Source organism: Apium graveolens, chromosome 8, assembly GCF_009905375.1.
Source record: "Apium graveolens cultivar Ventura chromosome 8, ASM990537v1, whole genome shotgun sequence".
NCBI classification, from domain to species: Eukaryota; Viridiplantae; Streptophyta; class Magnoliopsida; order Apiales; family Apiaceae; genus Apium; species Apium graveolens.
The window spans coordinates 75385307-75457395 of NC_133654.1; positions in this window are offsets into that span (position 1 = coordinate 75385307).

A 72089-nucleotide genomic window follows, 5' to 3' on the forward strand; every position below is an offset into this window, starting at 1 on the left:
ATGTAAACTAAATGATCCTACAGATATGGCCGCAACCCTTGCTCCATTGCCCATACGTAGAATCACCTCATCTTTTTCAAGAGTCCTACTTCCCTTTAGTCCTTGCAATGAATTGCAAATATGAGAACCACAGGCGGTATCTAATACCCAAGTAGAAATTTGACCTAGTGACATATTAACTTCGATCATGAACATGCCTGAATCAGAAGTGGTAGTCTTACTACCCTTCTTCTTCTTCAATTCTGCAAGGTAAACCTTGCAGTTCCTCTTCCAGTGCCCCAACTTGTTACAGTGAAAACAAACAGCTAAATTAGGACCAGTCAACTTGTGAGCATCTAGTATGCTCCGGAGTGATAGTGCAGAAGACATGACGAATATAGTAAATCTGTAAATGATAAACACATAACAACACTTAACAAATATTCAATTTCATTTCAAAATACTATATGAATCGGGTCTTTATTCATAAGTGTCTCTCATTAGATTATCTAATTTTTTTCAACCCTCTAAGTGAAAATTAAGCATTCATAATGCTAGTGGGAATAGGGATCCTACATTCCATCACACAACCTCGGCTGTGGCACGAAACGTCATGTGATGTTTAATAGGCAGACAACTCTTGTCAATTACATCTTATGTTATTCCCTAATATAAGTTTAGCCTCTTGAATAATTGAGTCACGGTTGTGGCACGACAAACTCAATATTCTAATAAGTCAAGTCTAACCCAACATTTCGTATAATTGAATCAGTCTCCAACGGCCCACGGCTGTAGCACGTACCGACCTTTAGATTCTAATTCAATGTACACATCTCTATGTAATAGACAAGTATTTCTTATTTCGAAATCAAATCCCTCGGCTGTAGCACGAAACGACAATGATTTAAAAATAAGAACCACTTTCTACCATGTTGGAAGGCTATGACCGACACAAGCCCGTTGTCTCATTGGCCAATTACTACTTGATATTATTTAATTTTAGAGGGATTATATTACGTGACAATCATAATCATATTATAAAGAGATTCTTCCTTTTAAATTAAATATTTCAAATCAATAATCGATAATCAGATGATTCCCAGATCGGGTGGAGCATTGTCAAGAGGCGTCACTTAATAACCCTTTCTTACAGATAGAAATCTGTTGTTGACAGAATCATCCTTTCTCTCAATATTGAAAATTCATATTCAATTACGTGTTTCATAAACACAAGAATCTCATGATCGTATTCATAATATTTATTGTTAAGGCAAGAAACGATTCCTATTCTAGATTTTCTAGAGCGCGCCTTATATTGATTTAAGTTCACCTAAATCTATCATCTCATGGTAAACATAGGCATATATCTCATATATAAAATTAAATAAACAAGTAAATGTAAAGTGCAATAAAGTAAATGTGTTTGGTTATGGCCTCATCCTATGTGATCTTTAACAAGCTCATGATAAAGATCAAGGTCAATCTAATATGGTGATGGAAATAAATACAACTACTTATTACATAAGTCTTCTTCTTTGTTTAGACTTCTTGTATGCCTCGTCTTCTTCTTTGTATCACCTCCATTGGATAGCCTTCTTGAGTCTTCAATTACATTACATGATTGAAAATAAAACTAATCTAATGAACTTACAAGAATAACTCGAGTTACATTCGAGATTTATGATTACAAAGATTGACTGTAACACCCCCAAATCCGGGGTCGGGGATCCGGGTTGTCACGAGTTCCATTCCCTTAATAACACCCAATCTTAATAAATAATCAACTACTCTGTACTGTGACCCCACAATAAACACACACACCACAAGTTATAGTCTCAGAGATGAATATCCAAAAATAATCACAAGTCATTTTATTCCACAATTATATGCCAATACACCTTAAACGGGTTTCTGAATAAATTTACATTTTCTTTGCCATTATTACAATTCATAAATATACATAAATCTGGTACATTGAAAGTTGAAAGCCTAGCCTATTGGTAGTTCCTACCTCAGCTACAGCGACATCAACGCCTATAGGAAACTGCGGAACGTTTCCTATCCGCTCGCGAATCGGGAGCTTGGTCATGTTCATCTTTTCTATCTGTTGTTCTGTGATGAAAGAAGAAAGCAAGGGTGAGCAGCAAGCCCACCAAAATAATATGTATAATGATTAACAATATATGAGCCTTCTCATAGTACTCATGAAAGTCTTGGTCAAAAGAAATGAACCAAGTTGATATCTTAATGCGATGAAGTCGCAAAATATTCAGTATATATATATATATACTTTTCAAAATATTGGAAGTCCTCTTCCATGCATAATACACACAGAATTCCGGTGTATAACTGTATAAAAATATCATTGCAAGGTGATCTCATATATCTAACCTTGTCTCAACGTTTTTCTGAAAATCTTTGTCATGCATAAGATAATCATTTACTAGATATAAGTTTAAAAGATGAAGTTACAAGATACTCCAATATACTTATATCTTTTCCGAATACTACTTAAACTACCACCGTTCAATGTATAAATAGTTCATCCCATAGATTAAGCTATAAGACAAAACTTGTATAGAATCAATCTTTAAAATATCATCAAATAAAATAAAGTTATGAGATACTTCATTTGATGCACACATCATTTTGAAAACTTGACCCTGCCAACACTCAACAATCGCCCAACCGTAGCCTTTCTATCGAAGTGCTCTGGGTAGTGTTACAGAAATATCCAATTGGAAGATGAACTCATTATGGGAGTTTGCCGTGCCAGGAAGACCACTTACGATGATCAGTCGTAGTAGTACAACCCCACCATTTTCTACATGTAGAGGAGAACCTGTCGGATTTACTTGTCAACCGAACACTGAACTCCTAAGGAATGGACCGCCTTAGCGGAACTTCCAGGCCATTTGGGCCAATATAATAAGGCTGGGCCGGCGCTACTCGACCACTTACGCCACTCCTAGTTCAGATGAAATCCATGACTCTGAAACGTAAAGCTCGTCCCCCCTTTCCCCAAGTAGAAACTTGTTGGTACGGCTCCACCAAGAAGTCGTATCTAGTTGGAAAGGAAAACTCACCAATATTTCCCCAGGCGATGCCTATTAATGGATTAACTTGTTCCAAGAATTTTACTTCCCGAGTATTGGGTAAGTAATCAAAAACTCTTTTATCAAGACAGCAACCTTGTTGCGAATATAAAACACACCACAGAGCCGGATCCCTCAGGTTTTGAGCGAGTATTTAAATCCCCTTCGAAAGGAGGATCTTAAATATAAAAAATCAGTTTTGGGATCCGCTCTAACTTTTAAAAAAATCATTTTGAAGGCTCGCGAAACATTTTTAAGAATGTTCTGAGTGATGCTGATTTAGTAAAATAAATCAGTCCCAATATATTAGAAAATATCTGAATATTATTATTTAAATAATATTCCCATAAAGAATAATCTTTATAAAAATAATTGAAGTAGAAGTTGTAAAACTTATACTTGAAATGAATATTAAATAACCAAAGATATACTTATACGAAGGTACTATCTTTATTTGAATAATCAAAAGTGAGTTTGATTATCGACACCTTATTTTTTAATAAAATAAAGAATATATCTCAGCAAATAATCGGAGTCATAGATCCTCAAATGAATATTCAAAATAATATTCAATAAATAAATAAGCTGAGTCATAAGCCCTCGAATGAATATTCGAAATAATATTCAATAAATAAATAAGCTGAGTCATAAGCCCTCGAATGAATATTCGAAATAATATTCATTAAATAAATAAGCTGAGTCATAAGCCCTCGAATGAATATTCGAAATAATATTCAATAAATAATATAAAGTTATCGAATAAACCTTATTCGATTAATAGTTTTGAAAACTATAACCATATATATATAAATATATATATATATATATATATAATCTACTCAGGATCCTCGACTCCCGGTTTTAGAAAATGTTTTCACCTTTGGGTCCCTATACTAAGGGTATATGCAAATTACCACTATTCTCTAGCATAGGTATTATCAACTGAACCAACAAATATATATATATTTCAAGAATATGAAACAGGCATGCATATATACCATATCACATGCTACAATATATCTCAAGAATTTGCTAAATAACCATTATGCATCTATCACAAGATAATGCATGTACAAATGTATACATCACAACAACAGTATAACGGATAGAAAACTTGCCTGAGCGACTGGGGGTTACGAATGGCTCGGGACGAGTCTGGTAACCTATAAACAACAAGTAAGTTGGAATTAAACCAAAGGCACTTGTAAATCTATACTCTAACCAACTCAGACTCTAACGCTCGTTTTGCGCTTACTGATTCTCTTAAGTCACTCGAGTACCCTCGGCTCCACCATTTTTAATAATTTAACCATTACGAGTTTTAAGGCGATTCCTTTGCGAGTGTCTTACCAACTTCCTAACACACTTAACATAATTGTTTCATACATTAATTAACCCTTTAAGGTCTTTAACCTATGTTTCAAAGTAAGGCGAGGGGTAATGGTTCGTTCGCGAAACGTCGTTACTTAAAACGGCCGTTTCTCCTAAACCGTACATCGGAATCAAACGAACCACATATCAAAACGAAGCTCGTAACATGAACTATCTAAACATGGCAATGGTCAAAACTTAGAAGGGAGTTCTCGGGTCCTAATATTATGTACAAAAGTAGTCTAAAGTAAATCGGACATTACGACGGCTATGTTTACGCGATTTCCCAAATTTAAACCAATCCAAATCAATCACCAAACAACCCCAATCCATTCTTACAACCAAAGCCCATCCATAACACATTACAACAGCCCCAACCAACTCATTATTAACAATTATACTTATTCCTAAAACTTGAATTTAAACTATACTAAATTCTTTAACCAAACCATAAGATTTCAACATCTCATTCAACACCATTCCAACCCAAACTCTAAACAAACAAGCTTCAAGCTATTCTTTACCATAACTATCAAAATCATCCTAATATACAAAGTAAAGATAGGGTTTGGAGATGATATACCTTCCCTGAAGTGGTGTGAGTAGCTAGGAAGCCTTAGGAAGCCTTGAGGAGTCTTAGGGATGTTTGGATCTTAAAGGAAAAACAAGAAAATTCAAGTTAAAAACCTTGAAATCACTATTCATTGTCTTCTTCATTGATTTCTTGGAGAAGATTGAGAATGAATTAGAGGCTTAAACTCATAAGATAGCCATAACTATGCATAAGGAATACTAGAGAATTATCTTACCAATTTAGGAAGCTTGGATCTTGGATTTTGAAATTCTTCTCTTTGAAAAATAGGAAAAGCCGAGAGCAAGGTGGGAGAGATGAATGATTTTTGTGTTTGCTTTGTTTTTGTTTTGGTTGGTTGATTTTCTTTTGATTTGTTTTGGTTAATTACCTTAGTAACCTTGTCTTTGTGTGGTTATAAACTAACCACATCTCCTTCCCCTTATGTCATGCTTATGTCATGCTCATAATGTCATCCTCCCCTCTTTGTCCTCTTCTCATTGGTTGGGTGACATCATCCCCTCTAATCTCTTTGATTAACTTCCTAATTGTTTGCCTAATGACCGCTGATCTGTTATACGGTTCGCTTAACTTTCGCTTTCGTTTATCGTTTGAGGGATCATACCCGGGATCTTATTACTTAGGTTCCCTTAACCTTTCTTAATACATTATATTCCTTTTTATGATCCTCTAATAAAATCCTTGAATTTAAATCCTTTTTATCATGTTACCTTATACTCAATTCTTTCCGTATCTAGTGGATTTCTGGGAAAAATCAAAGTATTCGGAATTGGATTCTGACGATCTTTACTTACACTTATATACCATATAGAGTACTAATAAAATCACAGAATATCCATAACAGAATCCCTACATAGCGGGGCATGAAATGTTTTCTCATTCAGCTAAAACACTATTCATAAGGGTTACAAAAAGTTGAAAATTTTGGGGGTTATTACATTGACGACATGCAAGTCGTATTTAAAACCAAAACCAAAACCATTACACTAAGGTCAAAAGGCCATAACCATCCACCATGAACATACAACACATAAAAGCATGTTAACACACATAATCTGATCTTAACATATCATATTATCCATGATCTAATCATAAAAAAATATGACAAAAATTAGAAAAATCAGAATCAAATTATAAAAACAAGAATCACTGTTTACGGGCAGTAAACGACGTCAAACGCCTTACAGACGAGTCGTAGATAACTTTAGCTATCAGTTTTGTTCAGACGCTCGTTTACCTATGGAATAGGGTATTCGTTTGCGTAAATCGGACACCAGACCCAGATTTCAGCAAATCTGCAGCAGCTAATTCAGAATCCGTATCTAATATGATTCTCATAATTATAACAAACATAAATCATGTATATATCAGTATATATACAGATTACATAATCATATTAAGATTATACAACTCACATGAATATCATATATTCAAAACCATACATCTATAAGCATATTATATCAACATCAAATCATGGCGAATCACGTACATGCTCATATATCGCAAACAGTTAAACACATAAACAAATTAAAAACTTTTCGCAAGTAGCTCTGATGCCATTGAAGGGTTTTTAGCACATAAACGCAGCGAAAACGTAAATTTAATCTTAAAAAAAAACGAAACCCTCCGCAGGATCCATGTGAAAAATAATATTTAATTTGTAGTTCAGTATGTTTACCTTAAGAAGCTTTACGTTAATGGAAAGATGGAGGTCTTTAATAGCGATCCAAGAACGATGAACGGAGATCCTTAGCAGCTGCTCCTCAAGTGTGAAGCACTCCACCGGTATCCACCAAGAAAATGATGTAATGAAGGAGGAGGAGATGGAGAGAATAAGGGTTTTGTAAATCTTTTGGTTGAGGCAAAAATAGGGTCTATAATAGTATATTTATAGGCAAAATTTTCAGCTGAAAATTTTCCCATAAAATATTATTATTATTAACCCTCTATTATTCTCACTAATAATTAAAACACCTTTTAATTATTAATCCTTTTTCTAAACACTTTAGAAATAATTCTCTCACTTGATTTAATTTCCAAAAACTAAATTCTTAATTAATAATATTAAGAACTTTTTCTTAATTAATTTATAATCAATTAAATCTCATTTAATCAATTATTAAAATTTTCAATTAATTATTTATTTCATAAATAAATAATTATCAGCCATTATTAATTAATTCCTCCACCATTAAATCATTCTCTTTTATGGTGTGACCCTGTAGGTTCAATATTAAGCCGGTAGTAGAAATAAATAATAATAAAACTATTTTATCATTATTTATATAAATTCTCTAATTCATTAAATATGATTAATTAATTAATCATATTTATTCTACATCGAGAGGGATACTTCTCAGCATATCGCGACTATCCGGATAATACGAATTCACTGCTTAGAATACCAAGAACCTATTCAGTGAGTAGTTACGATACAATTAATTCCTTCTACCCTGCAATGTCACGATCAAATACAAGGCATGGAACTTGTGTCAAGCCTGTCTTATTTAATCATTTGCTTTCCCATTCACTATGCTTAGTTCTATTTAATGTAAATTAGAAACTCCTTTCTAATTTCATTCACTCTGGCCAGAGATTCCTGAACTAACATAAGTGGATCAGCATTGAACATTCTCTTCCTACACTGGAAGGGGTAGATCCTTTATTAATCATACACTATCTTCGTGTACAAATTCCTATACCCAGTAGAGCCCTTATAATTGTCCCTTGAGACTAAGAACTAAACCAAAGCATAGTTCAGTGTACACAAGATGACTATGATGACCTCAAGTCTAAGGATACTTGTACAACTATCACTATGTGAACAACTGCTGACACTTGAGTGAACTCAATCAGTTGTTCAGCTGTGTGAGTCATGTTCAGTGAACTTATTCTATAATAAGCACCTACATACTAGCTATAGTGTCACCACACAAATGTCTATGAGAACAGACATCCTTCATAATGAAGCAAGCATAGTATGTACCGATCTTTACGGATTATTAATTACCAGTTAGTAATCCTACGACCAGGAACTATTTAAGTTTAGAGTTATCATCGTTTAGGTCTCATTATTATGATCTCATCACAATCCATAAAAAGCTTTACTCTAAAATGTGGAATATCTTATTTAAATATTTAAATAGATACAGCCCGCAATAAAAACAAAACAAGTCTTTTATTAATATCAATGAAATCAAAACAGATTATATAAAAGTTATTCCTAAATCCTCATACATGATTGGACTTAGGACATATCTCTTTTAGGAACCACTTCCACTCCTTTATTACTAATCACGTGCCCAAGAAATTGTACTTCTTTTAACCAAATTTCACACTTGGAAAACTTTGCGTACAATTTCTCCTGTCGCAGTGTCTCCAGAAGTATTCTCAAATTCTCTGCATGTTCTTCTTCTGTCTTGGAATAGGTTAAGATGCCGTATATGAACATAATCATAAATTTATCCAAATACTTCTTGAATACTCAATTCATTAGATCCATGGAAACTGTTGGTGCGTTGGTTAATCCAAATGCCATCAACAAGAACTCATAATGTCCATATCTAGCTCTGAATTCTATCTTCATAATGTCTTCTGGCTTAATCTTCAGTTGATGATATCCAGATCTAAAATCAATCTTAGAAAATCATACAGCACCTTTTAGTTGATCAAACAAATCATTAATCTTTGGTAACGGATATTTGGCCTTAATGGTCAGCTTATTCAATTCTCAATAATCAATACACAACCGCATACTTCCATCTTTCTTTTTGACGAACAACACTGGTGCGCCCCACGGGGTACACTTGGTCTTATAACTCCTTTCTCCAAAAGATCTTGCAACTGAGTTGCTAATTCTTTCATTTCCACTGGTGTCATCCGATATGGAGCTTTAGATACTGGTTCCATTCCGGGTGTGTTAGATATATTTGTGATGTCATGTCTAATCTGATTTGTTTAGTTTCAGAACTTACTATCAGAACTTAACTGGAAATCAGAACTTACTGAAGACAGGAAGTTATCAGAACTTAAGCCATCAGGACTTACATCATAACTTAAGTGCGGATACACTTCAGGGATGAAAAGCGGTTGATTTACAGGTGAGGATCTGGATTAAACTAAAGAAGATATGCTTGGAGAGTTGGACAGCTAAAGGACTACAGTAGATAATCTCTGATTGATGTATTTTAGGAAACAGAACATATCATATCAATTAGGAGATATCTTATAACTATGTAGTATACAAAACATAAATTAGGGTTTACACTATAAGTGTTATCATTCACGAGAGTATTATTCATTATAACCCTAGCAGCTCTTAGTGATATCATACATCACTGAGAGAGTAGATTAAATCTACTGTAACAGAGTTTGATATATTTAATAAACTTGTTTTCTGTTACATACTTGTGTTTATAATCGAATTGATTGTAGATACTATATTCAACCCCCTTCTATAGTATCATTGAGGCCTAACAAGTGGTATCAGATCCAATCTGTTAAGCTTACAAACAGTTTAGATCCAAACAAACAATCAATCATGTCTGATCAATCAAAAACACAAGACCCTAAAGAACCTGCAAATGTTCAACCCATTCAAAACACCAGTAGATATGAAACTATCAGGGTTCCTATGCTCAGGGTGTCTGAGTATCCATAATATTTAGACAGAATTTATGATGGTCGACACAAGCCCACAAAGCTTTCTGTTGCAATTGGGAATGAGCCACATAAGATGATTCCTAAAGGAAAGATATATCTCACCGCTGAAGACATCTCTTCACTAGGCAAGGATGCAAAAGTAAGACACTTGCTTCATAGTGCACTTGACAATGTCATGTCAAACAGGGTGATTGGATGCAAGACTGCAAAAGAAATCTGGGATGCATTGGAAGTGAGATGTCAAGGAACCAATGTCATCAAAAAGAACAGGAAGACAATACTCACACAGGAGTATGAGCACTTTGACTCAAAATCTGATGAGTCACTAACTGATACATATGACAGATTCACAAAGCTGTTGAATGATCTGTCACTAGTGGATAAGGTATATGATCCAGAAGATTCAAATTTGAAATTCCTACTAGCTCTTTTTTGAAAAGTGGGATTTGAAAGCAACTACAATAAGAGACAACTATGAACTTGCTGATATGTCTCTTGATGAAATCTATGGGATGCTCAAGACTCATGAACTTGAGATAGAGCAAAGAAAGAAGAGGCATGGAGGGAAGTCTAAGACAGTTTCTTTAAAGACTGAAGAAAAGCCAATTGTCTCTAGGAAGGCAAAAGGAAAGGCTTTCATCATACAGTCTGATTCAGAGTCATCAGATTCTGATGATGATGATTCAGAACCTGAAAATTTATCTGAAGTGGATGTTGATGCAGAGATGATGCAACTGTGTGCTCTTATGGTGAAGGGTATCACAAAGATAGCCTACAAGAAATTCAGAAAGGGTAAGAAGTTCTCCAGGAAAGGTGGAAGTTCTGACAATAAAGGGTTCAGAAAGACTGAAGGAAAAGGAGGAAAGTCTGACAAAGGAGACAACTCAAATGTCAAATGCTAAAATTGTGGTGAAAAAGGCCACATCTCTCCTGATTGCAAGAAAGGAAAAGGTGATAAAATCCAGACACTTATCACAAAGAAGAAAAATTGGGAAGACACTTTAGAATCTGAAGAAGAGGTGAACTATGCCTTAATGGCAAATGCTGATAGCAGTTCTGATACTGCTGAACTAAAGGTGCCTTTATCAACTCTTGCTTTTGATACAGAAGATATTACTGAGTTGAGATTATTTTTGAAAAACATTTATATTAGCTATAGAGATCAGACTTTAGAGAATGAAAGATTAAAATCTAAAAATCTAAAGTACAAAAACAAAAATAGCTATCTTGAAGAAGAGTTAGTCAAGATGAACACTATTCAGACAGAGAGAGATAATGCTGTATATGTTAAGAATGAAGTGCTTAAACAAAATATTTATCTAAAAACTGAATTAGAAAAAGAAAGAGAAATCATCAGGACTTGGACTAACTCAGGAAGAACAACTCAGAATATTCTAAGTAGTGGAAACTGAAAAGAGGGGTTAGGTTATAAAGATGGTAAAAGTGAGAAAGGGAATTTGCCAATTAAGCCAATTGCTATAAAACAGACTGAAATGCCAAAGGTAAATCCTGTTAAATTTGTTGCAAAAATTATTGTGTCTGATTCTGAAGAGATGAAAGACTCTAAAACAGAAGTCAAAGAAAAGTCAACTTCTGAAAAATTAAAACAGGATAAACCAGCTTTGGTAAATATTGGCTTAATGACAAAGAAGCAGCTTAAGTATTAGCTAAAAGAGATTAAAAATATGAACAAGGTAAAGGAAGCTAGGAAAAATAGGAATGGAAAGGAAGGTGTGAATAAAAGTAATAATTATATGTCTGTTCCTAATGCTCCTAGAAAGAAATGCTATAATTGTGGAAACTCTAACCATCTTACTTCTTTTTGCAGGAAAAATAAAGATATAAACTCTTTACCTCCTATATCAGGAGTTAAGAGTCAGCCTGTTAGGTTTAAACCACAAAATCCTTGTTTTCATTGTGGTAGTTTATGGCATTCTATTTATACTTGTAAGGAATATCATAGTTTGTACTATGATTATTATGAAATAAAACCTTCTTTAAAGAAAGTTAGTGTAATTTCTTCTAGTGTAAATTATGATGCAAAGTTTGATATAAAGTCTGATAAAAAGCATGTTAGCATAAACTCTGAAACTAAATCCGCTGCAAATGCTAACAAACTTAACAAGGCTAAAGGATACAAGCAAGTATGGGTCGTTAAAACTAATCAATAGTGGTCTTTGTGATTGCAGGGCAACAGGAAAAACATCCTGGTTTAGGACAGTGGATGTTCAGGACATATGATTGGAAATAAAGCCCTGCTATCAGACTTTATGGAAAAAGCTGGCCCAGGAGTTTCATATGGAGATGGCAACATGGGAAAGACTCTGGGATATGGCAATATCAATCTTGGGAATGTCATAATTGAAATAGTAGCTCTTGTCTCAGGACTTAAACACAATATGCTAAGTGTGAGTCAAATTTGTGACAGAGGTTATCATGTGGATTTCTTTGAAGAACACTGTGAAGTTGTAAGTAATTCTAAAGGCAAAGTGGTTCTGAAAGGTTATAGACATGGTAACATATATGAAGCCAGACTTTTAACAAATTCTGATGGTTCTGCAATCTGTCTGTTAAGAAGAGCATCAATTGAAGAAAGCTGGAATTGGCACAAGAAACTCTCTCATTTAAATTTCAACAACATAAATGAGCTAGTAAAGAAAGATCTTGTGAGAGGACTGCCAAAATCAATATTTGCTCCAGATAGTCTTTGTGACTCATGTCAAAAGGCAAAACAAAGAAAATCTTCATTCAAGAGCAAAACTGAACCCTCAATTCTTGAGCCTTATCACTTACTGCATGTTGATCTATTTGGTCCAGTCAATGTCATGTCTATTGCAAAGAAAAAATATGTTATGTTTATAGTGGATGAGTTCACAAGATGCATTTGGGTGTATTTCTTGCACAAGAAGAATGAAACTGCATCTACTCTAACTGATCATGTCAGACAGCTGGATAAGTTAGTCAAAGATTTTTTTAAAATAATAAGAAGTGATAATGGCACTGAGTTCAAGAATTCAATCATGGAAGAGTTCTGCAAAGAGCAAGGAATAAACTTGAATTTTCTACACCTGGAACTCCAAAGAAGAATGAAGTTGTAAAAAAAAGAACAGGACTCTTATTAAAGCTGCACGAACTATGCTTGATGAAGCAAAGCTACCAACCTATTTTTGGGCTTAAGCTGTGCAGACTGCTTTTTTTACACAGAATGCTACACTCATAAACAAGCATGGAAAAACACCATATGAGATGGTGAAGAAAAAAAGCCAAATCTGAAATACTTTCATGTATTTGGATGCAAGTGTTTTGTTCTTAAGACTCATCCTGAACAACTGTCAAAATTTGATATAAAAGCTGATGAAGGAATTTTTGTTGGATATCCGCTTTCCACAAAAGCCTTCAGAGTCTATAATTTAAGAACAAGGGTTGTCATGGAATCTATCAATGTATCTTTTGATAATAAAAAGATTACCTGACTTGAAGATTTCAATGATCATGATCAGCTGAGATTTGAAAATGAAGATGTAAATTCTGATTCTATAAATTCTGATGACCTAAATCCTGATTCTGTAAGTTCTGATGGGTTAAATTATAATGTCATTGAAACTGTGAAAACTGCTCCAAAGGAAAATGCACCTGTTCAGGGGGAGCAAGCTGATGATCATACCACATCTCAAGACTCTCAAGAAGCATTAGAACCAGTCACTGGCTCTTCAAGTTCTGATTCATCAAGTTCTGATGAGCCAAATTCTGAAAATTCTGGAAACTCTAATTCTTCAATTCTTGAAGGATCCAACTCAAATTCTGGAATCTCAAAGAGCATAACTTCAGGGGGAGCATCAAAAAATGTTGATGGAGACAGCATGGATCATGGGGAGGATCCAGTTCTAGAGATCAACTTCCATCTGGAAGAAAGTGGACTAAATCACACACACCTAACTTAATAATTGGAGATCATGAAGCAAGTGTCAGAACTAGAACAACAACAACAAATGACTGTCTCTATCATTCCTTTCTATCTCAGACTGAACCAAAGAAAGTGGAAGAAGCTCTTCAAGATGCTGATTGGGTGAAAGCAATGCAGAAAGAGTTAAATCAATTTGAAAGAAATAAATTCTGGAACCTAGTACCAAGACCAAAGGACAGATCAATTGTTGGTACAAAATGGGTGTTCAGAAATAAAACTGACAGTGATGGTATAATTATAAGAAACAAAGCAAGGCTAGTTTCTAAAGGTTACTCTCAACAGGAGGGTATTGACTATGATGAAACATTTTCTCCAGTTGCTAGATTGGAAGCCATAAGAATCTTTTTGTCTTATGCTGCTCACAAGAAGTTTAAAGTCTTTCAACTGGATGTGAAAAGTGCTTTTCTCAATGGAAAATTTGAAGAAAAGGTATATGTTGAACAACCTCCGGGCTTTGTAGATCCAAAATTTCCAAATCATGTCTACAGGCTTTACAAAGCACTTTATGGCCTTAAGCAAGCTCCTAGAGCATGGTATGAGACTTTAGCTCAATTTCTTCTGGAAAGTGGATTTCATAGAGGCACAATTGACAAGACTTTATTCTACCTTAACCATGGAAAGGACTTACTTTTGGTACAGATATAGGTTGATGATATCATTTTTGGCTCTACAAATACAAAACCTTGTGAAAGATTTTCCAAGTTAATGCAGTCAAGATATCAAATAAGTATGATGGGAGAATTGAGTTATTTTCTGGGACTTCAAGTCATACAAACTGAAGAAGGTACTTTTATCAGTCAATCCAAGTACACCAGAAATCTACTCAACAAATTTGGAATGCAAGACAGTTCTACTGCATCAACTCCTATGGCCACTACCACCAAGTTAGATAAATATACTGGAGCATCAGTAGATATTACTAACTACAGAGGTATGATTGTCTCTTTACTCTATTTAACTGCAAGTAGACCAGATATCATGTATGCTACATGTCTTTGTGCAATATTTCAGGCTGATCCAAGAGAACCTCATCTAATAGCTGTGAAAAGAATTTTTAAGTACCTTAAGGGTACAGCTGATCTAGTATTGTGGTATCCTAGAGAATCAGATTTTAAGCTAATAGGTTACTCATATGCAGATTTTGCAGGATGCAAAATAGACAGGAAAAGCACTAGTGGAAGCTGCCAATTTCTTGGAGGCAGATTGGTTTCTTGGTTTAGCAAAAAATAGAAATCAATTTCCACATCAACTGCAGAAGCAGAATATATTGTTGCAGGAAGCTGCTGTGCATAGATTCTTTGGATAAAGAATCAGTTATTGGACTATGGGTGTGAATTTTCTAAAATACCTATTTATTGTGATAATCAAAGTGCTATTTCTATGACAGGAAATCCAGTTCAACACTCAATGATAAAGCACATCAGCATTAGGTACCATTTTATAAGGGAACATATTGTAATATCCGGGATATATCGTGTAATTATTTTGCTATTAAATAATTATTATATGTGTTCAGTATCTATTCTTTAAATTAATTGTTAAGTGTTATCTGTGTTTGGATATTCAAAAATAATATTAATTGAGTATTTTAATTTTTATATGCCTAAAATAAAATATAGACAATTGTCATATCTTCCTAATTATTTTTATGTTAATTTATGAATTTATAAGAATCATATGAAAGTTATAAAATCTTTTTTCGGGTATTTAAACTCTATTTTATAAAAACGGGAACCAACCGACGTCATCTGTTGTTACGTTTTTGGAACCCGAAACTCTTCCGAGAACTCCTTCCTAACCTAATTGTAATATTCCGAGCATTTTCCATGTTTTGACTTTTTCGATCCGGCGTACGGTTTGTCCTGCGCGGGTCCCGACGCAACATTTTCGATACAATATTCGTTTCGGTAAATCAATAAAACTCGTATTTTCGATAAACGAGAGCTTTTTATTAAACTATCACAATTATCACCTCGTAGTACGTATAACCAGGCGCTGAGACCAAGACCGCAGTACAAATTGTACTGATTTAAATAATTATCCCGAAAACCGATACCGTTTGGATCAGTTTTTATAAATAAACGTACCGTTTTATATACGGAATGATCCAACGGGATACTAATTTTCCGTAATTATAAATAGCCTTTTACCGTATTTTATTTCGTATCAAAATCATTTGCAGACAGATAATTATATAATTTTCAGAGAAAAACCCTAAATTCATAAACTGTTCTAAGAATCAAACAAGCTTTTGGAGGTGTTATTGAATTCAGTTTGGAAAGCTCGAGTAACCAATCTGAAGGTCTTGAAGAGCTCTACCAGATTCTGTAATCCATACACCTGCAGAAATCAAGGTTATTTTTCTATAATTTTATTTATTTTTAAATTAATTTTAGTAAAAATATGAATTTTTGTTCGGATGATTGTTTGTATGATTTGATGATTGCATGTTGTAGAGCTTGTTTTCCTGATGATTTTGATATATTATACGTCTGATTTGGAGTTCAATAACATGTTCAAATTTGAGTTTGATTTTCGAATTTTAAAATTAGGGTTTATAACCCGTATGAATGTTCTTAATTGAAATTTGGGGGTTTCTTATTTTGGAATAGATAGACGTTGTGGTATAGTGGGTTGTGTTCTCTGTGAAATTTGCAATCCAGTCGTATAAGTTTCATGAATCAACGAGGTCTGTAGAGAAGGGAGTTGTGTTTTGAAGTTTACGTCGAGCTCGCCGGAAACCGACGAACTTTTCGGCCAAATTCCGGCCAACTCAGGGATTGTTAGGTTGATTTGATGGTATGGTTAGATTCCTGGTGAATTGTAGATTAAATCTGGAGTTTGTGGTGGTGGAAGGATGCCGGAGTTGAGTTCTCCGGCGAACCCGACTGTTTTCCGGCGAAGGGCTGGAAAATTGCAGTTCAGTACCCCAACTTTTGAAAACGATGAAGTTCAGTCCCTGAACTTTCCAGAGTTTGCAAAAGTTGGATTCCTGTTTTAAAAATATTTAAAAATCATATTTCCTATTTATTTTTATTATAAAAATTCGTTTTAATTTCTGAAAATTCTAAAAATTATTATTTTAATTCTGAAAATTATTTGTAATTCAAAAATAAATCTGAATTAATTAGTTAATTAATTTCAGTTAATTTTTAATTGATTAATTGGTCAATTAATTCGAAAATTAATTGATTAATTGATTTAATTAATTATTAATTGATTTTAATCAATTATTTAATTAGATTTAATTATTTAAAAGTGATTTAAAAATTCCGAAAAATAGTTTCGAGCTTTAAAATATTATTCTAAATTATTTCCAAGGCTTGATAATTATTATAAAACTATTTTGAAGCCAGAATTGGCCAACCGAACCCTGTTTGTTACTTCAAAATTGATCCAACGACCCGTTTTAATTCCGAAAAATGTTTTAAAAATCATTTTAAATACCAGAAAGCCTATTTATGACCCGAAATTTCTTTATAAATGATATATCATTGATTATGTGATGTATTATGTGTTATACGTGACTTGTTGGCTGACTGTCGGTCTGTATATTCGATATTTACTTGTTCATTACGTAACTTTCAATCCGTTAATCGGATTTGGGTGAAACGAAGGGTAGATAGAAGTATGTGTTGAATAGAATCATATGAGTTGAATATTGATAGATGCTTATGATATGTGAGCAGAAGAGGCAAGACGTAGGAAAGGGAAATAGGTAGTTGAGGAGTAAGATGATTGTGATTGGAAGCGAGTGCAGTGTAGTAAGCTAATACCAGGCAAGTGCTATGAACTTTCTTGAGATATTATAGTACTTGGTAGTCTTGTTGATATTGCAAGTGCTTTGAAACACTAACCATGATTCCAGTTTTGATCTTGAGCCGGAAACCTGATTCTTTCCAGACATTGATTGTCATATACCCAAATATGAACCACAAATATACGATACTACTCCACAAATACATACAAACTAAATACCAAACACTGAATCGAATTACTCACATACTCAAACCATTTTATCTTATGCTTTGAAAAACTAAATCCTTGAAACCTTGAAACGTTGATTCCTTTGTTATCCAATTCTTTCATTACCTAACAGCTAAGCTTTAGAAATGCCCTATTGATCCTCATGAAGATTAAAACCATTTCATTATTGAACATCCAGTGTTATTATTGGTTCTGTTTATGGTTTAATATTGCTTATTCTGTTATTATGCTAGAATTGGATTGTTTTTATAAAATTATGGACCAGATTCATGGTCAGACCATATAATGGTCAAGTTAGGCCAATGTGTGCCTTGGATCCAGTAGTTAGAGCAATGCTGTGTACTTTGCTCGGGGTTAGTGCGTGACTGATCAGCAGCCTAACCTTGGTTTTTAAAATGAAAATATAATATCCAATTCTAAATCATAATCTATTGTTCACTTGATATCATAACTATATTTACCTGATGATCATTATTCTCAGTTTTGTCATTGTGACTTGCTGAGCTAGTTAGCTCATTTATGCGATGTTGTTTATATTCTTTCCGGTTAAAAAGGAACCAGTTGGTAACGAGGATCCCCAGTCCAGCGCGAGAGCTAGGGGTTCAGGTTGAGGAAGCTGAGCTAGTAGGCTTCTTTTGGGATAATTTAAGTTTGTAAAAGTTTGTAATAATGTTTAATACTAAGTTTCGAGTTTGAATAGATGGGATTTGATCGGTATGTAATATATTAGTGTGTTTGGCTTGTGTGCATACTTTAACCTATTGCGGTCCGTGGTAGTTGGTAAGTACGGTCACTGCATATTATTATTATCTTTATTATTGTTATAAGCAGGTTATAAATATGGTGTGTGCGTGGACCCCAAACTTCTAACCCGGGTTTGGAGGGTGCCACACATGTGATGGAAGGTACAGTGAAATTGCATTTTGTTCCAACAGATCAACAACTAGCATATATCTTCACAAAACCACTATATGAAGCTACTTTTACAAGACTGGTAAATGAACTTGGAATGGTTTCAGGTTCTTTCTCAAAATCTGTTTAGTTTTTGTTCTCATACAACAGACTTTATGATCAGTGTTTACAGATTTTCTTATCTCAATGTAATATGTGCTTAAATTATAATATATTAAACACTGCTTATTATCTGATGTGATTCTATAAACTCTAAAAGTGTTTTGAATGTTCTATGACTATTCAATCCAATGAGGATTATCTTGTTAGATGCTGACTTAGTAGTCTTTAACAAACTATGTATCCCATGTTTGAATTAGTTATTTATGTGGAAATCAATAACACAAGAAAATTCTGATTTTGATCTTAGTCAAATTTACTTCCTGTATCTCATTACTAAGTCACAAACTAGATTATTGCTTCTTTTCTATCAAATTCTGATGTCAGTAAATCTTAAGGATGAACTACATGCTTGATAAGCCTCACTTATCTGGAAAAAAAAAATTAAAATCGGGTATTCCTTTGAGATCTAGAGTAAATATGTGAAAGGGAAGATCCAAGTGCATTGTTGGTATTAAGTAATATGCATTAGAAAAGCAAATTATTTTTTCTTGGTGACTTTCACATTTTCTGATTACTGGAGAAATATTCTGATAACAACATTAATTTTGATGGCAGTTGTAACTCATTTACACTGAGAAGCCCTTTTCAAAAGAATTTCAAAAGATGCATAAAATAAGCACAAACAGTTGAGGTGGATTCTTGCATAACTTTATTCTACAGTAGACTTCACAATTCAAGATAGATTTTAAGCATTTTTCTTAGTTATGCCTTATTTTTAAGATATACTGAAGTTTATCAGACTTTAATCTTTATCTGATCATTTGCACATACACACATTATCACTCTATATGAATGATGAAAATTACTGTGGTGATTAAGTTATTCCTTATAAGTATTATTTACAAAAATTCTGAGGACAAGTTCTGATTATGTTCTGATGATTAAACTCTGAAGAAACCAGTCAATATTTGTGTGAAGAAAGACATAAACAGTCATTCATTTTTTGAGTACAGAAGCCATGTTCTGATGACCGTTAAATTCTGATAATAGTGAAGTTCTGATGCAAATCCTGATGCTTGTGTGGCATTATTTATTTACTTGACTTATTTTTGGTATTTACTGTAACGGTTATATTTCTAAGAAAAATAATTAGGTGAGATAAAAACAGTTATAATCATTTGTTAGTGGGTTGCGTGTTGGTTTTGGTATGTGCAGGTGTGCAATAATTACTGCATGTTTACCGTGCCCACTATTTATGTTTTAAGTGATTACACACTGCCAATTGTAAAAACTGTCGGTTCTAATTCAAAAGAGACGTTACCATGTGCAGAGTATGAATATCAGAGATAAAAGATTATACAATCTTTTACCTACTCTTTTACTCTATTCTCTCTCTCTCTCTCTCTCTCTCTCTCTCTTATTTTCTTACTCTCTTATTTTCTGACATTCTCTTACAGGCATTTTATCAAACACTTTGCAAACACAAAATTTTCAATTGATTTTTCAAAAGAAATGGCACCAAAGGATGTTATTTTTAATGGATCTAAGTTTGTCCCAAATAACTACTCTGCTATCTTGAACAAGGATGAAGCTCCTTCAGAACTTCACTTTGTTCAGGATTTCTTGGCTCACAGTGAGATTGGGTATGCTCTGACCCAACCTCAGGCAATCTCTGGTACACAAGTTCTGGAGTTCTGGAAGACTGGAATCTATGATAATGGAGGTGAAACTGGATCTCCAAGCATCATCTTCTCATCAGGAGAAGATGATATATGGTAACTGTTACTATAGTGAGGCAGGCTCTTCATCTGCCTGAAAATTGCACTTATAACTCAGCACTTGGAGAATCTGTTTTTCAGAACATGATGGCAAGCTTGGGATATGAGAAAAGCTTGTCCAAGCTAGGACAGTTGAAGAGGCCTTACATCAGGAGGGAATGGAGCTTCTTCTTTGATTGCATCATAAAGACTTTTGCTAACAAATGCTCCAATTTCGATGCCATTCCAATCATGAGTCAACAAATAGGGTATGCACTTCTTAATCAGACTCATTTTGATTATGCATCTGCTGTGTTAGGGTATATTGGTGACAGAATGAAGGAAGATGCAAATATAGTATATTTTGCTAGGTTCTGTCAATTAATTTATAATTATTGTTGTTCTGATAAGCCACAAGTGTTCAGTGACCTAATGGAACCTTTTAAGTTACATAAAAGGGTATTTACTGACTTGTTATCTGTTAATAATAAGAAGGAAGTACTAAGACCTCTCCAAATACCCTAATTTGTCAAACCGTTCTTAGGCAACGCTATCTCGGACACTTACACAGCCATATTCCCTAATGTAGCACCATCACAATCATCCACTACTCAACAACCATAGTCTACCTCACAACCACCAACATCAGCACCTATTGTCAGCACTTCACAGTCCAGACCCAAATCCAAAACCAAACCAACCTCTGGTACTTCTCAAAAGGTGTCAGTTGTAAAATTTGACACATCCTCCAGACCCAAAACCTCAAGAGCTAAATCTGTTCCTCAATCTCAACTAAGGAGAAAGAGAAGGATGATTCTGAGAGATGAATCAGATGAGGAAGAACAGGTCCAAGTTCCTGCATCAGAACCTGTGACAGAAGAAGCTGAAGAGTCAACTCTTCAGAAGGAGAAAGCAGTTGAAGCTTCTGGCATTCAGAAAAGAAAGAGGTCTTCATATTCTGATACAAATCATGTCACCCCTCCATCTAGAAAATCAAAATTCAGGAAGAAAAGAGCAGGTGTGCATATTGCACAAACTCAATCTGAGAATACTGAAGATGCTGAGGAAGGGAATCAGGAATCTCTTATCTCATCAGAAGTTATTATGATTGAAGCCCTGCCAGCAGCTGAAGAAGTTCTGATTCAGGAATCTGAAATTCCTGAAGTCCACTGATCAGAACCTGTACAAGAATATGTGATTTCTCCACCTTAGTCTCCAATCAAAGCTACAAATGATGTTGATAAACAAGAGACAAGTCCTGAAATAGATATTCATAATTTGAATATACCTACTGTTCTATATCTGGAAGCTCCAACTACAAAACAACCGACTCCTGTTACTTCTCAAATTTTACAGGCTGAGATACCAACAACACCAATTCTTGATCTTGGAACTGAAGATCAGAATTTAGAAAAAGCTGATTCAGAGTCTCCTACAGCCACACACACCTGGTGTTATCTGAAGATGAGGAGATTCTAGCAAGTTCTGGAGAGTCAGCTCTGGAAAACACTACAATGCCTACAGGAAAAGAGGCATTATTTCAGTTTGAGGAAGAGGCTGCTCCAGTTCCATGGGAAGAAACCTTTAGAGGGGCTGAGTGGATACATAAATGGAATGATACTGATTTTATTCCCAGCCCACATGTTCTGACAAAACATGTCTCAAAAGCTGATGAGTTGCTGACAAGTTCTGACTTCAAGCATCAACTAAAGGTCACTGCTCTCAGTACAAGAACTCTAAAAGGTCAACACTTCAAGACCCATGCAAAGGTTGATAAACTTCAGGAAACAACTGATAAGCTAGAAATGATGCGTAAACTAGACAAGAAGAGGTTTATCAGACCAATTCAAGAAAAAGTGGATGTTATTGAGCTTGTTCAAATCAAGCAGCAGGCCCAACTGAATAGGGATTACAAAATCAAGCTGCTTAACAAACTCAGTTAAATGAGATCCAATCTTCAGTGGAACTCCTTCTTTCTCTACTCCTGACAGATGATGCCAAAAAGGGGGAGAAGGTAGTTAAGTCCAAATGCTCACCAAGCCATACACTGAAGAAAAAGGACGATCATGGAGATGACCAGGGAAACTCTGAAAAGAGTAGAGGTCAAAGTCAAGGGAAGCAGCTGAGCAGAATTCCCACTCAACAGACAAGTTCTCATCAGAGAATGTCTGGTAGCAAGAACTCTGATAGATCTTCTATGCAAGGGAGGAATAAGGAAGGAAAGAAGCCAACAGATCGGGATGTTCCTTTGTTGATCACAAATGCTGATACTTCAAATACTGATGATTAAGTTCTGACAACTACTTCTAATATGATAGTCCAAGCTGGAAGCCAAGAGTCACAGAAGTTTTTGTAGACTTTGAAATTCAAAGGAAAGAAAGCAACATTCTTCTACAAAGATCCCTAAATTCAATCTGTTGATGAAGAATTGGCTAAGAGATTATTCCTTAAGGATAATCCAGGAGTGGATTTAGAGGAATTAAGAGAAGAAGAAGCTAAATTTGTTGCTGAGAAGAGCAAACCCAAGTCAAGCTTCTGATACTAAAAAGCCATCAAGGCCAAAAGAAAAGGGGATTGTGATAAGTGAAAGATCTGCCACAAAGATTCCTAGATCAAGGACTAGATCTCAAACTACTACTGATCCCAAAGACAAGGGAAAAGGAAAAGTTGGGGAGATAGTCAAGAAACAGAAGATGAAGATTCCTCAAATTCTGATGGATCCTGTGTGCAAGATGGTTCATGTAACGCCCTCCAGACCCGGGGTATAAGTCTGGGGTTACGAGCTAATCTTCAAACCTGTACAAGTTTATTAATAAATAATAAAGAAATGAAACTAAACCCCTTAACAACTACCAGGACCTTTTTAGGTTGAAGTATAAAAACAAGGACCACTAACTACTTTTATTACAACCAACATTTAGAATCTCACAAACTTTCTTTATTACAAACCATTGTCTAATTCATTTTAAACTAAGTTCAACTTTTATTCAAACACACATACTATCTGTCAACACTTCACCTGCTCGGGCAACTCAAAGCTTTCTTCCTGAATTGGGATCAACACCTTGGGTATAAGAGGATCCCGAGGCTTGACCCGCTTCTTTACCACTCGTGTCCTGACGGGTTTCATATTCCTTCTTAAATGAAAACAATAAGGTGAATAACAACAAAAAAGGGTGAGCCAAAATTGCTCAACAAGTCTACAAAATATACACAATGTTAAAGCAATATACCTGAATCCGTATCCCAGGTATATCTGCAAAGATATAACCTCATAAGAATCAAAAGAAGGCCATTGCTGATGAATACAAATGAACTACATTGGACTCAAGTTCGCAGCTATACCCTGCTGATCAGCCAGGATACAGTGCAGATCTATATCTCACTATATAGATCCCGTCGGGCACCCAGGCACTACGGCCCATCTCAAGGATCCGGTTATATCCCGGTCCTTAGGATTAAGTAAACTTAATCCCCAAAAGTAATGTTATCCAGTCCCTGGAATAGCAACCGGAACAATCGGTATACTTTGATATATTCTAATCACCAGAATATATCAATAATTGTGAGTAATAATTGGAATATGAATAATAAATTCGAATGAAAAGAATAATTCAAGAATTGAACTGAGATATGAATAAAGGAATTAAAGTAATGCAAATATAATAAGAATCTGAAGAGAATATCACTATTCTGGAAAATAGAATAGGGGAGAAACTTGCCTTCTGTGCGACTTACTGCAATTAAATCACTTCCGTCTATCCCCTACTTGACCTGCCTTGCTGGCTTAGTTTCTGTTTGCAAAATAGATTGGTTAAGTCATTTTGTACTTCGGTTGCACCTTAAATCGACTTCATTTTGTTCCTACTATTTACCCATACGTTTATAACCAACTCGAATATTATATATAAGCAAGTAAGACTCGATTAACCACATAATACACATAAGCACATAAGCGCATAATCGTTTTTATAGTTAAAATAATTTTTAGAATCGAAATCGATTCGCTGATTGCTCCGTTGATCACCTTCTTCTTCATTTCTCATTTTTCCGGAATTTTTCGAACTCGTCTCGGCACGCATTTCGACTGGTAATCAAGCGATCAATAAAGTCAACTAATTTCGAGAAGAAATTAGGTCTTCATATTATTTTTAGTGAAAAGAATTCATTTTTCTGAGTCAACAGGTTTTCGTTTCGCTCAATTCGGACTAACGATTGAATTATTATCAATTAAACACTGATAATTCAATTTATTATTCAATATAAATAATTATTGCTAATTTTTAAATCCCAAAATAATTTTTAAATAATTATTTAAGAAAAATCAAAGTCAAAAATAATTTCTCTATAATTTTTGGAGTTAAAATGAAGAAGTTATGATTTATCAAAAATTATGTGATTAATTATCGAAATAATTAATCACTTTTTAAATATTTAATAATTAAATAACTAATAAATAATTAATAGATAATTATTTACTAATTTAAAATAATTAATCCCTAATTATTAGGATTAATCACAATTTATTACAAATATTTACAACTCATCATTATTTATTTGATTAGATCGATTATTTACAAATAATCAATCGATTTAATTAACTGATACGCTATTTATCGAATAACTACGAATTACTCGAATTATAAACCAACTCAACGATTAATCACTCGTATAAATACGAGCTACGCACTATTCTCGAATACTACCGAACTAATATATTATTATTGGAATTTAAACGATTCGCTAATCAATTAATTATCGGTATTTAATTATACGATACGAACAATTACTGCAATATTATTCGAATAACTAACGCTCGAATAATAATTCTCATTATCGAATCACTATTCGTAATATTAACTGATTATCGAATTATTAATCATATTATTTAATCCTTATCTATTAATGAATTACCTAATTATTAATTAATTACCTAATTATTAATTAATTAGATAACTAATAAATAATTAGATAAATAATTAAATACTTAATTAAATAATTAAATTCGAATTTATAAACTAATAAAATAATTCAGAAATTAATAATATTATTTTTCAGAATTTAAATCTAATATTTATTGGATTTTTAGAATTATTAAAACTGATTTTTAATATACTAAAAATATAAATAAATAATTAATTAATCAGAAACACAAAAACAAAATTAGGGTTTGGGTTTTTAGGATCGAACCCGGGTCGAAACCGGGTTAGAAACCGGGTCGTCCCCAACCCAATCGGGTCGGGAAGAACAGCCGACCGTTGCCCAGATTCCGGCCCGGCGGAAACTTCCGTCGAATCCAACGGTCGATCAAAATGTGTGATTTAACTCTTGTTTGTTCCATGCTTTTGTTCAACAGCAACACAACGACGCTCCTCTGGATTCCTTCTTCGTTTTCGTCAAACACGACGCCGGAACCGCGAAGAACAGCGGCGGCGTCGTCGTTTTTCCGGCGATGCTAAAACCAACACCAAACTCAGCAAACCCGGTACCAATCGACTCGCAAAACGACGATCTAAACACTCATAAACATCAAAACATCTAACAATCAACGATGTATAAAACCCGAATTCAAGAAATTAAACCCGAAAAACGAAATTAAAATCCAGAAATCAAACACTAAAATTAATTGCATAATCAGAAACTACGATTCTTGGGCTTCAAAACGAATACTTACATGAACGATTTGGGTTCCGGAATCACCTTCAAATTCGACTTTGATTCTCTACCTGTTCTTCACCCAAACAAACCCTAATTCCTCTTTCTTTTTATTTTCTGTTTATTTTATGATTTTTTTATAATTAATTAATAGTTAATTACTGAAAAATCAGCTATTTATACTATGTAAAATAATACCCCTAACTAAAATTAAGGGTATAATTACACTCCTATTAAAAATATTTGGCCCCAATTTTTATAATTTTTGGGTATTAATATTGAATTTTTAAATATCCAATAAATACAAAATTAATGTCAAAAATTCCCAAAAATTATGAATATTACAAAAATACAAAGAAAAATGATATATGATAATTTCATGATCATATAAAAATAAAAATGTGATTTTTGTGGGGGTTTTGGTACCCGAAGGGGCCTGGAAAAGTCGTTTTTCGCGAAAAAGGTCAATTTGTAAAATGTCTAGGGGTTCAGAATAGCGATATGGTATAGGGCATTTTTGACAAAATAGGGCCAATGATTTTGTTTGAAATACGGGCTTTTAAAACATGGTTTTGAGTTGTACGGGTTCTGATATAAGATATCTAACTTACAATAAAACACTCAATAAATATCCAAAATACGTTTGGATCAAAACAGATAACACGTAACACATAGCAGTTAAGGTTTAATGACTCAACACATTTAATCAAATATAAATGACATATTAATACACATATTTTATTATAAATATGATATAATACAACGTAAATTTCCCGGTCGTTACAGTTCAAGTCTTTGATGATGCTGCTGCTGAAGATGAAATAGTTAAAACTCTGAAGAGAAAGAGGATGATAGAAGAATCTAAGACAACCTCTGTCATAGCTTAAGTTGTTCAGAGTGAAGAAGTTCAGAACTTAATAAATCCTAAAGATATTTCAGAACAGCAAGCTACGGATGAAACTACAAATCCTGATCAATTCATCAAGACATCAACCTCTGACATTGCTCAAGTTGACATAGACAGCTTAACATTAGAAGACAAGAAGAAGATACTATGGAACAAGTCTATTCCAGTTCAGCCTAAGACAAATCAGATGTTGAATCAACCTGCAGCATTTGGGGTAAAAGCCAAGCAAGCTAGAGACACTTCTGGATTAGGTGACAGAGAAAAATTCCAGACTGGGATAGAAGTTGATATTAGAGATCCATTCACATTGAATGACAAGCCATTTGAAGAGATCACACAGAAGCACCTTGACAAAGTGTTTTCTGCTCAAGTAGTGATGGATACTCATAATGATTATAGAGTAAAAGAGAAAATGATCTTATTCCTGATTGATGGCAGAACTTATAGATTATCTGAATCTGATGTGCTAAAGAAATCTGTCAAAGAGCTCCAATATATTCATTATCTACTGGAGGTAAATTCTGATGTTACCAGGAAATGGTCAGAATATATTCTGAAGACAATAAGAGATTTACTCAGAATTTCTGGTGCAAGAATGACAGAGTATACTACAATGATGACTGGGGATGATGGAAGAGAAATTCCTATGAGGAATAATTCTGCTAAGGTAGAAGTAATTATGAAAGGAAGATGCTTATGCCATAATGAAGATTCTACACATCTAAGGGTAATTAGACTGAGAGATGGACTTGAAAGAACTCCAATTTCTACACTCAGAGCTGCCATATATCAGATTGGTGATACTGAAGATGAAGAACTGCAGCAAGTCAAAGCTCAGTTACTTGAAGTTAAAAGAAATGCAGAGACCAAGCTGGTATCAGAATTTGTAAGGAATCATTATGGATTCAGGCCGATTCAGTGAATTTGGTAAAAGCTGCATGGACTGTAAGTTGTATTTAGTTGTGCATATAAACTCTCATTGCATTTTTACTTAAATGTTTTTAACATTATCAAATCTATAAACTTGTATAGTTTTTTTAATTTACAAGTTGGGGGAGATTGTTAGATATATTTGTGATGTCATGTCTAATCTGATTTGTTTAGTTTCAGAACTTACTATCAGAATTTAACTGGAAATCAGAACTTACTGAAGACAGAAGGTTATCAGAACTTAAGCCATCAGGACTTACATCAGAACTTAAGTGCGGATACACTTCAGGGATGAAAAGCGGCTGATTTACAGGAGATGATCTGGATTAAACAAAAGAAGACATGCTTGGAGAGTTGGACAGTTAAAGGACTACAGTAGATAATCTCTGATTGATGTATTTTAGGAAACATAACATATCATATCAATTAGGAGATATCTTGTAACTGTGTAGTATATAAACACGGATTAGGGTTTACACTATAAGTGTTATCATTCACGAGAGTATTATTCATTGTAACCCTAGCAGCTCTTAGTGATATCATACATCACTGAGATAGTAGATTAAACCTACTGTAACAGAGTTTGATATATTGAATAAACTTGTTTTCTGTTACATACTTGTGTTTATAATTGAATTGATTGTAGATACTATATTCAACCCCCTTCTATAGTATCATTGAGGCCTAATAGGGTGCTAAATCAATTGCAAACTTAATCTCTCTATCAGGAGGTAACCCCGAAAGATCTTCTGGAAAGACATCTGGAAACTCATTGACAGCTGGAATTGCTTTTTGTGCTGGAACTTCTTTGCTGGTGTCTATCACATGGGCCAAATACTCCTTACAATTCCGACGCAATAACTTCTTCGCTTGAGCTATCGTTAAGAACTTCTTTTCTTGCTTACTCCCTCGAAGCATGATGTCCTTTCATGTTACACCGGCAACAAATAGCGTTAGCCTTGCAAGGTCTGTAATGCTTTTTACCACACGTTCTACAATATGGAACTGATGGATAACTAGTCTTTTGTTGATTTGGGTTCTGAGACTGATTACCTTGACTTCTATTTTCAGCTGCTAGTCCTTTAATTCTTGGCACCTTTACAATTGGACCTGATACACGGTAGTTCCTGTAGATGTGTCCAACCTTCCCACACTTGAAACATATAATCCTCAACTTTTGAGCAGACATTTGATTTTTACACCTATTCGCGTAGTGTCCTTTTTGATTGCACTTAAAACATGATACATTAGCCTTACAAACCCCAAAGTGCCTTTTTCTACAAGTTCTGTAATATGGCAGCGGTGGACAGTTAATTTTTTTTATTTGGATTCTGAGTATGATCCTCTATTAGCTTACTCTTCTTCTTTGAACCCATTATTCTGGTAAGAAAACAAGCAACTTATATAATAACCTGTCAAGCATAGTGTCAAATATGTAGCAACCTTTTAGGAAATCAAAATTCTCACACATTATCACTTGTCTAAAATATCATAACTTGCTAGCATATTAACACATGCGACATGATTATCACATAATCCTGCTTAATATCTCAAAGGATAATAACACAAGGTAAATTTACAAAGAGTTATCAAAACCTTCCAACCTCTTTCATCACTTCTCAATATCCTCGGAAACCAACAAAATAGCAAAGCAATGGCACAAAACCCTAAAGCTAAGCGCAAAACAGGAAACTTGAACAACTTAGCTATAAAACCAGCCCAATAACCTAACTCTACAAGAGTTAAACTACACACGCTTATCTTATATGATCTTCCTATGACTCACTTAAGACAATCCTAAGCCTGTTTTAGTGACCATAAACCTGTAGCTCTGATACCAACCTGTGACGCCCTTTAAATCCGGGGTCTAGATTTGGGAGTCACTGACCGATAAACCATAACATAATAGACACATCAAAATAAAATGATAATTAAGTCCCCTTACATGCAACTGATCGCTCACATGTTATAGTATGAAACAGACACTAATACAAACCAACTCTTATTACAGTCCATAAGTCTAGTTAGTTTTACAAACTATTCAAATTTTATTACAAACCACTATACTAACTATTTATCTCAAGACAATCTACCTGGAAAGCACACCAAACTATTTACAAGAACACAATTCCTGATAAAACCTGGAACTAAGACTCGCTCTGGCCTAGCTGAAGGATCAAAATGATAAACAAGTATGAGCGAAAGAATTGCTCAGCAAACAGTATGTAATTTATACTTAAGACAACAACCTCAATATATCTGAAGAATTAAACTGAACAACAATATCAGAGTAAACCAAAAACTATTATATACTTGAATTATAAACCATACTTTTTTATCTTTTAAATTGGAATCCTCGAACGACGGTGTGTTGCCGCCGGTGATCAGCCGTGGAGCAACACCGGTATGCCGAAGCATATCCAACTAAACAAAAGGGGCACTCAAGGCACACATTAGCCTAGCGAGGTATTATAATCAAGTATAATACATGGCTCACACTGGACCGCCGCCGCGGCCTCTTACGCTACCATCCAATCCATAAAATATTTTTAATCAAAGGAGTCGGATCAAGCAACATCCTTAACAACATAACTCCCCATTTCACATGGTCCAGAGTTATCTCAACAACTGATGGTGAAATAACTAGAACAATTAGTTATTCGCTAATCTCAACTCAATGTTCCACTGTATAGAGTAATTTGTAGTAAAATATAAAAATATTTAACTATTCTGAACTTAGAATAGGGAAGAAATACTTGCATAATCGAGTTCAAAATGAATATCACTTGAATGTTAAATGAAGGTAAGGATACTAGCAATTATAATACAAGAAAGTTCAGGAATACTTGCGTAATAGGATTCATAATAAATATCATTTGAACGATAAGTGAAGGTAAGGATACTTTCCTGGTATGCTCGATATCTTCTCACTATAACTTTGGCTTATAACTGTTGGCTACTGACTCCGTCTAACACTTGACTGCACTCCTTGCTAATGGATTCTATAAACAAAAGGACTATCTTAATTGACAGAACCAAACTCAATCGACTTAACTATACGTCTTGACGTCTACCCGATCATTTATAACTAATCATGGCATTTTAAAATTGTAAACAGATAGCATGCATATCACTTAACACATAATCATGTTATTCATAGTCACATATTTCATGTAACACATAGGTCAGGTCATCAAAAGATAGGACTCGGTGCTTTTAGAATTGAAATTGGGTCAATAACAGTATTTATCGATCAAATACCGACTCACAATGACTGCCAAATCAAATGATCTTGCAATAAAAAAGAAACTAGGTTTGAAAAGTATTTTTATTGGAAGCAGAATGTTTTTCTGAGTCTATACGCGTTCGTTTCGTATTAAATGGACGAACGGTTTATTTATTACGAATAAAATAAGAATAAAATAGGAATAAATCAATTAATAATAATATTAATTGATTTTTAAATACCAAAATATAATTTTTTAAATACTTAAAAGTAATTTTTAGGAATTATTTGAATTAATTATAAATAAATATACTTTATTTAAATATTTATAAATAAAAATAATTGATTAATTGAATTTACCAATTAATTAAATCTATAAATAATTACTTAAAATAAATTATAAATAATTAAATCAAATTTTGTTTTTTAAAATAATAAAAGAAAATAATTTTTGAAATTTAAAATAATTAAGTAAATAATTTTTAGTTTAAAATAATGATTAAATGATTTTTGAAAATAAAGGAAATGATTTTTTAGAAATATAAATGAATTTTGATTTAAAATTAAAATAGAAAATACAGAAACATGAAATTAGAACAGACATAACCAGAATTCAGATCAAACGGGGGAAATAGGGGATAGGGGTGACCGGAGTTCTTATGAACTCGTTTGGAAAGTGGAGATGGAATCCAGAAACCGGCGAGTTCATCTTGATTCCGGCGACCCTTTTTAACTGCCAAAACACGCCGTTTGTCCTCGTTTTCGATCCCGAAATGTTCCAAAACAACTCTACAGTCCATATATACTCTTAGTTCAATCATATCATCCATGTGGATCAAAATTCGATCAAAATCGGACATTTTTCCGGTGACTTAATCGGAAACTTCGATTTCATTGATTCTTCAACCAAATTCAACGAGTAATATCTCGAATTAAATCTCTATATATTTACAATCATATCCCATAATCAAAATTAACCAAAAACATCTGTATAATCTAGAAAATCAAATCAGAAATCGAAAAAAGTTCAAGAACTTAGTAATTATCATTTCGAATTAAAACTTCACATATTTATACATGAATCAACTCACTGAATCAATCTAAAGCTATTTATAACATCAAACACAATCAACAATCATCCTAAATCAAAAACAATTTAAAGATAAAGAACACTAAAAATCAATTTTGTAAAGTACTTAACTCGATTTATGATTTTGGTATGAACAGAACGGGCATGAAACAAGTTTCGATTTGGTATGTAGAGCTTCAAAAACGGTTTGGTAAATCTCTGGAAATCATGAATCAAAGATTGATGAATGGATTTCACTCCCAAAGTTGTGTTCTTGAATTTTCTTATTTTTCTTAAATTTTTTGTAAAAATAATTAATAAAAAAAGAAATTTCAGCTATTTATATTATCTGCAAAATTAATACTCTAAAATCATTTGAGGGTGTTTTTATCCCCTAATTAAAATAATTAGGCCCAAAAATAATAATTATGGGGAATAATTTTGAAAGCAATTAAATATAAAATTTATGTCAAAATTTCCCAAAAATTATGAATAATTTAAAAATACAAAAATAAGGGGTAATTGAAATACGTATAATTCTATAAAAATAAAAACATGAATTTTATGGGCTTTGACTTCTCGGTGGGGTCCCGGTCCGTTTATTTTTGAGAAACCGAAATGCTTCCTAAATTAACAGAAAAGCCCGAAAACACATAAAATTCATTCAAATGCACATAAAACGAGATAAAACAAGTACCTCAATAAAAACTCAAGTAAACACGCGTCCAAATTGCAGATGGATTCATAAAATTGCATTTTAAACACATATTAACTAATCAAAAAAATTTCTGGTCCTTACGGGCCCACTGATAACAATTATAACACGTAATATTATGGAAATAATCATTTTAAACTCATATAAATACATTATATTTATTTATTTAACACAAAATATTCACATAATTTTCCCGGATATTACACCGATCGCTGGCCTGACAATGCTATATTGAATGTCGTTGACCATGGGTTGAGAAAAATCCATCAACACTTTCGTTGGTGCTTCTGGATCTCCCATTGTAATGAGTACCTGAAACACAAACAAGTAAACCTTGAAAGTAAAAGAATCCGAGTCAATGAACTTTAACGACCACCTATGTCAAGCACATAAACTAAAATTAACACCGAGTCCCCGGCAACAGCGCCAAAAACTTGTTAGGAAGAAAACACGCGCTAAATTTACACGCAAGTATATGCATTCGCAAGTAATATAGAAATCTTTTTAGTTCGCTCCCGCAGAGACTGGTTTAGGTTAAATTAAATTTATGCACTTATGCAACAATGATATGGCTATCGTTCAATGCTAACACAAATAACAATTTGGGTTCTTGATTAAACTAAGAGATTATACTAACTAACATTAACTAAGAGAATTGAGGTTGAATTACTTATATGAGACAAACATGGGATTCCAACTTCATTACTACTTCATTCAAAGTCATTGTTCTTAACCTTAGCATGCAATGGTGATGACAACTAATCAGATAACACGAAACTAGTAAATGCCAACTTTCATTATACGAATACCCTACTACCAAACATCCACAAAAAAGATAGAAGCTGAATAGATACCAATTATGTTGAGACCCTATATGTCTATAGAATTTGAAAAAATAAAGGTTTAATGCGAAAGTTATCTATCGTGATTATATAGGGAACGTAAGATGGTTAAAATTACCAATGAATAATGCATAATAAATACATGAACCTATGCTAGCATGACAAGTTCTAAATCTCTATATTCATTGTCACTTCAATAGAGATTAACACGCTATCTTATATGTTAGCTACGCACATAAGACGAATAAGCACAACCAATACTAGGATATCAATCAATCACCATACACTTAGGTATCGAAATAATTAACTATAGAAATCCATAAGTAAATCCGTTAGAACCCCACGACAACGATTAGTTCATAATCGAGCTCATCGTCACCATGGGTTCCAATGAAAATATGATAATAAACAATATAAGACTACTAGGGTTTAAAGAAAAATCGGAAACAAGAATCCAAGTATCAACTATATTAAAGAAAACAAAAGTCTTTTTCTCCGTAGCCGTCTCGTGCTCTCTAGGTCTTCGTATGGCTCTCCCTGGCCTCCTTGTTGTTGAAAACGTCTTTTTATTGATATATATAGGCTCCAGGATGACTAGGACTCTCAAAATCTTTAATTTCGACTAAAATCAGGATTCTGGTACAGAAACAGGGCGTGGGCGTGCTACTTTCGGCCGCGGCTGCGCTTGAATAGTGATTTCTGGAGCGCGGGCGCGCTGGTTCTGGCGCAGCCGTGCTTGCCTTTTGGAAATTTTATGACAATTCTTCTTTTGGCCGTATCTTGAGTTCTACTCATCAGAATTAGGCGATTGAACTGCCCACGCGAACCTAACGAGATTCTATACTACTTAAGAATGGACTAGGCTTCCAATTCTGTTCTCTTTTTAGCATATTTCCTTGAAAAGATCCTTTCTTCATTTAACTGCTGCCTGAAATGCAATAACACAAAAACATATCAAAAATACCAACAACTTGAGTCCAAAACACCAACTTAAGCTTGTTATGAAGCGTTCCAAGTAGGTATAAAATCTACTTATCAATAACCCACAAAAATTCCTTCATCAGCTTTCAGATCAAACTTGGTCAGCTGCTCCGGATGAGTTTTGAGAACAAAACACTTATAACCAAAAATATGAAAGAACTTCAAATTTGAATTCTTTCCCTTCACTATCTCAAATGGTGTTTATCCATACTTGTTGATCAATGTTGCATTTTGTGTAAAGCAAGCAGTTTGCACAGCCTCAGCCCAGAAGTAGGTAGGCAATCTTGCTTCCTCTAACATGGTTCTTGCAGCTTCTTTTAGAGTTCTATTCTTTATTTCAACAACTTCATTTTTTTGTGGAGTTCCAGGAGCAGAAAACTCTTGTTTTATCCCCTTGAATTTGCAGGACTCTTCCATAGAGTTATTCTTGAATTCAGTTCTGTTATTCCCTAACAATATAACAAGAATTACAGAAGGGGGGGTTGAATACAATTTTGGCTTCTTTTTGGGATTTATGAAAAATGGTTCTAATTCAATTTATATCTAACTTTTTGATTTGCAAAGTGCGGAATACAGAGTTAAGTAATTCAAACATAAAGTAATAAAAACTCAGGTCTTTAAAACTTTCTGGTGGATTTGAATGTATCCACCAGATATATATATATATATATATATATATATATATCAAGAGAACCCTATGAAGCTTGAATAGCTCACAGCTGCTTTACAAGTGAACAAACAAACTACAAAGAAATTCTACATAATACAGCTTACAAATGTTTATCTGCTAAAAATGTGTTTGCTTAGTTAGTTTGTTCTACTAGCTACACTTGGTTTATATATGACCAAGTTTACATGGTAATAAGACAAGATAATAAAACAAAACCTATCAAGTATAATTCCATGCTGCTTCACTACTCTATTCCAGCATCTTTGAATATCTTCATAATAGCATGGAAATGGTAATGCTTCTTTGTTCTCATTTTCCTGCTAAACAGGCTGCAAGATTCCTTTTACAAACATTCGACGCATGTGACTGTGTTGTCACTGTCAACATATATTTGAATTGATTATCCGTCGGGTACATGCTTGTTATCCGTCGGGTAGCCTTGTTGATCATCCGTCGGGTAGCTTTATTGATCATCTGTCGGGTAACCATTTATCACTTGACTCCATTTCATTTGTGCAGAATTACAAGACATCTTATATTAACATTTAATCAACCTATTCTGCATATCTACTAGCAGTCTACATGATTCATAAGCTACTATAGAATCTATACAAAGTTTTTTACAGAAATGTGCTACAGTACTTATTGTTACATAAGATACTCACCCGGTGGATATCAATTAGTCATCCGTCGGGACTATATTGAATCATCCGTCGGGACTATAATTGATCATCTGTCGGGTGCTACATAATTCACTAAGTTAAATCTACTAAGGTATTTTGTTTAGCTTATCATCAAATACACAACATAATTCTAACAATCTCCCCCAGTTTATGTCTACTGGAATTGTAGCCATAATTTAAGAGAAACTTGATGATAACAAAACATCCTATAATTACAGATTGAAAAATAGTAGATAAAAATGATAAGTGCTACAAATTGATGAAAGTTAAACAATGCAAAGTACACAAAGAAATTGCTCACAATTGTTATCAAGATGCTCCTCTAGTCTAAGCAGATAGATCTATTTCCTGGATTGTCTGGATTTTTTCTCATTTTCTCTCTCTTTTTGCATCAAGGGCTCCCCTTGGCTCCCCACCCTCACACCCTCACCTTCATCATCTAAGGCGGGGCTCCTCTCACTCACTTTTTCCAGTCCTGAAGAAATGGACTGCATTGGTTCACTCTTTTGCTCTCTTTTTTCCTGGGAGCAACCCAGACTCTCACTCAGTTCACTCCCTTCCCTCAGTCCTAGGAGTGATTGCACTACTACTAAGTCTTCTGCACTTGTAAGAATTGAATAAATTTGAGGTTGTGCAGAGACACCCGACGGATGAGGAATATCCATCGGGTTAGCAGTTTGACTATCCGACGGATGACTGCTGTTAAGCTTATCCGTCGGGATACAATCACTACTCGACGGATGATGAATATCCATCGGGATAGAAGAAATAATTGAGTTTGGAGTGGACTCTATTGTAGACTCTGTGTAGATTGATGAAAATTTTAGCACAGATGTCTAAACAGTCTCAGAAAGAAAAGGCAAGTGAGCCAACAAATCATCTAAAAGATGATGCTCACTTGTTTGGATTTGTGTGTGGCGCCCTCCAAACCCGGGTCAGAAGTTTGGGATCCACACACACCTTATCTATAACCTGTTTATAACAATAATAAGGATAATAATAATATGCAATGACCCTACTTACCAACTACCACGGACCGCAATAGGTTAAAGTATGCACACAAGCCAAACACACTATTATATTATAAACCGTTCAAATCCCATCTATTCAAACTCAAAACTGAGTATTAAACATTATTACAAACTTTTACAACTTAAATTATCCAAAAGAAGCCTACTAGCTCAGCTTCCTCAACCTGAACCCCTAGCTCTCGCGCTGGACTAGGGATCCTCGTTGGTTTGTGAAACTTATACGACTGGATTGCAAATTTCATAGAGAACACAACCCACTATACCACAACATCTATCTATCCCGAAATAAGAAACCCCCAAATTTCAATTAAGAACATTCATACAGGTTATAAACCCTAATTTCACAATTTAAAAATTATACCCACTTTTGAGCATGTTATTGAACTCCAAATCAGACGTATAATATATCAAAATCATCAGGAAAACAAGCTCTACAATATGCAATCATCAAATCATACAAACAATCATCCGAAAAAAAATTCATATTTTTAATAAAATTAATTCGAAAATAAATAAAAATATAGAAAATAAACCTTGATTTCTGCAGTAAAACGAAGCTCAGAATCTGGTAGAACACTTCAAGACCTTTGGATTGAGTACTCGGGCTTTGAAAACAGAGATCAATAACACCTTCGTTTTGCTGTTTGATTCTCGGAAGTTTATATGAATATAAGATTTTTCTCTGGAAATTTATATAATTATCTGTCTGCAAATGATTTTGATATGAAATAAAATACGGTAAAAGGCTATTTATATTTACGGAAAATTAGTATCCCGTTGGATCATTCCGGATATAAAACGGTACGTTTATCTATAAAAACTGATCCAAACGGTATCAGTTTTCGGGATAATTATTCAAATCAGTACAATTTGTACTACGGTCTTGGTCTCAGCGCCTGGTTACACGTATTACGAGGTGATAATTATGATAGTTTACTAAAAAGCTCCCGTTTATCGAAAATACGAGTTTTATTGATTTACTGAAATGAATATTGTATCGAAAATATTACGCCGGGACCCGCACAGGACAAACCGTACGCCGGATCGAAAAAGTCGAAACATGGAATATGCTTGGAATATTACAATTAGGTTAGGAAGGAGTTCTCGGAAGAGTTTCGGGTTCCAAAAACGTAACAACAAATGACGTCGGTCGGTTCCCGTTTTTTATAAAATAGATTTTAAATACCCGGAATTTTTTTTTATAAAATTCATATGATTCCTATATATTCATAAATCAACATAAAAATAATTAGGAAGATATCACAATTATCTATATTTTATTTTGGACATATAAAAATTAAAATACTCAATTAATAATATTTTTAAACATCCAAACACATTTATCACTTAACAATTAATTCACGGAATAAACACTGAACACAGATAATAATTATTTATTAGCAAAAATAATTACACGATATATCCCGGATATTACATCCTCCCCCCCTTAAAAGGATTCTGTCCTCAGAATCTCCTAAGAAAACAAATGAGGGTATTTGTTTCTCATATCACTTTCTAACTCCCAGGTTGACTCTTCAACCTTTGGGTTTCTCCATAACACTCTTACTAGTTTTACCACTTTATTCCTCAATACTTTCTCTCTTTCCTCTAGAATCTCTATTGGACTCTCTACATATGACAAATCTGCCTGAAGCTCTATTGGCTCATATTCTATTACATGCCTGGAGTCTGGATTATATTTCTTAAGCATAGATACGTGAAAAACATTGTGAATGTGCTCCATGTGCGGAGGTAACGCCAACTCGTAAGCTAGTTTGCCAACGCGCTTTAGAATCTCAAAAGGTCTGACATATCTTGGGCTCAGCTTTCCTTTCTTTCCAAACCTCGTTAGTCCTTTCCACGGTGATACTTTCAGTAATACCAAGCTTCCTTCTTCGAATTCCATGTCTTTCCTTGACTGGTCTGCATATTTCCTTTGATGGTCTTGTGTTGCTATCAATCTTTTCTGGATTACTTCAACAACTTCCTTTATCTGCTGCACCAATTCAGGTCCAAGTATTTTACGTTCTCCTACTTCGTCCCAATATAATGGAGATCTTCATTTGCGTCCATAAAGGGCTTCATAGGGTGGCATCCCAATGCTGGCGTAGTAACTGTTGTTATTTGCAAACTCTACCAGGGGTAAATGCTCATCCCAACTTCCTTTGAAATCAATAGCACAAACACGTAACATGTCCTCGATTGTCTGGATCGTTCTTTCACTTTGGCCGTCCGTCTGGGGGTGATAGGCCGTACTCATATTCAGTCTCGTTCCCAAACATTCTTGAAAACTCTTCCAAAATCTCGAATTAAATCTTGGATCTTGAATCGATACAGGGACTCCATGACGAACTACAATTTCCTTCAGGTACATATGGACCAACTTATCGAGCAAAAATCTTTCATTTATAAGCAGAAAATGAGCTGACTTGGTAAGTCTGTCCACTATAGTCCAAATGGCATCATGATTAGCTCTTGTTCTTGGTAATCCAACTATGAAATCCATGGCAATATGTTCCCACTTCCATTCTGGAATTTCCAATGGCTGTAGCAATCCACTTGGTCTCTGATGCTCGGTTTTAACTCTCTGACATGTATAACATCTGCTAACCCATTCCGCAATTTCCCTCTTCATATCTGGCCACCAATAATTCTCCTTTAAATCTCTGTACATTTTGGTACTCCCTGGATGGATTGAATATCTTGAACTATGTGCTTCCTGTAAAATTTCATTCTTCAGCTCTGTTACTGGTGGAATCCAAATTCTAGAAGAAAACATCAAAATACCTTGCTCATCCTTTTGCGTGCATAATTCTTCACCTACCAAATGATTTATATCTTGATCCATTACATCTTTATGATATTTCTTTATTTTCTCCAATAATTCCGGCTGGAAAGTCTTACTATACACTTTTGCTTCATCAGGCTTGTGAACTCTAATCTCCAATTCCAATTTCTGAAATTCCTTATATACCTCTTCAGGTTCTGATAACACATTTAACCTTTCCTTCCGACTTAATGCGTCTGCTACAACATTCGCTTTACCGGGATGATAATTAATCGAACAATCATAATCCTTGATTAATTCTAACCATCTCCTTTGCCTCATATTAATTTCCTTCTTGGTGAATATGTACTTTAAACTTTTGTGATCCGTATAAATCTCACACTTCTCTCCACACAGGTAATGTCTCCAAATCTTCAAAGCGAAAACTATGGCTGCTAGTTCCAAATCATGAGTAGGATACTTCTGTTCGTGTGGTTTCAATTACCTTGACGCATACGCAATCACCTTATCGTGCTGCATTAGAACACAACATAATCCCTTGTGAGAAGCATCGCTATAAATTACAAAATTCCCTTGATCGTCTGGAAGTGACAAAACAGGTGTCGTGATTAATCGTTGCTTCAATTTCTGAAAACTTTCTTCGCACTTGTCGTTCCATGTAAACTTTTAATTCTTTCGTGTAAGCTTTGTCAATGATGTTGCAATCCTTGAGAAATTTTGAACGAATCGATGATAATATCCCGCCAATCCCAAGAAACTCCTTACTTCGGTGGGTGTTCTCGGTCTTTCCCAATTTGTAATTGCCTCGATCTTTGCTGGGTCCACTTTGATCCCTTCGTTACTGACTATGTGCCCTAAGAACTGAACCTCCTGTAACCAAAACTCACACTTCGAGAATTTAGCATATAACTTCTTTTTCCTTAAAATCTCCAAAGTTGTTCTCAAATGTTCCGCATGATCCTCTTCCGTTTTTGAATAAATTAAAAAATCGTCTATAAACACAATAACGAACTTGTCCAAATACTCCTTGAAAATTCTATTCATCAGGTCCATAAATGCTGCCGGGGCATTGGTAAATTCAAAAGACATCACTAAAAACTCGTAATGTACATACCTTGTTCTGAAAGCTGTCTTTGGTATATCTTCTGGATTAATCTTCAGTTGATGATATCTTGATCTTAAATCAATCTTGGGGAAGTGCTTGGCTCCCTTCAATTGGTCAAACAAATCGTTAATTCTAGGTAACGGATACTTGTTTTTGATTGTAAGCTTATTGAGCTCCCTATAGTCGATGCATAGTCTCATGCTTCCATCTTTCTTCTTGACAAATAATACCGGGGCTCCCCACGGGGATACACTGGGTCTGATTACTCCTTTCTCTAACAGCTCTTGCAATTGCTTCGCTAGCTCTTTCATCTCAACGGGTGCCATTCTGTACGGGGCCTTGGATACTGGTTCTACTCCAGGTGCTAAGTCGATCGCAAATTCAATTTCTCTATCTGGAGGAAGTCCTGGTAACTCATCGGGAAACACATCTGGAAATTCATTCACTACTGGAATATCTTCAAGTTTTTATGGCTCCTGACTTCTGTCGATCACATATGCTATGAAATGCTCGCATTCTTGCCGTAATAACTTCTTGGCTTGAATCATTGTTAAGAACTTCTTTACTTGCTTCTAGCCCTTGAACGTTACTATTCTTTCATCTGGCGTCTTCACCATTACCTTCTTATTTCGACAATCTATCTGGGCATCGTTCTTAGATAACCAATCCATTCCTAATATAACGTCAAATTCTCCTAACTTAAATGGTATCAAATCTACACAAAACTTACTACCAGAAATCTCAATCTCGCAATTCCCGTAAACTTGGTTAACAGATACACGTTCTTGATTTGCTAATTCCATAGTCATTATTTCATTTAAATACTCAACTGGACAATTTAACTTGCTAACAAAATCTTGTAAAACAAACGATCGAGTTGCTCCCGAATTTATTAACACTTTGGCACATAAAGAATTCACATTAAGCGTACCTGCCACGACATCTGTATCCTGGATAGCATCCTTCACAGACATGTCAAAAAATCTAGCCCTTGGAGTCTCATTCACTGTTGGGGTAGATCCCATAATCCTCAATGCATTACTGACTGGGGCTGGTGTCTTGCAATCCCTGTCCATATGTCCTGGCTTTCCACATTTGAAGCACGTAAATCCAATGGCTGGAACCTTCATTGCTGGATTCCGGATAGGCTGATCCTTATTTACTGGCTCTCTTGTTGGCTGATTTCGGCACTCCCTCGAATAGTGCCCTTTCTGGTTGTATTTGAAACATACCACATTTAACTTATTATAAACTCCTCCATGCTTCTTTCCACATACTTGACAATCTGGAAAAGTTAGTCTCAACTGATTCGGCTGATTCGAATTAACTGGACGGTTGCCCTGGCCTCCGTCGCCTGCATTCTGTCTCTTGAAATTAAAATTTCTTCCTGGCTGAAATTTGCCCTTCTTAAAATTTGGAAACTTCCCTGATTGTGACTGACTCTCATTCCCTTCCAATCTCCTTTTCTTGCTTTCCTTCTCCTTCTGTGACATCTCACTCTCTGTCTCCGCGATAATAGCCTTTTGTACCACTCCTGCATAGGTATCCAATTCAAAAATGGCTACCTTCCCTCTGATCCATGGTTTTAAACCTTTCTAGAATCTCTTAGCCTTCTTCCTGTCAGTAACTTGTAACTCAAGCTTCTACTCCTCTTTTACTTTTACTAAGGCAAATGCCTTCTCTATTTCCTTTAACCAAACATTTACTTCAATCGGCTCTAAGGAACCCTTGAATTCTGGTGGGTTTACTGTCTGAAAAGTTTTGAAAGTTACCTGGGGATTGGTCTGCATTTGTTGTTGTTGTGCCAGGTGAACTATTTGTTGGGCCAAGATTTGAAGAATCTGGGCTATTGCTGGGTCTATGGGTCCTGGGTTTGCATTCTGGTTTGTATCATCTTTGTTGTTATTGTTGTTGTTGTTGTTGGTTTCTTCATTCTGGGTGTTGGTGCGGGTATTTCTTCTGCGAGGCATTTTTCTGTAAAGAATCAAACAACTTATTTAGCTTTTAAACCAAATTCTTTATAGAAAAGAAAAGTTTTGTAAAACAGAAATATCTCCTTTTTGAAAACAGTTATAACTAAGTAAATTGCATTCTTCTTTACTGAATATAAACAGTTATGAAAAACAGGGTACATGGTATCACAGGGGTATAACTGGTGCAATAAATAAGTTAAAGTAAAACAGGTGCAATAAAATAAATGACAGTGCTGAAAAGGAAAAGGTACTGATATATATAGATCAAAAGTTTTGGGTAATACAAGCGTAAAGACGCTTCGGAAGTAAAAGCAAAAGGGTACAACAACCTACTCACTAGTCAGCATAGCTAGTCTATAAATACAACTCAAAAGTCTACTGATACACACTACACACTATTGTACATACTACTCAGTTATAATAACACTGCTCAGTATCTCCATCTCTGGATCTCTGACTCAACTCCAAGGAAATCCTGGTCCTGCCAGCCTCTTAAAGTCCTCCATCACCTCAGTAGCCCAGCCCATCAGTGCATCAGGGCCTCTGCCGGGTAATGTAGCTCCATGTAGCCTAGCCTCAAGAACCCTCCGTGTCACATGAATCTCCTCTCGAAGCTCCCTCACACCACGATCAACATCAGTAGTCCTAATGATATGCTATAGTTCTCTGATCTGGGCCAACAAGGAATCACGTTCCAATAGAAGAGCCTCATACCGGTAGTAAGGAACTGGGGGCAATGTAGACTGGAATGGGGCACTCGCAACTGAATGCCCAGTGGAATCGGAATCAGCTGGTAGAGGTCCTCTGACAGGTGGCCTCATGCCTGGGGGTGGAATAGCCTGCAGTGGTACGGGCTGCAACACAGGTGGAGGTAGAATAGCCAATGCTGGTGGAATAACAGGACGTGGATCTGATGATGGTGCTCTAACTGAAGGCTCTGAGTGATCAGCTGATACGAGGATAAAAGAGTCGGCCATCGCTGCTATCTGAAATCATATCGCAATATAAGAATCTCGAACCATGACGCGAATTATACTAGTACCTATTATACCGAAGCACTCAACCTCTCGACGTTCTATCTTTTTATTCCTTACTTCTAATCTTAATCCTCTACCCATTCCCGTTATCCTAGGTTTGTGTCCGTGACTTATAACCTGTAGCTCTGATACCAAACCTGTGGCGCCCTCCAAACCCGGGTCAGAAGTTTGGGGTCTACACACACCTTATCTATAACCTGTTTATAATAATAATAAGGATAATAATAATATGCAATGACCCTACTTACCAACTACCACGGACCTCAACAGGTTAAAGTATGCACACAAGCCAAACACACTATTATATTACAAACCGTTCAAATCCCATCTATTCAAACTGAAAACTGATTATTAAACATTATTACAAACTTTTACAACTTAAATTATCCAAAAGAAGCCTACTAGCTCAGCTTCCTCAACCTGAACCCCTAGCTCTCGCGCTGGACTGGGGATCCTCGTTGGTTTGTGAAACTTATACGACTGGATTGCAAATTTCACAGAGAACACAACTCACTATACAACAACATCTATCTATCCCGAAATAAGAAACCCCCAAATTTCAATTAAGAACATTCATACGGGTTATAAACCCTAATTTCACAATTCAAAAATTAAACCCACTTTTGAGCATGTTATTGAACTCCAAATCAGACGTATAATATATCAAAATCATCAAGAAAACAAGCTCTACAACATGCAATCATCAAATCATACAAACAATCATCCGAACAAAAATTCGTATTTTTAATAAATTAATTCGAAAATAAATAAAAATATAGAAAATAAACCTTGATTTTTGCAGTAAAACGAAGCTCAGAATCTGGTAGAACACTTCAAGACCTTTGGATTGAGTACTCGAGCTTTGAAAACAGAGATCAATAACACCTTCGTTTTGCTGTTTGATTCTCGGAAGTTTATATGAATATAAGATTTTTCTCTAGAAAATTATATAATTATCTGTCTACAAATGATTTTGATATGAAATAAAATACGGTAAAAGGCTATTTATATTTACGGAAAATTAGTATCCCGTTGGATCATTCCGGATATAAAACGGTATGTTTATTTATAAAAACTGATCCAAACGGTATCAGTTTTCGGGATAATTATCTAAATCGGTACAATTTGTACTGCGGTCTTGGTCTCAGCGCCTGGTTACACGTATTACGAGGTGATAATTGTGATAGTTTACTAAAAAGCTCCCATTTATCGAAAATACGAGTTTTATTGATTTAGCGAAATGAATATTGTATCGAAAATGTTGCGCCGGGACCCGTGCAGGACAAACCGTACACCGGATCGAAAAAGTCGAAACATGGAATATGCTCGGAATATTACAATTAGGTTAGGAAGGAGTTCTCGGAAAAGTTTCGGGTTCCAAAAACGTAACAACGGATGACGTCGGTCGGTTCCCGTTTTTATAAAATAGATTTTAAATACCCGGAAATTTTTCTTTATAAAATTCATATGATTCCTATATATTCATAAATCAACATAAAAATAATTAGAAAGATATGACAATTATCTATATTTTATTTTGGACATATAAAAATTAAAATACTCAATTAATAATATTTTTAAACATCCAAGCACATTTATAACTTAACAATTAATTCACGGAATAAACACTGAACAGAGATAATAATTATTTATTAGCAAAAATAATTACACGATATATCCCGGATATTACATTGTGGCTTCTCCAAGAGAGTTAAAGATGGAGAGTTTGGAAGTGATGTATTTATCATGTCAACATCCAATGAGTGTGTGGGAGAATTTGGTGTATCAGGTGCTTCAATTATGAGAGATTTTGGCTATGACTCCACATTTATTAGAGCCACATCAACCTGACTTTGAGAAGGTGCAGTGACTGGGTATTTAGCACCAGTTTGCACATTGTGTGATCCATGTGCATCCCCAAGGGTTTTTGGTTTCTTCTTTCTGGTATAAGTTTGGGGTGAGCTTATGTCCCTTACCCTCTTGGCCTGTGCTCTTGGCTGTGAGCTTTGTTCAATAGTCACATCCTTTTGGGAGGATGCAACTAGTAATGAGCTTAAATCCTTTTTAAGCACTGCAGTTTTTGAGAAACTGCATTGTGGCTAGGTTGGGAAACACTCACCTCTCCAACCTTATCCTTAGGGCTTCTTTTATTTTCACCCTCTCCCTCACCTTTCTTGCCCACCTTCACACTCCCCTCTTTAGGTTTGGTGGATTTTACAACTGATTTCTTTTGAAAGAAATCAGAGGGGGTTTTCTTAGCTTTGGATTTAGGAACTTTTGTTGGTTTTGTAGCTTGGGTAGGCAACTGTTGGGTCGTTGACACAGTTGCCATAGCTACACTAGAAAGCAAAGAAATTTGTGAGGTTGGAAGAGTGGAGACAGAAGAAATTACCTCACTTACCTGAGGTCCCTCCATTACTGGAAAGTAGTATAAGGGAACCTCCTTGTGATGGTTTAATCTGTTTAAATCTGCAATGATCCTTCTTTATTGAACCCAACAATTTAACTTGTTTGTTGGGTTCTTAATCACAATACCTTCAATAAGATGGTTAGCAAGCATCATAAAGAATCTAGCATAATAGACACTTTTACCTCTCTTATTGATCTCTCCTAACTTAAAGCCTAACTCAAACAAAACCAAATCACTGAAATTAAAGTACTTATCAGTAACTAGCATGTAAAGCATATTAAGCATAGAAATGTTTATAGAGTCAAAGTTAGTAATTTTACCAGAAAACACCTTAGTTACTACATCACACAGATAACTCCATTCTTTCCTAAGACCCAACCTCATAATTTCACTTAATTTAGAAGTAGTGAGTGCATAGCCCATGGAATTAAGCATATTTGTAATATCCGGGATATGACGTGCAATTATTTTTGTTAATAAATAAATATTATGTGATAATTTCATAAATTTTGGTGAATTATTTGTGAAGTGGTATATGTGTTTGGATATGTAAATATGATATAATTTGAGTATTTTAATTTTTATAAGTCTAAAATAAAATATAGATAATTGTGATATTTTTCTATCAATTTTTATCTTGACTTATGATTTTTTAAATGATTTATGGAGTTAATAAATTATTTTTCCGAGTGTTTATAAACTATTTTGTAACCAGCCGACCTCAACCGTTTTTACTTTTTTATAACCCGAAACTCTTGCGAGAACTCCTTCCTAACCTAATTGCTATATTCCGAGCATTTTCCATATTTTGACTTTTTCGATCCGGCGTACGGTTTGTCCTGTGCGGGTCCTGACGCAATATTTTCGATACAAAATTTGTTTCGGTAAATCAATAAAACACGTATTTTCGATAAACGGGATCTTTTATTAAACTATTATAATTATCACCTTCGTAATATGAGTAACCAGGCGCTGAGACCAAGACCGCAGTACAAATTGTACAAATTTGGATAATTATACCGAAAACCGGTACCGTTTGGATCTGTTTTTATAAATAAACGTACTATTTTATATCCGGAATGATCCAACGGGATACTAATTTTCCATAATTATAAATAGCCTTTACCGTATTTTACTTCGTACCGAAAATCATTTACAAACAGTAATTATAGAATTTTCCATAGAAAATACTTATATTCATAAAACCTACTGAGAATCAAACCTCAATTTTAAGGTGTTATCAGAATCCATTGGAGAAGCTCGAGTACTCAAATCAAAGCTCTTGAAATATACTATCAGAATTTGTGCTTCATATCACTGCAGAATCAAAGGTTTATTTTCTATATTTTTATTTATTGTTGAATTATTTTGATTAAAAATATGAATTTTTGTACGGATGATTGTTTGAATGATTTGATGGTTGCATGTTGTAGAGCTTGGTTTTCTGATGATTTTGATATGTCATATGACTGAATTGGAGTCCGGTAACATGTTCGAAATTGAGTTTAATTTTTGAATTTTTAAATTAGGGTTTATAACCCGTATGAATGTTCTTAATTGAAATTTAGGGCTTTTTGTTCGAGGGGTTATTAGATGTTCTAGATGGGTGGGTTTTGTTCCCCTTGAAATTTGCAATCGATTGGTGCATAGCTCGTTAACAGACGATCCTTGGTTTGAAGGGAGTTGTCATTTGAAGTTTTCCTCGAGTTCACCGGAAACCAGCGAACTTCTCGGCCAATTTCCGGCCAACTCAGGGGTTATCTGTCAATTTTGATTGCATGTATAGATTCCTAGTGATATGTAGTTTGATTCTGGAGCTTGTGGTGGTGTGACTGTACCTGGATCGCCTTCTCCGGCGAGAGGGTATTTTCCGGCGAAGTTCGACGGTGAACTTTGCAAAATTGCATTTCAGTCCCTGAGGTTTTAAAAACGAAACAGTTTAGTCCCTGAAGTTTGTAAAAATTGCAAAAATAGGATTGTTGTTTTAAATTATTTAAAAATCATATTTTCTATTTATTTTAATTACAGATATTCGTTTTTAATTATTAAAAAATTTCCAAAAATTATTATTTAATTTCAAAAATTATTTTTAATTCAAAAATAAATCTGAATTAATTAGTTAATTAATTTTAGTTGATAATTAATTAGTTAATTGGTCAATTAATTCAAAAATTAATTGATTAATTGATTTAATTAATTATTAATTGATTTTAATTAATTATTTAATTAGATTTAATTATTTATTTTTGATTTAAAATATCCAAAAAATAGTTTGGGGCTTTAAAATATTATTTTAAATTGTTTTCAAGGCTCGATAATCATTATAAAATTATTTTGAAGCCAGATTCAACCAATCGAACCCTGTTTATTGTTTAAAAAATGGTTCGACGACCGGTTTAAATTCCAAAAAATGTTTAAAACTTCGTAATAAATATCCGAAAAATCATGTTAACATCAAATCATCTTTGAAAAGCATTTTCATCGAACATCTTACGTGTTACGTGCTAAATGTGACTGAATTGATGTGTTAAATGCGTATGTGTATATTATATGATTGTTTTGATCATATCTTTCAATCGTAAATCAGATTTGGGTGAAATGAAGGGTAGATGAAACCATATGACGTTCATGTGACGATTAGAATAATGTGATGTGAATATTGATAGATACTTATGATGCCTAGCTGAGTAAGCAAGGCGTAGAAATGGAAGCAGGTGATCAGAAAATGAAATTGATGTGTAGAAAAATAAAGCAAGTGATCAGAGAATAGAAGCGAGGCATAGGAAAAGTAGACGAGTGGTTGTTGAATGGAGTCATTAGATGAGTTCAAGTGAAGTTGGAATCAATTGTGATAAGGCAAGTACTTCTAAACCTTTTTCGAGATATAATGTAAATATTTCTAAACTCTCTCGTGACATATTGTTAAGTATTCAAAATAGCTATGTTTTATATTGTAAGTACTTTGAATCCTTCAGCCTTGAACCTGAGCCACATCATTTGATCTTTGAGCCATAAGCCTTATTCTTTGTGAACCATACTACTCCACAAATATATACCCATCATATACCAAATACTGGAACAGAATTGTTTAAACATACAAAAACTTTTATACTCCACCATACCTTGTGACATCAAAGAACTAAACCTTGTAAGATCATTGTTCATCTAATACCCGATTCTCCTGCAGGCCAAAGGCCATTTTTTATGCATACTTTGATACACCCTTGTGATACTCATGAAATGCATCATGCCTTTATATAAATATTTCATCACTGTTGATTATGATCTTATTTTATTAAGTTATATTGTTATTCATATTGAATTGCTTTAGAATTGGATAGTTTTCTTTATGTGGACCAGATTCGTGGTCAGACCAGATTCGTGGTCGAATTAGGCCAATGTGTGCCTTGGATCCAGTTTATAGAGCAGAGTCGTGTGCCTTGCTCGGGGTTAGTGCGTGACTGATCAGCAGCCTAACCTTGGTTTTAAAAAATTCAAAATGAACATCAAATTCATATACAGGTTTATATATTGTGTATGTGTTGTGGACCCCAAACTTCTGACCCCGGTTTGGAGGGCGCCACAGGTTGGTATCAGAGCTACAGGTTATAAGTCACTGAAACAAGCCTAGATTTTCGGGATTGGGTAGAGGGTTAGGATTAAGAATAGGAAATAGAAAGATAAGACATCGTGAGGTTCGTGTTGCGATTCGGGATTCTTAGTTTGTGACGTGATTTCCGGACAACGACAATGGCAGATCCTGATTTCCCTGTATCATCTGATCGTTTGGAACCTTCCATTCGAGGATTGTCATATTCTTCTCAGATTTGAATTGCACCTTGTTCTTCCATCAGTATTAATGGTATTACCTTCTGTTATAACAGTTGCACCTCTCCAAGCTATTCTATGCTATTTTACCACCTCTTGATATGAGACTACCTATTCAAGAACCTCCATCTGCTTATTCTTGTTCTTCTGTACATTTAACTATGGATGTATCTTTTTTGTTTACTCTACACCATATTCTATACCCTCAGTTTAAAACCTGTCTTATGGAACAACAGTATTTACGAGGATGGATTCGATAGCTACAATAAATGGTAAGTACATGAGATATTAATAAAGGTGAGAAGGAGTTTTAAAAGAAGATTCACGTGTTTCGGAGGATAGATGCTACCAGATTAAATGGGGCCACTAGTGAATAGACCACCCGTGATTAGCTTGTGGGATGGACTAGAGGAATTTTGAAAGAGTTAGAGAGAAAAGTATAGATCTGGAATTTTCGTAGAATTAGATGATGGTGCTATGATAAATGTGATATATAAAGTAGTGATGTGACGTGATATAAGCAAACTTTGTTCTATGAAATAGACTTGTTGGCTATTGGATAGACCTGTTCCACTTAATGACTGCAAAGACAATGTCGGAAGTACTACCAATATGGAAGCTTTGAAATAAAGCTACGAATAAGATAATATGCAACGACAGCTGAAGTTTTGTCGATTAAGGAAGGTAATAGACCCAATTAAGGAGAGAAGATAAATAGAAGTGAATGGACCTTTCTGTGATCGTTTCTTTGACTTGGTATCTTGTTATAAGAAGGACAACAACCAACTCATATAGCAAGGACAGCCAGAAGTGTGATTTTCAAAATTTTTAAACAAGTTTTTGAAAAAGATTTTTCCTTACAAAATTTCTAAAAGCCTTTCGGAATAAAATAAGTTTTAAACATTGGTTGTCAAGTTACTGCTTGAGTTGCTTGTTTGATAAAAGACCCGGATAACCTAGAAGGATGCTTGTTTCAGACTTAGTATTGCTAATTCAGAGAACAAAGTAACCCGCGATTATGAAGAAGTTGATTATTCCGAACAGTAAGGTGCAAATATTGTTTGATAAGATCAATAATAGAATCAGCGTACTAAGTAACTATCCATCCAATTATTAGGACTATCAGAGTTCAAAGAATTCATTGATTTAACGGAAGCCTGAGCATGACCGAAGAAGATTGGGAAGATTTCCAGACTTTTCTAAAAAGAAGAATATTATTAACAAAAGGATCATTGTGTTGAATGATTCATGGTTATTCTAAATTAAAAAGAGGAAACTCGAGGTTATCTGATAAGAACGCCATTATGATCGAATTATTAAAGTATTATACGTGTAGATATGATGTTACCGATGCAAGACTTATCAAGTAAGAATCTACCATAATGCATAGTTTGTGAAGGCATTTCAGCATACTTTCTAAAGTTGTTATATGATACAATTGGGATATGATCGAACAAGCTCGAAAGATGAATACAAGTGAAATATGGATGGTGACCAATGGTATCATTCTTGTCTTACAGCGTATATTCCTTTTTAATTCCTAAAAATGTATGAACTTATTTTCTTAATAAATTCTTTATGATGATATCAAAAAGGAGGATGTTGCATTCCTTTCAAATTTAACTATTCCCCTCAAGTTTTGCTCTCTGATTGGGACAAACAGTGTTATGGTGAGATGCTTTGTCGGAATAATGAAGAGTCGGGTGGGACGCCACCTAATTATATGATGTATTCTATATGGTACGAAAGACTGGCAATCTTAAGTATCAATGTGATTGTCTCATTCATATTCAAATCATTACTTCTTCTTCCTTTTCAACTCTAAGTTTATTGAAATTGTGAATCCTTCTAGTTATTTCGTCGTACAGTCGTTCTTTGCAAGAGTTTTTCAAACGAAGGTCAATGTATTATTAACCAAGCGGGAAAAATTCCATCTACCTCTCATGCATGAAAAGGAAACAAGGGCATATAGCGAGGATTGCAAATCACTAGCCCTAGACAGGGATGCATTAAGAGTCAAGGGAATCTACTCTAATAAGGAATACGTCTCCGAGAATGAGAATTTGTGATTTTCCTGTGAAATATGTTATTTAGAATACGTATGTGATGACGTGAATGATTTTTGTGGATACCTTATGCGTTAAAGTATTGAAAGATGTGGGAGCAACTTGATCGGTTATCTGTCAAGGTTTTGTTGATAAGATGAATTACCCTAATGAATTGATAAGATTATGACTAAAGGACTAGCAAGTCAAGAACGTGTAATTATTAAATAAGTAAGTACCAATGGTGAAATTGAGATTTCTGGCAATAAGTTGTGAAAAATTGATATCATTTGAGATAAGAGGATTGGACATTATTCTAAGGAATGGATTACCTATTTAAGCGTGATGCCCAGATAGACCATCGTGATGAAAGATAGTTCTGAAGACGCCAAATGAGAATATGATGAGGTTTAGAGGACGAAGGAAGGTAAAGAACTTGTTAAAAATGATTTCAGATAAAAGGTTATAGTGACCAAGATGTAAGCGCTATGGCGATTATAAATAAAAGTCAGGAGCAAACAGAATTTGAAGATTTTATAGTTTCAAGATATGTTTCCAGACGAGTTACCAATATTTCCTTCAGATAAGGAAATTGAGTTCATGATTGACTTGGCACCTGAAATGAAGCCAGTGTCCAAAGCCCCGTACAGAATGGCGCCAGATAAAATAAAGGAATTACCAGAGCAAACGCAGGAGATGATCAGAAGAGAAAGCAATTGGACCTAGCGTACCCCCTAAAGTGAACCGGTATGATTTGTTAATAAGAAAGATGGAAGTATGCGATTATGTGTCGACTATCGGAAGCTCAACAAGTTTTGCTATCAAGAGCAAGTATCTGTTACCTCGAACCAATAATTTATTTGATCAAATGAAAGAAGCAAAGTACTTTTATAAGATAGATTTAAGACTGAGTATATTACCAATTGAAGATTGAACCTATGGACATATCAAAGATAATTTTCAGAACTAAGTACTGTTGTTATAAAATTCTAGTAATGTTATTTAGATTAACTGATATACCAGTAATATTTAAATTTGATGAACAAAATCTTGATGGAGGATCTGGATAATTTGTATTTGTATTACTTGAAGTCAAAGAAGAACCATGCAAATTATTTAATGATAGCTGGGAAGTCGAAGAAGAAAGAAGTTGTATGAAAAGTCTATAAGGTGAAAGCTTTAATGGCAGGGAGTATAATTCTTAGCATAAATAGTCAGTGAGAAGGAGATCAAAGGGAATCCAGCAGAAATTAAAGTTATTTTGAATAAAGAAAGACCAAAAGCACCAACAAAAATAAGAAGTTTTATTATTAGCCGGTTTTTATCGGAAGTTTGTTCAAGGGTTCTTGAAGATTACAACACCTTTGATGAATTTTACTAGGAATAACGAGAAGTTTATATAAAATGGTAAAGTGTGAAGAAAGTTTTTCGGAGTTAAAGGAGAGAATGGTCACAACACCTGTTTTATCACTTTGAGAGGATCAAGGATGTAACACCCCCAGATCCGGGGTCAGGGTTCCGGGTCGTCACGGTCTTTCTTTCCATAATATCACTTAACTGAATTAATAATAAATAACCTCATGCTGTGACCCCACACTAACACACACCACAACCCGTTATAGTCTCAGAGATGAAATTGAAATAAGTACAAGTCTTTGAATCCATAATTTAAAAGTTATTACAACCCAAAATGATTACTTGATAAGTTTACAATTAATTGCCATTATCTGCCACAAGTTATAATTATACATAACTGATTCCCAAAAGTAGAAGGTCTGATCTACAGATAGATCTACCTCTGCAGCTATAGCAGCTATGATCTCAACGGGAAGGCGCAGGGCGCTTCCCACGCTCTTGCGCTGGGTCTGCTTGAGTCTGGCCATCTTTCCTAACTGTTATTGTGTGATGAAGAAATAAAGCAAGAGTGAGCATTACAGCTCGCAAAATAATATATAGTGTAAACAATAATGCAAGTATCTAAATGGATAACTTACTAAAATCCTTTATCAAGTGTAAGATAATTACTTACTGGATATAAGCAAAAACAAGGGATGAAGTCACCAAATGCTTCACTATACTTATATCATTTATAAAACTACTTGAACTATCATTGTTCAAAGTATACTGAGTTTTCGACAGTTCATCACATAGATGAGACTACAAGATAAGATTTAAATAGATTAAATCTTTGAAATATTATTGAATGAAATGAAGTTATGAAATACTTCATTAAGTCCCGATATATATATCCACATATATATCTCTTATACATTTCCTGAAAACCTCTATCATGTAAAGTATGAACAGAGTTTGTAACATTGGAAAGGAAAAGAATTGTGGCATAAACCCGATATCTTGCTGATCAGGCAAAGATACCAATAAGTAACCTTTTCTACAGTAGATGGATGAATTCCTCGCCGGTCATCACCCTGGCCGCATTCGGACCTCGCGCTAGACCGTTACCCGGTCACTCACGCGTGGATGGACTGTCACCCAGCCTCTTACACCTTCATAGACCGTACCCCGGCCTGTCGCTTATGCCGACTCAATCAGATGGACTTACTTCCCGAACATTGGGCAAGTAATCAAATTGTTGTCTCAAAATAGCAACCACGTTGCGAATATAAAATACACCACAGAGCCGGATCCCCCAGGTTTTGAGTGAGTATTTAAATCCCCTTGAAAGGAAAATCTTAAATATAAAAATGAGTTTTGGGATCCGCTCTAACCTTTAAAAATTATTTTGAAGACTCGAAAACATTTTTAAGAATGTTTGGAGTAATGCCGATTTAATAAAAGAAACCAGTCCCAATATATTAGAAAATATCTGAATATTATTATTTAAATAATATTCCCATAAGGATAATCCTTATAAAAATAATTGAAGTAAAAGTTTTAAAACTCATACTTGAAATGAATAATAAATAACCAAAGATATACTTATACGAAAGTACGATCTTTATTTGAATAATCAAAAATAAGTTTGATTATCGAAACATTATTCTTTAATAAAATAAAGAATATTATTTAATAATTAAGCGGAGTCATAAGTCCTCAAATGAATATTCAAAATAATATTCATTAAATAAAATAAATGGAGTCTTAAGTCCTCGAATGAATATTCAAAATAATATTCATTAAATAAAGTAAGCGGAGTCATAAGTCCTCGAATGAATATTCAGAATAATATTCATTAAATAAAATAAAGTTATCGAATAAACCTTATTCGATTAATAGTTTTGAAAACTATATCAATATATATATATAAATATATATATATATTATACTCGGGAACATCGACTCCCGGTTTAGAAATATGTTCACCTTTGGGGTCCCATATACTAAGGGTATACGCAATTACTGCTTATCTCTAGCATAGGTATTATGTGAAAGGAATATGTCCTAAGTCCAATCATGAATTAGGATTTAGGAATAACTTCCTGTGTAATCTGTTTTGATTTCATTGATATTAATAAAAGACTTGTTTTGTTTTTATTACGGGCTCTATCTATTTAAGTGTTTAAATAAGATATACCATAGTTTAGAGTAAAGCTTTTTATGGATTATGATGAGATCATAATAGTGAGACCTAAAAGATGATAACTCTAAACTTAAATAGTTCCTGGTCATAGGATTACTAACTGGTAATTAATAATCCGCAGAGATCGGTACATACTATGTTTGCTTCATTATGAAGGATGTCTGTTCTCATAGACATTTGTATGGTGACACTATAGCTAGTATGTAGGTGCTTATTATAGAATAAGTTCACTGAACATGACTCGCACAGCTGAACAACTGATGGAGTTCACTCACTTGTCAGTAGTTGTTCACATAGTGATAGTTGTACAAGTATCCTTAGACTTGAGGTCATCATAGTCATCTTGTGTACACTGCACTATGCTTTGGTTTAGTTCTTAGTCTCCAGGGACAATTATTAGGGCTTTACTGGGTATAGGAATTTGTACACGAAGATAGTGTATGATCAATAAAGGATCTACCCCTTCCAGTGAAGGAAGCGAATGTTCAAGGCTGATCCATTTATGCTAGTTCAGGAATCTCTGGCCAGAGTGAATGAAATTAGAAAGGAGTTTCTAATTTGCATAGAACTACGCATAGTAAATGGTAAGCAAGTGATTAAATTAGATAGGCTTGACACGAGATCCATGCCTTGTATTTAATCGGGACATTGTAGGGTAGAAGGAGTTTATTTCACTGAATAGGTTCTTGGTATTCTAAGCAGTGAATTCATATTATCCGGATAGTCGCGATATGCTGAGAAGTATCCCTCACGATGTAGAATAAATGTGATTAATTAATTAATCATATTTAATAAATTAGAGAATTTATATAAATAATGATAAAATAGTTTTATTATTATTTATTTCTACTACCGGCTTAATATTGAACCTACAGGGTCACACCATAAAAAGAGAATGATTTAATGGTGGAGGAATTAATTAATAATGGCTTATAATTATTTATTTATGAAATAAATAATTAATTGGCAAATTTAATAATTGATTAAATGAGATTTAATTGATTATAAATTAATTAAGAAAAGTTTTTAATATTATTAATTAAAGAATTTAATTTTTGGAAATTAAATCAAGAGAGAGAATTATTTCTAAAGTGTTTAGAAAAAGGATTAATAATTAAAAGGTGTTTTAATTATTAATGAGAATAATAAATGGGATAATAATAATATTATTTATGGGAAAATTTCAGCTGAAAATTTTGCCTATAAATATACTATTATAGACCCTAATTTTATTCTAACCCCAAAACCCAAAAAGTTTGGAAAACCCAATTCTCTCCACCTCCTTCCTCCTCCTTAACATCGTTTTCTTGGTGGATACCGGTGGAGTGCTTCACACTTGAGGAGCAACTGCTAAGGATCTCTGATCGTTGTCTCCGAATTATTTTAAAGGTTAGATTCGATCCCTATATTTTTACCACGATTTATATGCTATTATTTGGATTTTATATGTGTAAAAGTGTTTTGCCATGCCCCGCTGCGTTTAAAATCCAACAATGGTATCAGAGCATAGGTTGTATGTATATAGATCTGTGGTAAAAATTTCAGAATTTTATGTGCTTGTATGAATTAATTATGATTTTTACAAGTTATATCATGGATTAATTTTGTCTGATGAGAAATCGTTTCTCAGAATAATTTTGAATGTTGATCTGGGTTCTACAAGTGTTGTAGATCGTCTGGGTATTTTTTTCATAATTTTATGATGTATAGATTTTTTATTATGAATTTTTGAAGTTCTTACAATTAAATTCGTAATTAAATAATCATATATATCTATATAAATTGTAAGTATGTAAATATATATATATATATGCTGCTGTTTCTTGTCAATCTGCTGTGTTGATTACTGTATGGCAAGGACGGCTGTACTGATGTGATAGTCAGGCACGGGAATCAAGAAAAGGAAAAAGACGGCGGCTCCTGCAGAAAAAAAAAAAAAAATATAAGGGTGTCGCGCATTCCGGGAATGCGTTACACACCTGTGGCGCATTCACGGAATGCGTTACACCTTTTAATGGCTTAAAAGGGTTGTAACGCATCACCGGAATGCGTTTCAGGGCTTGTAACGCGTTCCTGTAATGCATTACAGTCCGACTGTCCATATTAAAATTGATTTTCTGGGAGTTTTGTAACTCCGTTTTGGGCGTGCAATATACCGTTGGGTTCATTTTTCCGAGACGGATCTAATGGAGTGATCAATTTTAGTTTATGTAAAAGTTTTGAACTGTTTATATTTCCAGAAGTGTTTTAAAGCTGTTTTTAACTGTTTTAACTACTTTTAAATGCTTCATGTGATACATAGAGATGTATAATGCTTAGACTAATGTGCTAGATGATATAACATGCCTACCTTGATATTTATTCATGTTTATATATGTGATATATGCTTAGTTTATCATGCGATGATAGATTTAGGTGAACTTAAATGAACATAAGGCGTTTGTTAGACAACCTAGTATAGTGAAATTGTTTCATAACCTTAAGAACAATATTATGAATACAATCATGAGCTTCTTGTGTTTGTGAAACACGTAATTGAATATGAATTTTCAATATGAGAGAAAGGATGATTCTGTCAACAACAGATTTCTATCTGTAAGAAAGGGTTATTAAGTGACGCCTCTTGACAATGCTCCACCCGATCTGGGAATCATTTGATTATTGATTATTGATTTGAAATATTTAATTTAAAAGGAAGAATCTCTTTATAATATGATTATGATTGTAACGTAATATAATCCCTCTAAAATTAAATAATATCAAGTAGTAATTGGCTAATGACACAACGGGCTTGTGTCGGTCATAGCCTTCCAACATGATAGAAAAGTAGTTCTTATTTTTGAATCATTATCGGTTCGTGCTACAGCCGAGGGCTTTGATTTCGAAATAAGAAATACTTGTCTATTACATAGAGATGTGTACATTGAATAAGAATCTAAAGGTCGGTACGTGCTACAGCCGTGGGCCTTTGGGGACTAATTCAACTGTACGGAATGTTGGGTTTGACTTGACTTAGAATATTGAGTTTGTCATGCCACAGCCGAGACTCAATTATTCAAGAGGCTAAAGTTTGATTAGGGAATAACATAAGATGTAATTGACAAGAGTTGTCTGCCTATTGAACATTGCATGGCGGTTCGTGCTACAGCCGGGGTTGTGTAATGGAATGTAGGATCCCTATTCCCACTAGCATTATGAATGCTTAATTTTTCACGTAGGGGGTTGAATAAATTAGATAAACTAGTGGGAGCCACTTATGAATAAAGACCCGATTCATGTAGTGTTTTGAAATGAAATCAAATATTTGCTAAGTGTTGTTATGTGTTTATCATTTACAGATTTACTTTATACGTTATGTCTTCTGCACTATCACTCAGGAGCATACTAGATGCTCACAAATTGACTGGTCCTAATTATGCTAACTGGCTTCGAAACTTGAGAATTATTCTCAGGATTGAGAAGCTGGAATACGTGATTGACTCACCTAAGCCTACTGAACCTGCTAGTGATGCACATAATGATGAACATGTTGTGTATCGTAAGTGGATAGATGATGCAAATATTGCTCAATGCATCATGCTAGCTTCCATGAACATTGAGCTACAGAAGAACATGAGCATATGGATGCTCACACTATCCTCATGCATCTACAAGAGTTGTATGATATGGCAGGGAGGACAGCTCGATATGAGATATCGAAGGAGCTGTTCGGTTGTAGGATGTCTGAGGGATCATCTGTGAATGACCATGTACTTAAGATGATCAATTTGATTGAACGTCTTGGACAACTTGGTTTTGCCATGGATGGGGAGCTGAGCCAAGACTTGGTCTTGTAATCGCTTCCGAGTTCGTTCTCGCAGTTTGTTGTGAACTTTCACATGAATAAGTTGGATGTCAGCCTGCCTGAACTCCACAACATGTTGAAGACTGCGGAATCGAATTTTCCCCCTAAGAAGAGTTCTGTTCTTCTAATTGGTGAAGGTTCCAATCCTAAGAAAAGGAATAGGAACTCTTCCAAGAAGAAGAAAGTAGGTGAGAAAACGCCGGTTCCACCAAAAGCTGAAGACCCCAAGAGCAAAGTTGTTTGCTTTTACTGTAACAAGGTGGGGCACTGGAAGAGGAATTGCAAGGTTTACCTTGCAGAATTGAAGAAGAAGAAGGGTAGTGAGACTACCACTTCTGATTCAGGTATGTTCATGATAGAAGTAAATATGTCATTAAATCAAATTTCTACTTCGGTATTAGATTCCGCCTGTGGTTCTCAAATCTGCAATTTGTTGCAGGGACTAAGGAGAAGTAGGACTCTTGAGGAAGAGGAGGTGATTCTACTGATGGGAAATAGAGCAAGAGTTGCTGTTGAAGATGTAGAATCATTTCATTTACATATGCCTACGGGCAAGACTATTGTTTTAAATAATTGTTATTTTGTTCCCTCGATTGTGAGGAATATTATTCCATGTTAGACTTGGCTGGATTTTCATTTATTATTGAGAATAATGAATGTTCTATTCTTAGAAATAATATTCTTTATGGATGTGGTGCTTTAAATAATGGTCTGTATTTATGTGACATAATTTACTTCAGATTGAACAAACTAATAAAGAAAAGGGATGATGAAAATCTCACTTTATAGTGGCATTGCAGTCTCCATTTAGTAGACATGGAGAGAGGACTGCAAATTTGCTAGGAATGGTACACACAGATGTATGTGGACCAATGTCTACGCAAGCCATGGGTGGATTTTCATACTTCATTACTTTCATAGATGATAGATCTGGATTCGGATATGTGTTTGATGAAACACAAGTCTGAGGCCTTTGAAAGGTTCAAAGAATATAAGTATGAAGTGGAGAAACAAACCAAACATAGTATTATAATTCTTTGATTAGATCGAGGTGGTGAATACTTTAATGGAGTGTTTCTAGATTATCTCAAAGTAAATGGTATAGTCTCCCAGTGGACGCCTCCAGATTGGTATCTGAAAGGAGAAATCGAACTTTGTTAGACATAGTTCGGTCCATGATGAGCTATGCAAATCTTCCAGTATTCCTATGGGGTTATGCATTGGAAACCTCAGCATATTTACTGAATAAGATGCCTTCCAAATCTGTTCCTCAAACTTCGTATGAGATATGGAAAGAAAGGAAACCGAGTCTTAAACACGTTAAGATTTGGGGATGTCCAGCTTATGTCAAGAAAGTTGACCCAGATAAGTTGGAATATCGATCCGTAAAATGTAGTTTTGTGGGATATCCTAAAGAGACTTTAGGGTATTACTTTTACACCGATCATCGGGTGTTTGTCTCCAGACATGCTACCTTCTTGGAAAAGGAGTTTATCCTTTAAGGAAACAGTGGGAGCAAAATTGAACTTGATGAAGTTCAAGAAGCACAAACTACTACGGATCAAGTGGAAACACCTGTTCTGAGTGAACAACCTTTTGTGGAACAACCCATTCATAGATCAGGGAGAGTGTCTCACCAACCTGAGAGGTAATATGGCCTTGTCATTGAGAATGACAACGAGTTGTCGATCATTGATGATGACGACCCTGTAACCTATAATGAGGCTATGAGTAGTGTTGACTCAGAGAAATGGCATAGTGCCATAAAATACGGAATGGAATCTATGTATACGGTATACAAAAGATTGATTATAGCAGATGGCCAGGTGGAGACCTATAAGGCCAGGCTTGTGGCAAAAGGATTCAAACAAAGGCAATGGATTGACTTTGATGAAACTTTTTACCAGTAGCGCTGTTAAAATCAGTTCGGATTTTGCTTGCGATTGCTGCTTACTACGACTATGAGATCTGGCATATAGCCAGATGGTTTTCTTTCCAAGGGAAATGAAAGCCTAGTGTGTAAGCTACTGCGAACCATATGTGGTTTAAAGCAAGCTTCTCGAAAGATGGAACATTCGTTTTGATGAGACAATCAAAGAGTTTAATTTTATCAAAAACGTAGATGAACCATGCGTTTACAAAAGGGTAAGTGGGAGCGCGGTAACATTTCTTATATTGTATTGAATTAGAGTTGACACAGATAACAACATAGCAGACCCACTCACAAAGCTACTTTATGAAAGTCACTTTGATCATCATAAAGACAAGATGGGTATTAGATACCAGAGTGATTGGCTTTAGTACAAGTGGGAGATTGAAAGGAATATGTCCTAAGTCCAATCATGAATTAGGATTTAGGAATAACTTCTTGTGTAATCTGTTTTGATTTCATTGATATTAATAAAAGACTTGTTTTATTTTTATTACGGGCTCTATCTATTTAAGTGTTTAAATAAGATATACCATAGTTTAGAGTAAAGCTTTTTATGGATTATGATGAGATCATAATAGTGAGACCTAAAAGATGATAACTCTAAACTTAAATAGTTCCTGGTCGTAGAATTACTAACTGGTAATTAATAATCTGCAGAGATCGGTACATACTATGCTTGCTTCATTATGAAGGATGTCTGTTCTCATAGACATTTGTGTGGTGACACTATAGCTAGTATGTAGGTGCTTATTATAGAATAAGTTCACTGAACATGACTCGCACAGCTGAACAACTGATGGAGTTCACTCACGTGTTAGTAGTTGTTCACATAGTGATAGTTGTACAAGTATCCTTAGACTTGAGGTCATCATAGTCATCTTGTGTACACTGCACTATGCTTTGGTTTAGTTCTTAATCTCCAGGGACAATTATTAGGGCTCTACTGGGTATAGGAATTTGTACACGAAGATAGTGTATGATCAATAAAGGATCTACCCCTTCCAGTGAAGGAAGCGAATGTTCAAGGCTGATCCACTTATGCTAGTTCAGGAATCTCTAGCCAGAGTGAATGAAATTAGAAAGGAGTTTCTAATTTGCATAGAACTACGCATAGTAAATGGTAAGCAAGTGATTAAATTAGATAGGCTTGACACGAGATCCATGCCTTGTATTTAATCGGGACATTGTAGGGTAGAAGGAGTTTATTGTACGTTAACTATTCACTGAATAGGTTCTTGGTATTCTAAGCAGTGAATTCATATTATCCGGATAGTCGCGATATGCTGAGAAGTATCCCTCACGATGTAGAATAAATGTGATTAATTAATTAATCATATTTAATAAATTAGAGAATTTATATAAATAATGATAAAATAGTTTTACTATTATTTATTTCTACTACCGGCTTAATATTGAACCTACAGGGTCATACCATAAAAAAAGAATGATTTAATGGTGGAGGAATTAATTAATAATGGCTGATAATTATTTATTTATGAAATAAATAATTAATTGGCAAATTTAATAATTGATTAAATGAGATTTAATTGATTATAAATTAATTAAGAAAAGTTCTTAATATTATTAATTAAAGGATTTAATTTTTGGAAATTAAATTAAGAGAGAGAATTATTTCTAAAGTGTTTAGAAAAAGGATTAATAATTAAAAGGTGTTTTAATTATTAATGAGAATAATAAATGGGATAATAATAATATTATTTATGGGAAAATTCCAGCTGAAAATTTTGCCTATAAATATACTATTATAGACCCTAATTTTATTCTAACCCCAAAACCCAAAAAGTTTGGAAAACCCAATTCTCTCCACCTCCTTCCTCCTCCTTAACATCGTTTTCTTGGTGGATACCGGTGGAGTGCTTCACACTTGAGGAGCAACTGCTAAGGATCTCTGATCGTTGTCTCCGAATTATTTTAAAGGTTAGATTCGATCTCTATGTTTTTACCACAATTTATATGCTATTATTTGGATTTTATATGTGTAAAAGTGTTTTGCCATTCCCCGCTGCGTTTGAAATCCAACATTATGCAACTGAATCAACAGATATATATCAAGATTACGAAACAAGCATGCATATATATCATATCACATGCTCCAATATATCGCAAGAATTTGCTAATTAACCATCATGCATCTATCACAAGATAATGCATATACATATGTATACATCACATCAACAGTATAACGGGTAGAAAACTTGCCTGAGCAACTGGTGGTGACAAATGGCTTGGGACGAGTCTGGTAACCTATAAACAACATATAAGTTGGAAATAAACCAAAGTCGCTTATGAATCTATACTTTAACCAATTAGACTCTAACACTCGTTTTGCGCTCAACGATTCACTTAAGTCGCTCGAGTACCCTCGGCTCCACCATTTTTAATAAATTAACCATTAAGGGTTTTAAGGCGACTCTTTCGCGAGTGCCTTACCAACTGCCTAATACACTTTACATAAATGATTCATACTCCAATTAGTCATTTAAGGTCTTTAACCTATGTTTCAAAGTAAGGCGAGGGGTAATGGTTCGTTCGCGAAACGCCGTTACTTAAAACGGTCGTTTCTCCTAAACCGTACATCGGATTCAAACGAACCACATATCAAAACGAAGCTCGTAACATGAACTATCTAATCATGGAAATGGTAAAAATCTAACAGGGAGTTCTCGGGTCCTAATGTTAAGAGAAAAAACAGTCTAAAGTAAATCGGACATTACGACGGATATGTTTACGCGATTACCAATTTTATTCTACTCCAAACCAACCACCAATCAACCACAATTCATTCATACAACAAAAATCCATCCATACCATACTACAACAGCCCCAACAACTCAATATTACCAATTCATACTTATTTCTCAATCATGAACTAAGAGTTTACTTAAGTTTATTAACTAATCATCAAGATTTACAACTCCAAAACATAATAAAACCAACCAATCTCTAAGTCTACAAGAATCATGCTTCTCATGAACCATAACAACAAAACTAAACCTAATACTCAAGTAAAGTTAGGGTTTGGAGGGGTTATACCTTCCTTGGAGAGTGGAGAATCAAGTAATTAGCTTGGAATCACCCTTAAAAGTCCTTATCCAAGCTTAATCTAAACAAAAACTCAAGAACAAAAATTTAAGTTCTTGAAAAACACTATTCACCCTCTCATTCCATGAGTTTTAGGAAGAGATTGTGAATGAATTCGAAGCGCAAACTTATAGGATAGCTATATCTATGCATAAGGAGTATTAAATAATTACCTCACTAATTAACAAGGCTTGGATCTTAGATTTTGGTTTTTTTCTTCTTGAAAACAAAGAGAGGCCGAGAGATTTGATGAAGAAAAGAGAAGTCAACTTTGTGTTTTGGTGAAATGAATTGTTTTTGGCTTTGTTGGTTGCTTTTGATTTGTTTTAATTACTTTTTACCATGGTAACTTTTGTGTGGTTCTTAATCAACCAACAACACACTTTTCTTTGTCATGCTTATGTCACCTTGTTATGTCATCCTCCCACACTTGTCCTCTTCTTATTGGTTTGATGACATCATCCTCACTAACCTCTTTGATTAGCTTCTAATTACTTGGCTAATGACCGCTGATCTGTTATACGGTTCGCTTAACTTTCGTTTTCGTTTATCGTTTGAGGGATCATACCCAGGACTTATTACTTGGGTTTCCTTAACCTTTCTCAATACATTATATTCCATTTATGATCCTCTCTTATAATCCTTGAATTTAAATCATTTTTATCCTATTACCTTATACTCAATTCTTTCGGTATCTGGTGGATTTTCGGGAAAAATCAAAGTGTTCGAATTTGGATTCTGACGATCTTTACATACACTTATTTATCATATAGAGTACTAATACGATCTCAGAATAACAATAAAAGAACCCCTACATAGTCTGGCATGAAAAGTTTTCTTATTCAGCAATATCAGCAAAAACACTATTCATAAGGGTTACAAAAAGTTCAAAATTTTGGGGTTATTACAGTCTCCCCTCCTTATAAGGATTCCGTCCCGGAATCAAATAGAAAACAAGTGGGGGTACTTTTCTAGCATTGCGCTCTCTAGTTCCCAAGTTGATTCTTCCACATTATGATTCTGCCATAGCACTCTGACTAGCTTGATCACTTTGTTCCGAAGCACCTGCTCCTTCTTATTCAGAATCTTTACTGGTTTCTCCACGTAAGTCAGATCTGGTTGCATATCCACCTGCTCGTACTCCACTATGTGTCTGGCATCCCGATGATACTTCCTTAGCATTGACACATGGAACACGTTATGAACTTGTTGTAGGTTCGGGGGTAAGGCTAGCTCGTAAGCTAACTTTCCAATCCTTCTTAATATCTCAAAAGGTCCAATGTATCTTAGGCTTAGTTTCCCTTCTTTTTTTTTCCGAACCTCATCCATCCTTTCCAAGGGAATACCTATAACAACACTAGGTCCCCTACTTCCTATTCATTGTCCTTTCGTGTCAATTCAACATACTTCTTATGTCCATCTTGGCTACTACCAGCCGTCCTCTGATTAAATCTATTATATCCTTGGTTCTTTGGACCACTGCTGGTCCGAGCATCTTACGCTCTGCAATCTTCATCCTAACATAAGGGAGATCGACATTGTCTTCCCTCAAGGATCTTATAAGGAGACATCTCGATAATGACATATGATCTATTTTCGTAAGAAAACTCAATCCGTGTTAAGTGACCATTTCAAATTCTTTCAAGTCTATTGCACAGTCTCTCATCATAACTTCTAGAATTATAGTTTTTGCTTCTCAATACCCACTCTTTTTCAGTTCGTAATCGCTACTAACTTTCGTTCCTAATATTATACTGGTTACACCTTTGCTCGTTAGCATTCTATAACCTTTTAATACACGTGTCAACCTTAGTATCACGAATGTGTTTTCATTCCGAATACCACCATATTCATACTACTCCTTTTTCAGCTGTTTCTATTTTCCAAAGTTTGATCAATCATATAGAAGTAAAAGAATTTATTGAGAGATCACTATGATCATGAACACTTGTTACATCGCATAGTTAGTACAGAAGGTGGCCAGCCTTTAGTAATTGATAAGCAATTAAATAATAGATGGTATCCTACTAGGCTTCTATCACACAGATAGATAATCATTCGGCAATACCACCCCTTCTGGAAGGGTTGTTCTTCTCAGCTTACATGAAATGAAAAGGAGAGAAAAGAACGAATTGAAGAGAATTGTAGATATATAAAAAATATACTGCCACAAAATATCTAGCTTGGAATCTACCTCTGAACTATAGAGGTTTATCATAGAAGAACAAAACATATACGTATATATATCAACATCAAGTATTATAACATCGTATTTCACATGCCTAAATATTTTTGCTATTCCGTCCATCATTCTATGGACCCATGCTCTTCCTCGAGCTTATACACAATCACCTTTGAAACTCCCTCGACATTGAAAATCGAATCTGGGATCTTATTCTAGACATCATCGTTACTAGAATTCTATGCTTGCACCGCAACCTTCCTCATATAGTAATACGACTCTCTATGGATAAGAAGGAATAAATATATCATAAGTAGATAATCGACTTAATTAGCCTATCAACGATAACTTGTACATTACCACGACCCGATTAGTGGTATATAATCCTAACATCCATTACAGTACAACTCTCACGGTTGTTATCATCTCATTACTCGCAGAATCATTGCTGCATTACTATGGTCCACCGCTGACCCACTGTCGTCATTCGTTTTCCATGAAATCTTAATATCTAACCATACAAAGTCCATACTTACCTTATCGAATTCTTCTAAGGAGTTAACATAATCACCATTCATAATTTATGAAGAACATTCCAGATCCTGACGTACATTCATGACATGAAGCAGATAAAATTGCAGAAAAGTTTCAATCAAAGCAACAATAGCAGGTTAATACCATTCTTAATCATATGCCTTCAATAGAAGACTTAACTCAAAGGTTCGTTTAGTCCTTTTTGAAACATGGTCCTGGCTTATTCTCAAGATAGTTCCTTTTAAGATAGATAGCCCGCTCATGGTGATTACACGAATTAAACCTTTACCAAACTACTATTACGGTTGGGTATTGCACAGTCATCCAGAAGGAATATCAATCTTCCAAACCATAATACAACCTTCACAGCTTTAACCATCATCACTGTATTCCTTTGGCACAAGCGCCTATAATTATCCTCTTACCTTTAAAGTGTCGGCCACCTCTTTGGCCTTTCCTGATAGTAAAATTTCCCTACAGTCAATGTCATTTTAACCACCTCCAAATAAATTTTCTACCTCATTTCAATCACTGCTTATGTGAAGATGTTTTCCTTAAAATCTGATGAGTAAAAAAAATTTCACCATTTTTCTTAAGTTATTGCCTCAGTCTTTAGAGGTTAATCACTGTCACGACTGACTCTCAATCATACTTAGAACATCTTTTATCTTAGGTCCTAATTTCCCTGAACAATTTCGACCTTTACTGGTTCGATCCATACTTTCTCGTGGTTTAACACGTGCCCCACTTGGCATCATTTAATTACGTCATATCTCCTTTATCAACATTTCTATTCTTGAGAATTTTGAATATTACCTTTCTCCTTGTAAAACCTCTAAGGTTATCCTTGAATCATTCCTCCTGTATTCCCTAGATACAGGGCATATCAAGATACCATTTATTAATACCAGAATCATTGCCTATATACTTCTGAAAAATTTCTCCACTGATTCTTAAAGGTTGTTATTACCTTAATCCTTTCCAATTCATACTGTCAAAACTCATACTATCCCTATTAAGGGTGAAATGCCAACCTTTATGCATTCCCCTAGGATTCATTTTAAGTTACCGATGTTCTATCCTTAATTCCACCTTTAAAAAGGTACATGCATCCTTCCATGGATAAATCAAGTCATATATCCCTGATAAGGGTGTCTTATTCAATCATTCCCACCTCGATAGTATATGCCGAATTTCACAATAACATCTGTATTCAAAATGAGGTCAATCAATATGGCCTCCAAAAGATAACAACGGTTATCCGCTTTTCTTGCCTAAATTGGGTAACGATAACAAGGATGTTCTGGAAGATATTGGTCGTGTTCAACGTGAACTTCTTCTTAATAATTCCTTATTTACTTTTGTTGTTTATCTCAACAGTCATCTCAATGTTGGGATATCTTTCATACATGGCGTCTCCCTTTCTGGGTATCAAGCCACCGGTCTTACACTTCACATTCTTGAAGGTCACTTCCTTCATCCAATTTTCCTAATTTCTTACTTTCTTGTCTCTTCGGTCTATCCGTGTCTCATTATTTATCCTTCGAACTATCTCATGGTTTCCCGAATCCTTCCAACTTGAAGGGGGTACAACATATATGTATCTCTTATGCCTTTAACCATCAATTTAACTCATGGTGAATCACCCTCATCCTGACGATTACTTACTTTTCTATTTCTATTGCTACGAGTCTTTAGGGTTTCCTCATACCCAACTTCCTTATTATTCCTCAAACTCTATTGCCTTTATATTCCTTTCCACTTCAGTTTCTTTTTATTTTCCTTTCTCTTATCATTATTTCATGAACTAACACAACATAAGCATTGATTTCAAACATCCCGTCATTCTGGATTCGTGTCCTCAGAACGAATCTTGACAACTTTTACAACTTAGATTCATAATTCATCATATTCGTCTGTCTTTGTTCTGGCTCCAAAGCTTTTACGCTATCTCCATAACCTTGGGAAGTACTTTCCTGAAAACAATTGACTGAACTTAAATCAGTTCATTATAATCTCTTGCTCCGTGCCTTCCTTGGCCTTTTACCAGCAGGTGGCCTCTCTCTTAGGAGGGTAAGTGACAAAAACAGTCTTTTGTGATTCGTCCATCATTTAGAATCTCAAATGATTCCTATATTTCCTTTAGCCAGGCTCTTGCCTCTACTGGATTCGCTTGTTCCTTGGAACTCTGAGAGCTTAGTGACTTAAAGGTCCTGAAAGAATTTCCCACCGCACTGTCTCCTCAGGGGGATAATAGTCTAAGTTCTCTTTAGACATGTCCATGAATTTCCGTATAGGAGTACCATCTCAGGTCTCCTTCCCTTACTCGACTTTCTGTTTCCTTAGTATGAAATGTTTCATCCTTCTCCCATACTTGGGGTTATCTTATACGTTAAAATCCTTGTTTTCCACTTCATTATGTTATGGGCTCCTTCTTTCTTAATGGCAACCTCCCTGACTATCACATTCAGGGTTTGCCCTAAATCTTATTCCTCGAGCTATGGATTTCGTCTAAGATCCAGTCCTTACGCTCTTAAACGTTTGGAACCCAAATTCTGTAGGAATACCTCGTTATTCCCTTATCATCTTTCTTGGTAATAATCTCTTCTCCAGTCATTGACTCTCTGCCTTCATTCATCACTTTTTCTTGGCACAATATGATCTTTTTCGATAATTTGGGTTGTATTGCAATCTCAAACAGCGTTTCGGTACCGGCTCCGGTTACCTTCACTTCTATTTCCATTTTCTCAAAATCTCTTATCAACTCTCCCAAAAACATTTTCATCTTGAGTCTCTCCTTTAAACTAAGGGCATTAGCCACCATTTTAGCTTTCCCTGGATGATAAAAAATCTCATAATCGTAATCCTTGATTAGCTCTAACCACCTCCTCTGGCGCATGTTGAGCTCTTTCTGCGTGAAAATGCACTAGAGCACTTACGGCTTGTGTAAATCTCGTACTTCTCTCCATACAAGTAGTGCATCCAATCTTTAGGGCAAAACTATTGCCACGAGCCCAAGCTCATGGGTGGGGATATCGAACTTTATATTCCCTTAATTATCTTGATGCGTACGCGATTACCTTGCTGTGCTGTATAAGAAGCACCCTAATTCCTTATGCGAAGCGTCACTACAATTCACAAAATCTCCTTTTTCATCCGGCAACGCCAACATAGGGGCCGCCACCAACCTTTGCTTTAGTTGTTAAAAGCTTTTCTCGTATTTCTCTGTCCATTCAAACTTCTTAGTCTTACGAGTAAGCCGCGTCAAAGGGGCTACTATCTTTACAAACTTGAACGAACCTCCGGTAGTGACCGGCCAATCCTACCTCTGGTAGTTTCCCTAACCATGGTCATCAATTACTCAGTGGTCCTTTATTCATTCTTGTCAGGATCCTCCACGGAAATTCCTCAGCCATAATCCCTTCTAGAAAAACATCCTCAACCGATACATCCTCAATATGAACATCATCTGGTCCTGCATTAGGATGCTCTATCGGATCCACAATCCGATCTCCAATTAGTAATAAAACATCATCACGTTGTTGCTCCTCATCCTCAGGGTTCGGAGTCCCGCTACCATATACGATAACGAACTACGCTTCTATCACGATATTTATAAGGGTTCCCATAAGGGTTTTAACTGTCAGTACTACGTTAGGTAGCCCGACTATGAACTTGGCAAGAGTTCTTATTATCTTAGTGAACTTATTATCTTAACGTCACATCATCTCTGAGGTTTATAACGCTTAGCTCTGATACCATTTCTGTAACACCCACAGATCCGGGGTCAGGGATCCGGGTCGTCACGGTCTTTCTTTCCACAATATCACTTAACTGAATTAATAATAAATAACCTCATGTTGTGACCCCACACTAACACACACCATAACCCGTTATAGTCTTAGAGATGAAATTGAAATAAGTACAAGTCTTTGAATCCATAATTTAAAAGTTATTACAACCCAAAATGATTACTTGATAAGTTTATAATTAATTGCCATTATCTGCCACAAGTTATAATTATACATAATTGATTCCCAAAAGTAGAAGGTCTGATCTACAGATAGATCTACCTCTGCAGCTATAGCAGCTATGATCTCAACGGGAAGGCGCGGGGCGCTTCTCACGCTCTTGCGCTGGGTCTGCTTGAGTCTGGCCATCATTCCTAACTGTTGTTGTGTGATGAAGAAATAAAGCAAGAGTGAGCATTACAGCTCGCAAGATAATATATAGTGTAAACAATAATGCAAGTATCTAAATGGATAACTTATTAAAATCCTTTATCAAGTGTAAGATAATTACTTACTGGATATAAGCAAAAACAAGGGATGAAGTCACCAAATGCTTCACTATACTTATATCATTTATAAAACTACTTGAACTACCATTGTTCAAAGTATACTGAGTTTTCGACAGTTCATCACATAGATGAGACTACAAGATAAGATTTGAATAGATTAAATCTTTGAAATATTATTGAATGAAATGAAGTTATGAGATACTTCATTAAGTCCCGATATATATCCACATATATATATCTCTTATACATTTCCTGAAACCTCTGTCATGTAAAGTATGAACAGAGTTTGTAACATCCAATGAATTTTTGGAAAGGAAAAGAATTGTGGCATAAACCC